The 72,089-nt window shown below is 40.2% G+C and overlaps 1 protein-coding gene across 1 annotated transcript; it reads left to right on the top strand.

The window, feature by feature from the left end:
- The first annotated feature begins 42,483 nt into the window (after nucleotides 1-42,483).
- RGS18 (regulator of G protein signaling 18) lies at nucleotides 42,484-70,953 on the top strand. The gene is made up of 5 exons (XM_060774530.2): nucleotides 42,484-42,820; nucleotides 50,842-50,940; nucleotides 58,774-58,835; nucleotides 67,152-67,318; nucleotides 69,489-70,953. The coding sequence occupies exons 1-5, from the start codon at nucleotides 42,705-42,707 to the stop codon at nucleotides 69,744-69,746; spliced, it is 702 nt and encodes a 233-aa protein (XP_060630513.1). The 5' UTR covers nucleotides 42,484-42,704; the 3' UTR covers nucleotides 69,747-70,953.
- Nucleotides 70,954-72,089: the final 1,136 nt, after the last annotated feature.

The raw sequence follows: 72,089 nt of genomic DNA, 5'->3' as shown, positions 1-72,089 counted from the left end.
TCCCTGTTTTGAAATCCAGTTGTCATGTGTTACAAACCAGTGCTGATGGTGGAAAACGTAAAGCATAGTAATGGCATATGTTTCTTTTGCCAGCCATTATTTTTTACATACACACATTTGAAAATTACTTTTGGGGGTTACTTGTGTCACTGAGTTGGTAAAAACACAATAAATTATATGCAATCCAACAACATTCCCTGCAGAAATCGAAAGGTTAATAGCAGTAATTTTCAATAGAATTCTGTAAGCAGTAATTTGTGAGGGTAGCAAACATGTGAAGCTTTAAAAGCCCTAAGTTTGACTCATGAATAAACCAAGTTGGAACAGCTTTCAAAAAAAAGACCTTGGGCCTTACTAAGGTATAGCAACAGAGCTCTGTTTCCATTAGATGGGAGAAATACATTACCAGGGAACAAACTGTCATCTGTATGTACTAGACCATGTCAGATCTGCTTTCAAGTCAGTAATATGATTATTGCAGGCCAGACTGCCATTCAATCTAGACAGTCATATAGCTTATATAAATCAGGTATATAGCTGCATGTTTAATGTATCTTAGAATGCAACTGCATGTACTAAAGAACATATTTCACTCTGACAAATTATCAACATTCTCCTCGGTGGATTTCAAAGTCAAATAGTCAGTATTCATGTGGATATTTCATATTGTATGCCATATGATTACTGATATCAGCATTTGGCATTTGATGGCATAGTTTACTAACATTAATAGAAAATTTTACCATTACAGCAGCCCTTGGTGCCTGCTCAGGTTTGGTTCTAGAACATCTTGTAGCTATCGAATCTGTAGAAGATTTTATTTATTTATTTATCATGTAAGGAGGGAACCAAAACAGTAGGCCTGGGTAACAATGCAAAAATTTGTTTCTAAAATCGATTTGTATTTGGGGGGTTTTTTTGTTTCGATATTTAAAATAATTACAAAATTTTCCCTTAAAAAAGTTCGGTATTTACGAAATTTCGTTAATATTTACAAAACATTTTGTAAAGATGGCGCCCTTTTTTTCAATATTTTTTAAATATTTTTTTAATTTAATTATTAATTTAGTAGAATAGGGAGGAGAAATTATTATTAAGGAGGGAAGGCAGGCACTCACTCTGGCGGGCCCTCAAGCTCTGCCGCCGAGTCGGGCCCGGCTCCTCCGAAGCAATGCGAAATTGGGAGAAGGGCTCCCCAAAGGCCATCTAGCCCAGCCCTCCGCTAAGGAATTGGGAGAACGAAGCACAGCCCTCCGCTAAGGAATTGGGAGAACGAAGAAGCACACCCACCGCAAAGGTGAGGAAGGAGGGACGGGCCGCCTTCCCGCTGAGGGTCGCTCGCCCTCTCTCTCGCCCTCTCGCTCACTTGCTCAGCCGGCGCCTTCCCCGCCCTCTCCTCCTCCTCCTCCTCCTCCTCTTTCAGGCTCTGCCTCTGACTGGCTAAGAGAGGAGAGAGAGGAGAGCTCCCAGCAAGCATCTAGCCAGGCCATCTTACGTATTTCCGAAATGGACGGAAATACAAAAATTTTTGGCGCCTGCCGTTTCGATATTTAAAAACACTTCCGGGTTTAAAAATAAGTTTTATAATCGTTTTGTAATTGCTAAAATTAATGAATATTTAACGAATTACAAAATTAACGAACGAAACCGCCCAGGCCTACAAAACAGTTGTATTGCATTAAAAAACAGACAGACAGACAAACAAAAGACAAAATTTGCAGACTTGGTATTCTATTAAATGTCCTTTGACCAGTAGCTGGCCACTTGGAGTGCCTCTGGTGTTGCTGCAAGAACGTCCTCCATTGTGCATGTGGCAGGTCTCAGGTTGCATTGCAGTATGTGGTCTGTGGTTTGCTCTTCTCCACACTTGCATGTCGTGGATTCCACTTTGTAGCCCCATTTCTTAAGGTTGGCTCTGCATCTCGTGGTGCCAGAGCGCAGCCTGTTCAGCGCCTTCCAAGTCGCCCAGTTTTCTGTGTGCCCAGGAGGGAGTCTCTCATTTGGTATGAGCCATTGATTGAGGTTCTGGGTTTGAGATTGCCACTTTTGGACTCTCGCTTGCTGAGGTGTTCCAGCTAGTGTCTCTGTAGATCTTAGGAAAATATTTCTTGATTTAAGTCATTGATGTGCTGGCTGATACCCAAAAATCTGTAGAAGATCAAGTCATATTATATACAAAGGCAAAGTAAAATGTTGTCCTGGATATAAACATGGCAAATTAAGGGTCTGCTTTTTGGATTTTTTAAAAATCATGCCATGGATTGTATTAATAATAGTAAGCATGAACTAATGCTTAAAATTTTAATATCTTCTGTTTTTATGTATGTATATATATCTTTAAATAATTTAAATCAATATAATTGAGCAATATGAGTGCCTAACTCATGCAAATTTCAATACTTATTAAAATATGCATATAGAGCATGTTGGAGTATTCAGCATGCTAAAAATATTAATTTCAATTTCATTGGCTAATTCGAGTAACACACACAGGAATCACAACTGTGCCTGAAATAGAAATATGTATTAAACTCATAGCACTAGCAAAGTAATTTATTGCTTCTAATGGTCTTGGCTTCTACTATTTAATAAATACTTAATTAGTTAATCAATCTACACAGGAAAATAATAGAATATAGTAGAATATTTCAATTTTCTGAGCTAAATTATAGAATTCATTCACTGAGGAATTAAAACAACAAAGAACTGTTTCTGTCAAATCTAAGTTCATGTTATACTTTGCTAAAACATTTTGTATGCTTTAAAATATATATGCTTTCTGTATTTACCTAGGAAAAATTATAAAGTACTACATACTTAGGGCAACCAATCAGATTTTGTTCCCTGGCTGGCGTACCTTAGTTATTTCAGCTCACCATTTGATCAAGTTATTCAACTTGTGTGACTGGCATTCAAGAGTTACCCAAGAGAACTGTACTAGCCAAGCATGCCGAATAGAAGAGGATTTTTCCTGTCAGATTTAGGACACTGAAATTTTGTACATTAGAAGAATATGAGCTTCCCTGCAAAATATTTGGCTCAGCTCTAATGAAAAATCCATAAATCTGCTTATAGTATTTCAAACTGTGCTCAGACTGGCTTGATATAAAAATTCATATGCCTCCCTGCAAATATAATCTTCACTTTAAGCCTGCATTGAAACAGTGAACTGGAAAACAAAGATCTGGAGTTTTGTCTTTTTAAAAGAAAAAAGAAAAAAAAAACAGCCCAGAGCTGGTTTCCCCTTGGCAGCATCAAGTAGTTCTTCACATATTTTGAGGCAGGATATTCTACTATTTAATAAATACTTAATTAGTTAATCAATCTACACAGGAAATAATAGAATATAGTAGAATATTTCAATTTTCTGAGCTAAATTATATGTTTTCTATTCTGTTAAAGCTGCACACTTTTCAGGTTACATTCCATTCCATATCTATATTGTAAATTGGGAAAAATCTCCTGTATGTGGCAGTTTCATTAAATCACTAAATATCCACCAAATTTGCATGAACTGGGTATTTCCATAAATTAAGTTATCTGTTCAGAAGATTTGAGGGGTGGGTGTTGGGGTTCAGCCTGTGTGTGAACCTGAACCTGATTCTCTGATTGTATTTCCTGATGCCAATGTAGATGTCAATGTGAATTCTGAGGCCAATTTAGATGATGATGGTTTGAGTAGTGAAAATCCTACAGCCTTAGAAAGAGAAAGTCAGAATTCCCATGAGAACATGCATTCCGAGCCAAGCGGAGACGTTTCACTCCCTTTTCCTCTCAGTCTTAGTTCTCCAGAGAATCTGACACCTGGTCTCCCTAATGAGGATAGGCGGGGGCAGATTTGGCAGAGCCCGGGTGAAGCACAAAGTTTACGTAGGTCAGCCAGATTGAAAGAAATGCAAACAAAATCTTCAGGCGTGTCTCGCAATAGATTTCTCGGCCTTAAATATGCCTGGCCTGAATGCAGCTTCAGACCAGGCACCGTTCCAGATTCATGTGCAAGCTTTTCCAGGTCTCCTGATTCAAGTGGCCTTGTTCCTCGGTGGTTTTCTAGTTGTTCCAAGTACAGTTAATGGATTGCTTACAGGTTCCAGGATTCAGCAGTTTTGCTATGGATTTCATGATCTTGTTTGTGGACATTTCTTGTTCCTGATTTTTACTGTGACTTTTTACCTTTGCATATTTCTTCTATTTTGTATTCATCTTTCATCAATAATAAAGGATTGTTCTCCTGAAGTCAAGTGTGGTGGATTGTTGTCTGAGGGTCCAGTTTCCTGCTCTGGGTTGCAACAGTGGGGAACATTTTGCCACCAAAACCTGTGCTGCTTGAAATGTATGTACATATAGATACATTTCTGTCTATTATGGTGTTCTGAAAAAGTTGGTAGTTTTTCATTAAGTTATTCACCCATTCTCATTAATGGGGACACTAATGAGGCTCCTCCCTCAGTTTTAGGGCTGTTGGGATGAAATTTGCTACAATTATAGTGCACATTATCCACTCTAAGCTCTCCAGGTTTCAAAACATTTCACTTACTCACTGAGTTTAAGTATAGTTTTGAAAATTTTAAGAACATTTTTTAAAACTACATGAACTATTCCTCCAATTTTCCCTACAATAACACAATATAATCAGGGCATCATTCTCCCAAGTTTGTGAAAGATTTGCACAACCACATTTTTTAGGGATTTAAAAAATCCAGGTACCCCCTGGAATTTCTCCTTAGTGACAGAAGAGGAGCAGGTCCACATTCTTGGCATCTTTCAGAAAGATCTACTCATCCACTGATTTTTAGGAAATTTTAAATAAAATAACAACAATATAAAATAATAAAACAACAAAAAAGAAAAAAAACCAAATGAATTCTAGACTGACCCCCCCCCCCCCCCAACATACACACATACAAAGAAAATGAACCTAAAAGAATCCTAAATCTGGTTGTGGCAATCCTAAAAATCCTTTGCAAGAAAAGCCTTACTGAATGGACAAATACAGATGCTAGTTTGTTTATGCTGCAATAATAAGCTGACTCACTGGAACTTATGACAGTTACAGCATTCTTATGACAACTGCGTAACTGGATGTTTTCATTTGTTTGTATGAAGGCAAGACATTGCATGATTTTCATAAATCCAGTCATAGGTACAGATCTAGTAAAACTGTAATGACTTATGACGCTCCTACAATTTTTAGAACAGCCCTAATATATATGTATATATGTGTGTGTGTGTGTGTGTGTGTATAACTACACACACACACAGAGAGAGAGAGAGAGAGAGAGAGAGAGAGAGAGAGAGAGTCCCTGAGTCACAAACATCCAACTTACAAATAACTCTTAATTAAGATCGGCAGTGGGAAAACAGGAAGTGAGAGAAATCTATCCCTAAAAAGTGGAAATTCACTCCTGAAAGAGTTATCATGGAGAAAAGATTTCTCCACTGAAGCTTTTTCACCAATCCTTGTTTCCACAAGCCACATTTTTCAAAATACAATTATCACAAAGACAGTGTTGCATTTCAGAGCTGGAAACAGGGCCCTCTTGTCATTAATACACCACACCTTGGTTTAGGAAAAATACAATCATTTTTATTGAATGATGAATATAAAATAGATTGAAGTCCAAAGGTTAAAATGCCAAAATGAAACCGCAAACAGCAATGTCCAGAAAGCTTGCAGGAAATCCAAAGCAGTAATGTCCAGACAACTCTCAATAGAAATCCATGAACAGATTAGCCCCAGCTAATCTCACTTGAAGCCAGAAATTCCCTTAGAGACTGGGTTTTCCAATTTTCCACTGGAAACTGGAAAACCCAGGAGGTTTGTACTTGATACTAAACGATGCTTAGTCTGAGGAAATCCCTCTCACGGGCACTCTTAAATCCCAAAAACCGATTCCGGCTAACTCCAATCTTTGGTTTCAGTTGTCAGATTCTCTCAAACCTACGTAAACACTGAGACTCCCTGCAGTTCTGGCTTATCTCCAAGCTGTGGCTGTTATCATTGACCCAACCAGGTGTCAAGTTATCTTGCAAACTCGGGCCAGGAAGAAAAGGGAGTGAATTTTCTTATCTCGGTCTGACATAAACTTTCTCATGATAACTTGGCTTTTCCCTTGAAGCCTCTAAATCAAAGCCTGTAGGATTTTTACTGCCCAAAGTGTCTCCATCTTGAGCCTCATCCTCATTTATCACTTCAGCCTCACTATCCAAACTTGGCCCAACAACATTAACATCAACATTAGCATCAACATTAGCAACAACATTAGGAAAAACATTAGCATCAACATTGTCATCAGCATTAGGCAATACAATCAGAGATTCAGGCTCAGGTTCACACACAGGCTGAGTCCCAACAGACAGAAAATGAGGTGAAATTGTCTGAAAAGTGGCATATACAACAAAAGAAACATCACAGGAGTTTTAATTTTTAGGGCTGTGCAATCAATGAAAAAATGTTTCAAAAATCATTACAAAATTAGGGCATTTCATTTCTAAAGTGTTTCCAAAGTGTCATTAGTGAACATTTTCTTGCAATAATAAGAATAACTAAATTTTGTGACATTTTCATTATAGTATAAGGGCCATGGAAGCACAGCAGGTTAAACTACTAAGCTGCAGAACTTGTTCACTGGAAGGTTGGCGGTTTTAAATCCACAGGATAGGGTGAGCTCCCGTTGTTAGCCTTTGCTTCTGCTGATTGTACTCCAGACCAGGAAACACCTCCATACTTAATCACCACACTTCAGTCCAAATTAAATCAGCAAAGCAGTTCATTAAAGATTGTACAAAAAGCACTATAGCAAAAATTGTAAAAACCTCAGAATATACATATAAAATACTTCACAAGGTTCAAGATACAAGCAAACTGATTCTTCTATCAATTAGTTCATTATATTGCACCTCATTATTCCCTCCACCTAGGATTTCAGCCTCTGTACTCATTTTCCTAGATAATGACTCTTCTGCACCATCTCAGCACCTTTCTGGAATGTGACCTTCACTAACTACTGGAGACACAGACTGATCATGTTCAGGACTACCTACTGGAGACACAGACTGACACATGTTGTCTCTCAGGCCCAGAGTTCCCATGATTCACTCCCCCATTTACATCAGTATCAGCCACAACCATGGGCTGAGCTACAACTCCGCCAGCCTAGCAGTTCAAAAACATGCAAATGTTAGTAAATCAGTAGGTACCACTTTGGCAGGAAGGTAACGGTGCTCTATGCAGTAATTCTGGCCACATGACCTCGGATGCATCTACAGACAACACTGACTCTTTAGCTTAGAAATGGAGATGAGCTCCACCTCCCCAGACTCAACTAGACTTAATGTCAAGGGGAAACCTTTCATTACTAGTAATTGTGCAAGTGGGGAAACTTCAGTGACTCCTTTCTCCTTCATTTTTACAGGTATTTGGGTGAAACTTGCTACAATGTTAGAACACCTTTACCACTGTTAGCCCATTAGGTTTCAGAATGCTTCACTTCTCCATGGATTTTTGGGGAATTTTCAAAGTTTTTATTTAAAAACATTTAAAAAAATTCAAGGAGCTATCTCCTTGAATTTTCTATACAATGAGACAAGATAACAGGAGATCATTCCCTCCCCCCCCCCCCAACTTTCAGAAATAATAATACATCTACTTATATTAGGAATTTTTAAAAAATTGACTTTAAAAAAAAAGCCTCAGCAGCTGTCTCATTGATTGTCTCTCATATTAACCAATAGAACTCCCATTTAGGGGTTTTTCCCTGCCCAGCACAGAGGTTTACTTACTAGACGTATCAGACTTACTAGAAGTATCAGTCTTCTCTCTTCCCTGCAGATTCAACAATTTATTGAAACTCTGTATACCTGTTGCTACAGAGGGAAAAATCTCTCCCCTATCATGAATGGGGCTTTAAGATGCTGAGAAGAATTCTGGGGAATATAGTTTAAGGCCAGGCCTTTTGAATTCTCTGCTATAAGGGCTCCTCGCCTTCCCAAACCACATTTCACAGAATTCTGTGCTTTCTCATTCTCTTCCCCAGTGAACTCTGCTTTTTCCCTCTCCTTGCCTCTCCTCATGGAGAAAGGCCATTAATTTAACCAAGAAAAGCAGGCTTTTTGGTTTGGCTTTGCTTCCTTGCCCTGAAAATGCAACTGGGAGGCTCCTGAGATTTACAAAATTCAAATTAAGAAGTATTAAGTAACTTTTGATTCTTAAGTTTTTGCCACAAGCCACACCCACGAATTGGATATTGCGCCGTAAGTACAAATTTAATGAATTTGATATGACTTACAATGACTAACCAAAAAACAAAATTTCACACCCCATGTATATATAGAGAGAGGCTGGAATTACACTTTAAAAAAAATACCTGTTCTGATTTACATACAAATTCAACTTAAGATCAAGCCTACAGAATCTATCTTGTTTGTAACTTAGGGACTGAACACACATACACATAGACATATGCAGACAAGGCATACTATTGCAAGGCTACAAAATTTGCTTTGGAAGAGAACACTGCTAAAGGTTTCCAGTGTTAGCATTTCTTCACTTTTTGAACAAATTTCAAATGATTAGATCCAGGAAAGTCCGGAAGGGGATAAATAAATACATTGAAAGAAGCATCCAGCCTACACTATACCTCAATATCCTTATTGTATTCTAGCTTCCGGAAATCATTTTGTGAGACACTAACTGAGAGAAGAGATTGTATTTAATATACTATTTGGTTTGCTCACCAATCCAATTTGTTTTCCCTGAAGACTATATAATTATCTCCTCCTGTCTGGCATTGTGCTTGACTCCGCTTCAGAATTTTCTGTGTTTTCCATTTGCTTTGTCTTGCTTCCTGGCCAGCCAAAGAAAACCTTGGTAACAAAATACAATTAATTTGGAGATATAATTTTTAAAAAAGCATTTGGAAGACCACAGAGTTTTACACTTGACCTAAATCCAATTGCTATTGTCTTTCATTCGATGCATGCTCTGTTGTTGGGACTAGCCACCGGATTATTCTTATGGTTTTAACACAGAACTGCTAGTCTCACCTAGTTGCTGTAAATATCTCCCATTTGCCAATCTTTCTTCCTATATTTTACAGTTAAACCTCATGCTTCCTCTAGGATTTCTAGTATCCTCCCTAAGTGGCTATTCCTTGGGATTCAAGTGTAAGTAAGTTTGCAGGAATAGACAGATTAATATATTAATGTTTAACAGTGGAAAAATAGGCGAGCCCTCACCTTGCCTGAAAATCCCTAGATGTGACCATGGATGTGATGGGAGCTCTGTAACTAAGCAAAGAGGAGGCAAGTGTAGTTGCACATCCCTGATAGGTATGAATTGTTCTAATTATACATTTCCACAGGGAAGAATAAACAATGTAATCAATTTTTCCCTGATGTGAGACCTTTTGAAAAACTGCATTATCAGAAAGGGAAAAGATCTTCATCAAGAGGAAGATCCTTTACTGTCTTCCTTTCTGTCCCATTTCATGTGACATGGGGTGTGGTGGGGAGGGGAATCCAAAGATCTGTAAGGCTGCCTTTGTCCACAGTCAACTTCACACAACACTGGTGGGAAGGGGAGCAAGGATCTGAAGGCTTGCATTCTCCTCTTTTCCATCTCATGTAGCATTTGGAGGTGGGGAAACAAAGCACAGGATCTGGAAAGCTACAGTGTTCCAAGGCCCTAGTTTATGTATTTTGTCTCCACTCATCATGAACAACAGAAGGTAAATCTGTTCAAGAGCTGGAAGTAAATGGGATGGAGAAAGGGACTTCAGAAGTATTCTCCCTGCCTTTTACTGCCACCTTTCTTTCCCTGAACATTCTTATCTTCTTTCCATTTCTAATTCCTGGCTTGGTTCAAAAGTACCTTGCAGATCAATGGTCATCAACCTTTGATCCTCCAGTTGTTTTGGACTTCACCTCCCAGGAATCCCAGAGAAATTATCAGATGCTAGGAATTGTGGAACTTCCTAATGACAAATCTGTAATGTGACATTATTTGTGCAGTTTCAGATGTCAGAAATGTATCAAAAGGAGCAAGCATCTCATATGGTATAAGAACCTGACTGATGAAAACAAAATGCCTGGAGGACCAAAAGTTGGGAGCCTCTCTTGAAGACGATGAACTCTCATGTTGAAACATTCAATGGCCACGGAGCACTGGTATACTGGTTGTGTATCCCTCCAATCAAATGGCAATGAAAGCTATATACACTGAAAGAGAACCATGACTTTCACAATCATTCAGCCCTAATGACTTTGTTCAAAATAATTGTCAGAAACACTGGCATTTTGTTTTCATCAGTCAGGTTCTTATACCATATGAGATGCTTGCTCCTTTTGATAAATTTCTGACATCTGAAACTGCACAAATAATGTCACATTACAGATTTGTCATTAGGAAGTTCTAATAGGCATGAGTGAGAAAAATCACTATAATGGGCTCTGTGCCAGCTTATGTTATAAATTTTATTTAGTCTCCACCACCTACTAATTCACCTCACATGATTCAGTAGTATAGAGGGAAGTTACTGGGAAGTTTTAATTGTATTTTCCTCCTCTCTGGGCCCTTCCAGACAAGACTTTATCCCAGGAGCAGCAGCGTTTAAAAAACGCGGATGTTCCTGGGGTCCTGTCCACACACACCACAGAAAGTGTGTGCTTTCTGTCCAGATGTTCTACCAGGATTGATGTACCAGGAGAAAGAGGGGAGGAGTGATTCCCCCCCCCCCCCAATTCTTCTGGTGTATTATTTCTATACACCGGGAGAGCTGCCGCAGCTCTCCAATGGAGGCTAGGTAAGTACTTTTATTTTTTAAAGGTGGGGTTTAAGGCTTTTGGGGAGGGAGTTGGGATTCCCAGTTTTCTGAGCTAATTTAGTCTGGAAAACTGTGGGAATGATGTCTGGACTGCAGTCCAGACACCAGGAATACTGGGTTTATCCCGCTCCTTCCAAGAAGGCACAAAATAAACCTACTATCAAAGGGAAGAGGGAGCAAGCTTGTTTTCTGCTTCCTTGGAGACTAGGACGCGGAACAATGGCTTCAAGCTACAAGAGAGGAGATTCCATCTGAACATTAGGAAGAACTTCCTGACTGTGAGAGCCGTTCAGCAGTGGAACTCTCTGCCCCGGAGTGTGGTGGAGGCTCCTTCATTGGAAGCTTTTAAGCAGAGGCTGGATGGCCATTTGTCAGGGGTGATTTGAATGCAATATTCCTGCTTCTTGGCAGGGGGTTGGACTGGATGGCCCATGAGGTCTCTTCCAACTCTTTGATTCTATGATTCTATGATTCTACAATTCACCACAAACCAGGGTTTTCCTGGTTTATGGCAAATTAATTCAGGATTGCCCAGAATGTTGTCAGGACAGCCCCCTTTTTATTGTGGAAGTTTCCGCAACAAAGGGATTGTCTAGATCTGCCCTCTGTTTCTGTAAAGTTTTTTTCCTTTCCATTTCCATGGGAGGTAAGAATAATAGGCATATACACATTAATCAAAGGTACTTGAAGAGATCTTTTAAGGAATTTTTTTGTTCTACGCAGTCCATCTTAATTATACATAAAGACATAACACTGGATGAATTAAAAAGTAAAAAAAAACAGTCTACCATAGTCAGCTGAATAGCTCTACCTTACTCAAAATGCAGATAATGTTCTGACTCTTTGGATGTTCACAAAAGATGATATGTGAAATCTTGGAATACCTGGAACCCTTGGACTGAATGATATCCTCAGCTTAAGTTCAAAGAAGTGATTAGTCCAGGTCCCTGCATGAGCAATTTAACCCTTCTTCTGAAGCTCATTAAGTGGAAAGGAAGAAAAGATGAAGGAAGAGAGAAAGAAAGTGACAAAAACAAAAAAGGAGTGGGCTCATCAGCTTTGGGTTCTGGATCTATTCCTCCTCTCCCCCCCCCCCCCCTGCCCCAAGCAATGGCATTCAGCTCTGTCTGCTTACAGCCAGGTTATTGCAAAGGGCACATGAATCCTGTTCTCTAAAACTAAAAAGATGGTAGCAATACAAATGAAAGCCTGGATGCATAACTTTTTAAAGGAACTAGAACATTTGTTTTTCCTGGTTGGTTGAGAAAACTATGTCAGGTAAACTTGCTCTCATTTAGATGTACAATAAAATTTGGTATTTTCACATAGACACCGATCAGTCAATGAAGTAGAAATTGGTTTCCTCCAAAGATTAAACAAAACAGCCATATGTTGGCAGTTCACTGCTTAGCGTATCATTACAAAATGGTTGGTTCAATTACAGTTCCTTCCAAGACTAAGCAAGCTCATCATAAATATTCATCCAATTTTGATAAATTGTGGAAATGTTTCTTCCAAGTCACCAAATTAATTTCTACATGCAAATGAATTCAAAATATGCAGTTTTAATTTTCAACTCTTTAATTCCCACTGCAGTTAGAAGAAGGAGAAGGAGGGGGAGAAGAGATCTTGAGGCTCATCCTTCATAATATTCCTAAATAAAACTGTTTGATGAGTTGATGAGAGGTCTGTGTCTTCACTGAAGGGCAACTTGATGTTTAATAAAATATATTTGGAACATGCTTATTTGGGGAGAGAGACATCTGAAATCATATGTTAACTGAGTATTATATATATGTATATGTGGTATGTGTATGAATACACACACACACACACACAGGCAGTCCCTGAGTTACAAACATCCAACTTACAAATGAAGAGAAGGCTGAGAGGAGATATGATAGCCATGTATAAATATGTGAGAGGAAGCCACAGGGAGGAGGGAGCAAGCTTGTTTTCTGCTTCCTTGCAGACTAGGACGAGGAACAATGGCTTCAAACTACAAGAGAGGAGATTCCATTTGAACATGAGGAAGAACTTCCTGACTGTGAGAACCGTTCAGCAGTGAAACTCTCTGCCCCGGAGTGTGGTGGAGGCTCCTTCTTTGGAAGCTTTTAAGCAGAGGCTGGATGGCCATCTGTCAGGGGTGATTTGAATGCAATATTCCTGCTTCTTGGCAGGGGGTTGGACTGGATGGCCCATGAGGTCTCTTCCAACTCTTTGATTCTATGATTCTGTGACTCATACTTAAGAATGGGAAGAGACAACAGGAAGTAACAGAAATCTACCGCTCAGAAGAGAATTTCATTCCTGAAAGAGTAATCATGAGAAAAAAGTTATCTCCCCTGAAGCTTTATCATCAATCTTTTTTTCCACAAGCCATTTAAAAAAAAAAAAACCAATGACCACAGGGGCAGAAAGTGAAGTGAAATCTTCTGAACAAGGGCACAGACAGCAAAACAAATGCCACAGGGGTGTTAACCCTTCCCTATGCTATCCAAATATATATCTATATCTGGGTGGAGTTACACTTAAAATGTATCTCTTCTGACTGACTTACAAATTCAAATTCAACAAAACTAAAAGATCTATCTTGCTCATAACTCGGGGACTGTCTATATCTGTATTTCAGAATTCAGTAGTTGTAGGATAAAACCTAACCTTCTATAGCAACTCTGAACATCAATGACCACAATAGCTGCAAGAAGATATGGGAAGATTGAGAAAAGGAATAGTATGTTTTCTAAACAAGAATTACTGAGCTCTCTTATGTAATGTCAGTTTTCAAGCCCACTGAGATGAAGATGTGCAGGCCCACCATGGTGTTCTTCTGAAGTACATCAGGCCTAGCTTACTTGTCCGAACGTATATCCCTCTACGTTCTGCCTCGTAGTCTAAGATCCACCAGGGAGGCCTTGCTCTCGGCCTCACCAGCTTCGCAAATATGTGGTGGGGACGAGGGACAGGGCCTTCTCGGTGGTGACCCTCTGCTTGTGGAATTTGCTCCCCAGCAAAATTAGATCGGTGTCCTCCTTCCTTTTCTTCAGAAAAAACTGAAAACGTGGTTTTGGAACCAGGCTTTTGACTAACAGGCACAACGGCACTTTGAACATTGAACCAGACCATATGATTGTTATAATGGAAATGGCTTTACGATTGTATAATTAATGTTTGTTTTTAATCTATTGTATTGTATGATTTTATCTTGCTATTATAATGTATTATTTGCGGCATTGAATTGTTTCCATTGTTAGCTGCTCTGAGCCCCCCTGCAGGGGTTGAGAAGAGCAGGGTAGAAATGTTGTAAACAAACAAACAAATAAATAATAGCAGGGCCTCCCCGGATGATCGAAGGGATCGCGTGGGTTCGTATACAGAGATGTGGTCATGCAGGTAAGCGGGTCCCAAACCGTTCAGGGCTTTGTAGGTAAGAACCTGAACCTTGAATTGGGTCCGGTAGATGAATGGCAGCCAGTGGAGCTCCTTGAACAGGAGGGTTGACCACTCCCTGTAAGGCGCCCTAATTAGCAACCTGGTCGTCGCCCATTGGATCATCTGAAATTTCCAGGCCATTTTCAAGGGCAGCCCCATGTAGAGTGCATTGCAGTAATCCAGTCTAGAGGTGACCAAGGCATGGACCACTTTGGCCAGATCTGCCTTCCCGAGGTACGGTCGTAGTTGGCACACGAGTTTTAGTTGTGCAAAGGCCCTCCCGGCCACCACCGATGACTGAGCCTCAAACGTAAGTGAAGAATCCAGGAGGGCCCCCAAGCTGCGGACCTGCAACTTCAGGGGGAGTGCAACCCCGTCCAGCACAGGTTGCTACCCTATACCCTGGTCTGGTTTATGATCAGCCCATTCTGGGTTTGGTTTTGATCCACTACCAGCAGATATTGTGGCCAGCAACCCATCCTTGAGCTGATTCCTGGATGTTTGTGTAGGTACTGCACAGCAAAACTGATCTGTTTTAATCCCTCTCCAAACTATACTATAGTGTCAGTGTATAAGCAACCTGAGAGAGATTCACTGGCCAAACTTCCCCTATAAGTTTCATGACTCATTTAGAATTTTGATATTCCCATGTTCCCAACATTTTTTGATATTCCCAACATTTTTTGTGCATACTGATTTTGCTTTTCTCTCCTTCTTCCATTGAATCGATCCATCCTCCATTATTATCGAACAGGGTCTGCTTGAAACCATCTAGCTACAACTTGGAGAAGTTTCTTTTTGAATCACAAGTCCCAGAATTACCCATCTAGCATGACCATTGGACTTTGAGATGCTGCTTGCCAAATGAGGCAGATAAAGAAATTGCCTATACATTGTCCTGGGATTTGCTTTGTCATCTTTTTCCTCCCTAATCAGATTCATTAAATTCAATTTTGTGTGTGTGTGTGTTAACTTAGCTGGCCATTCCTCATGCAGCTGTCAGTTGTTTTGCTATCAATCTCATCTAGGGTTGTGCTAAGTCTTTGACAAAGTTCCAAATGAAGTGAGGAAATTTGTCCATCCGGGGAAGGCAGGATTCGCAGATCATGCAAGAGACATTGTCTCTGTACAGTACCTCTTGCATGCATGATACATCATCCTGTAATATCTTGTCAAGTGGGTAGAGAAGTAGTCATATATAGTCCCCCATAACCTCACTTTCTCAGAGAATAAAAATGCAGTTATTTAATATATATCCTGAACAAGTTCTGACATTTTCCATATCCTCCAATAATTAGTCTTATGTAGAGCTTATGGGTTTTAATTGCCCATTCTTCAAACCATTTCAAAATGCTTTCCATGACAGTAAAGACAGCTCACAAGAATAAATGGTTGCATTCCCCACTACCACCTTCTTAGAAGATTGCAACAAAGTCAAGGAGATCTCTTTTTAAAATAGAAATAGGGAACTTTTGACAGGACATTGGATCCGTTTGCTTATTCACAAACGTATGTCATCACATTTTGTTGGAACCAAAGATACATGAAGAGGTGAACCAACCCTTTTAACTGAAGACAACTGCAAACATGTAACATATTATTTTGCTCAGCTTTTGACTCAAAACTTTGCTGGATGAAATATACGTGCTAATGTGTTTACATTTAAAATTGATTTTATTTTATTATTTATTTTTTACTATCCTTCTTGCTGATAACAGAAGTCGACATGAGCAGTAGCAGCCAGAAGGCTCGGAGGCTGCTAAGACTATTGAGCAATGACCCTTCACAAACTTAATACCCATGCCAACATAAAGACAAATCAGATAGCCACCAAAGTAGTAAAGAAATCAATATTCAGACAAACAGAAAATGAGAACAACAACCTTCGTGAATCTTTTACATCTACTGAATTGAACACAAAAGACAATGGATTCCCACAATCACAAAAAGCACAAATTGTGGTACATAAAACACAAAGGTAAATATATTCTTTCAGCTAATATAATGCAATATTGAACAAATAACAAATTTATATAGTGTGGCATACAGCAGTATATAATGAATTACAAACTGTGGTTATACAACTGTAGCAAAAAGAGTCTTTCTTGGTGTAAAGCCAACTTCTCTATAGGGCATGAAGTCCCTTACTCTAGAGAAGGATACTCTTGAGTGAGGTTTTCAGTTTCTTGTAAGAAGATACCCACACTTCTCTTGTGGGCATAAAATCCCTTACTTTAGAGAGAGTTACTCTTGAGTAAGTTTTGAGTTTCTTGTACGAAGATATCCACGACCGGTTTCGACTAAAGTCTTCCTCAGGTGGAGAATTGTAGAGAGTAATGAAGTGGGCATCAAGTTCATCACAATAACAATGCTTCCTCGGATGTTTTATACAGTGAAGCGGTGGATCTACAGGGAATATACACAAGTGGCTAGAACATGTCCCACAAGGGATAAATATTTGCATATTATGATAACATGTAAGGTATACATAACAAAAAAGGCTTAGGTACTTACAACAGGTTCTCAAGGACCGTGCTCTGCAAAAGTATGTTTCTGTAGCAAGCACATGGCCAACAGATAGAAACAAGTTTATAAAGTAAAGCAATTAAAAGGGCCCAACCCAAGTAGAGCAAGTTATTATTATTATTATTATTATTATTATTATTATTTATTATTATTATTATTATTACTTGCACTTATTAACCGCCGCTCTCAGCCCTAGGGCGATTCGTGGCGGTGTACAACAACATACAAAAAGACAGTTTACAATAAATCAAGACAGTAACCAACATTCTACTACTACAAACATCTACTTATACTAAAAATCCGCTTCGTCATATCATGGGGACATAATCATTCTCATAGTCGTAGTCCATTCCGGTCGTCATTTCCAATAACATAGCACTCAATTGAAGGCCATCTCGAAAAGCCATGTTTTCAGGCCCTTACGAAAGGCCAAAAGGGAGGGCGCCTGTCTAACTTCAGCAGGGAGGGAGTTCCACAGCTGGGGGGCCACCACCGAGAAGGCCCGCTCTCTCGTCCCCGCCAGACGTGCCTGTGAGGCAGGCGGGACTGAGAGAAGGGCCTCCCCAGATGATCTCAAGGCCCTCGTGGGCTCGTAGGCCGAGATGCGGTCTGCAAGGTATTTTGGGCCGGAACCGTTTAGGGCTTTGTAGGATAGTACCAGCACCTTAAATTGGGCCCGGTAGCAAATCGGCAGCCAGTGGAGCTGGGACAGCAGGGGCGTTGTATGCTCCCTGCGCCCTGCTCCTGTTAACAACATGGCTGCCGCGCGCTGGACTAGCTGGAGCTTCCGGGCCGTCTTCAAGGGCAGCCCCACGTAGAGAGCGTTGCAGTAGTCGAGGCGGGATGTGACCAAAGCGTGTACCACCGTGGCCAAGTCAGACTTCCCAAGATACGGGCGCAGCTGGCGCACGAGCCTAAGCTGTGCAAATGCTCCCCTGGTCACCGCTGAAACCTGGGGATCCAGGCTCAGTGACGAATCCAGGGTCACACCCAAGCTGCGAACCTGCGCCTTCAAGGGGAGTGCGACCCCGTCCAGCACAGGCTGTAACCCTATACCCTGCTCGGCCTTGCGACTGTTAAAGAGTTATACACTGTAATTTACATGAAACATTGTAATGAAATGGTGTCATTCAGACCACTGGGATGTACAGTTTTAAGGGTGAAAATCCAAAAGGCTTCACGCTGTAGTAATTTAGTACCCAAATCCAAATTAGAGGGAGGTGTGACATCTATTGAATTGGACATGGCTCTCAATAAATGTAAAAATGACAAAGAAATTAGCCTGGATGATATATGGATGGAACGAATTAACAACTTTGGCCCAAAAACAAGGTGATGGCTGCTGAAGCTGTTGAACAATTGCACAGCATCCTGTCAGATCCCCAAAATCTGGAAAAAAGCAAGAGTCATAACCATCTTGAAACCAGGCAAAGACCATAATGATCCCAAAAGCTATAGACTAATCTCCTTGTTGTGCCACCTTTACAAAGTTCTGGAGAGACTTATTTTGCATAGAATTATGGAACAAATAGACCCCTGTCTGATTCCACAGCAAGCTGACTTCAGGAAAGGCAAAAGCTGCACATCACAAGTGCTGAACTTGACTCAGCACATAGAAGATGGCTTTGAAAGGCAGCAGATCACAGGAGCTGTCTTCATAGACCTGTTAGCAGCTTATGATACTGTAAACCATCATCTCCTCCTGAGAAAAACTTCTAATATCACAAAGGACTACCACCTCACCCACTTCATAGGAAATCTGCTACAAAACAGGATCTTTTTTGCAGAATTCTAGGACCTGAGAAGAAGAGGGCAAAAACAGAAGAACGGCCTGCCTGCTTCAGGGGAGCATGCTTGCTCCATCAGTGTTCAACATTTACACAAATGACCAGCCACTGCCAGAAGGGACAGAAAGTTCCATCTATGCTGAAAATCGTACCATCACTGCTCAAGTAAGGAGCTTTGAGGTGGTTGAACAGAAGCTCTTCAAAGCTCTAGGTGCTCTTACTGCCTAGTACAGGGAAAACCAGTGGATTCCTAACCTATCTAAAACACAGACATGTGCTTTTCATCTTAAGAACAGACAAGCATCCTGAGCTCTGAGGATTACCTGGGAAGGAATACCACTGGAGCACTGCAGCACACCCAAATACCCCGGGAGTTGCCCTGGACCATTCTCTGACCTACAAGAAGCACTGCCTGAATATCAAGCAAAAAGTGGGTGCTAGAAACAATATCATATGAAAGCTGACTGGCACAACCTGGGGACAACAACCAGGCACAGTGAAGACATCTGCCCTTGCACTTTGCTACTCTGCTGCTGAGCATGCATTCCCAATGATGAGATGAAATACATCTCATCATGCTAAAATAGTGGATGTGACTCTTAATGAGGCATGCCTCATTATCACAGGATGTCTCACCCTACACCACTGGAGAAATTACACTGCTTAGGCGGTATTACACCACCTGACATCCCCTGGGAAATAACAGCCAATAGTGAAAGGACCAAGGCAGTGGCATCTGTGGCCCATCCTCTGTTCAGATATCAGCCAGCACACCAATGCCTTAAATCTAGAAATAGTTTTCTAAGATGTACAGAGACACTCACAGGAACACCTCAACAAGCAAGAGTCCAAAAGTGGCAGGCTAAAACCCAGAACCTCAATCTATCCAAATGAGAGATTACCTCCTGGGCACACAGAATACTGGGCGACTTGGAAGGCGCTGAACAGACTGCACTCTGGCACCATGAGATGCAGAGCTAACCTTAAGAAATGGAGTCCACAACATGCGAGTGTGGAAAAGAGCAAACCACAGACCACCTATTATAATGCAGTCTGAACCCTGCCACATGATAATGGAGGATTTTCTTATAGCAACACCAGAGGCACTCCAAGTGACCAGCTTCTGGTCAAAGGACATTTAATATAATGCCAAGTTTTCAAACTGTTGGGGTTTTTTTTGTTTGCTGTTTAAATACATTACAACTGTGCACTTGGTTCACTCCTGATGTGATAAATACATAACTATCCTTCTTGATATACCTTCAGGAATTTAAGGGAACATGTGAGGTTTTACAATGTATTGTAATGTAATATAGCTGAGTCATGCACTGCTAATGGGCTTCTATTGGAAATGCTGAGTCATGCATTGACTGTGTATGGGGAATCATTTGGGGAATGTGTTCTGGCCTAGTCCAGGTGATTGTGAATGATGTAATCCTGGATCTGAGTTAAGTTAATGAGTTGGGAACCAATCAGAGATTGCTATGTGTAATTGTATAGAATTGTATATAAGGAAGTCATGTACAGTGTATATTTCTCCTTGTGCTGTGATGTTGTTCGTCGAAGGCTATATGTAATTAAAGAACCTGTCTGCTAAGACAAGATATAACTGTATGCTGTGGTAAGTTTGTAATGTCATCTAGACTGGGGGAAAGACAATGGTAAAACTGACAATGGCCGGGCATGTGCTCAAGTGTCTGTAAAAGGTTCCAGAGTGACTACAGGCTGTGGAAGCAGTTGACTGAAAATACTGTGCAGGAAGAAGCTACTGGAAAGAGCTGAAGTTGTGCAACTGATCTGCTGCTGAATTGTGAAGTTAATCTTAACAGAACATTTTAGCATTCTTCAAATTAATGCATTGGTGACAGTGGTACTTGCGTGGAGGGGGTATAAAAAAAGCTTACATGTGAGAAAATACATGCATGAGCATCACGCTCCTCCCATTCCTCTGTTTTCAGTGGGATTTAAGATGCAATCCTAAGCATATTAATTTGAAAAATAAATACCATTGTGAGGCAAGCATGTTTAGTTATAAATAAACATAGAGTGGATTGAGACATAACACAAGAAATCTTGTTCCCCCAGAATTGAATGCCCATGTTTTTTTATCTTGGAAAGCAGAAATTAATCTGAACAACCTTGAAATATGCTAGTACAATTGCACTCTGATCATGCACTTAAATTCATAAAAGCTGCATTCTGCACTCATAGGAAGCCCCACTGTGATTTTCTTTGCAGGGCCGAAGAATTGCTGTTCAGAAATGATAAACATGCAATCCTGACAATACAGAAGCAATAAGCATGTGTCCCTGGAGTGACTGAAATATGGAGAGGATGAGAAACTTAATTGAATAGCTACTGTTCAAAACCCTTTTATTTTGGGAAGTTAACTTCATGGATACTAGCCAATGGATGATTCCAGTGTTTTTTCAATGCTGTATTCTGAGCTGAAAGCAATACATTTTTAAAGAAAAGTATATCCATTTTGCAGTTCACCCAGTTCCATATTTCAGTGCTTTCTCAGTATTGTCTTAATTTGATCAAAATGAGTGGTTTATCAATTAACATGTGCCTTTTGTTGTATACAGTATGACCTCCATATCTTGATAGACAAACTCTAAAACACTCCCTCCCCTGGAGATATCCGTGGGCCTATTTAGGTTCTCCACTGCAATTCAATGGTATGCTTTCAGCTCAAATATAATTAAAATGTTGGGATTTCTTTTTAAAAATATATCTACAGTGGATATGGGAGCCATACTTTATTTCAAGTCATGTCATATTACATCATATATTTAGTCTTTAAGCTTCCCTTCCTTGGGCACCGGTGCCCCATTGTATACTGTGCTGGTCAAAGACCACAATAAATCAGCTTTGAAAACTATATGCTATTAATGCACACATATATTATATTTGAGTATAACTCACCATCCTTTGTAATGTGCACCTCAATTTTGAAGATGGACATTGCAAAAAATGACTTGTTTTAGAATGTAATGAGAGGTTTCTCCTTGCCGGTCAGTAGTTCTGCTGCCCACCTCAGAATGGCTAAAAGGCAAAAGGAAGCATTGAATGTTTGACATCTTTGTTATTTTTGTAAATTGTCCTGAGGACCCCCTCCCCCGAGAGAGAGAGTTTTATTATTATATTATTATTATCAGTCATGGTCCTCCTTCAGGTTGTGGCTGGTAAACATGCCAGCCTCAGCCTGATGGATGGGCAGCCACTTCCCAACTAAGGTTGGCCAAGGGGGGATGTGTTAAAGGCCTCATGAACGAGGGCAACTGAGAAATTATGCCACTCCATCACGCCAAAGCTAATGAGTTCAGCAACCTTGGCCTGATAGAGAGGAGTAAGCAGGTTTATGTGAATGATTCTAGGTAAGGGTAAAGGTAAAGTTTTTCCCCTGACATTAAGACCAGTCATGTCCAACTCTGGGATATGGTGCTCATCTCAACTTCTAAGCCAAAGAGCCGGCATTGTCTGTAGACACCTCCAAGGTCATGTGGCCAGCATGACTTCATGGAACGCCATTACCTTCCCACACCGAAGCGGTACCTATTGATCTACTCACATTTACATGTTTTAGAACTGCTAGGTTGGCAGAAGCTGGGGCTGTCAGTGGAAGCTCACGCTGCTCCCCAGATTTGAACCTGCAACCTTTTGGTCAACAAGCTCAACGGCTCAGTGCTTTAACCCACTGTGCCACCGGGGGTTCCTAGAATGATTCTAATGCATCATCAAATCTAATATGCACCTCACTTTTGACTAATTTAGTTTTTTTAAAAACATATTAGAGTTAATGTGATGTCTGGCTCAACCAGTAGTTCTCATACCTTTATGTTTCCTTTATCTCACACCTTCATCTTTCAGATAGTTTGGACTTCAGCTGTTTGGTCATGCTGGCTGGACATTCTTGAAGCTGAAATCCAAATAAAATTGGTTAGTTCTTTGTGCAGATGGCTACAAAACAGAAGAAACTGTGCTACATGCTTGTATAAAGGTAATAGAATTACTGAGGCCCCTTCCACACAGCTATATAAAATACAAATTGAACTGGATTATATAGCAGTGTGGACTCAGACAATCTATGGTGGTTCCAGACGGCCCATTATTCCAGGAGCATCCAGGTTTAAAAAACACAGATGTTCCTGGGGGCCTGTCTACACCTACCCCAGAAAGTGCATGCAGTCTAGACACCAGAAGTAATGAGTTTATCCCACACCTTCCAAGAAGGCATGGAATAAATCCATGGAAGGGTTTCCATGGTTTGTGGCAAATTTGTACCAGGAATTGTGGCGAATTTGTACCAGGAAGGGTTTTCCTGGTTTGTGGTAAATTAATTCGGAATTGTCCAGAATGTTGTGTAGACAGACGCTTTTTATTGCAGAAGTTTCCGCAATAAAGGTACTGTCTGGATGGACCCTCAGTTCAAAGCAAATATTGTGGATTATCTGCCTTGATATTCTGGGTTATGTGACTGTGTGGAAGGGCCCTTAATGTTTATTATTTCAGAAAATTCATTCAGAGATACTACCAGGCTTCCATGTAGTCTGTTTAGGCAGTCATTGCAGAGGTGTGATGCTCTGCTTAACTGTCTCTATGTGGGAAATAAAGAACCAGAAAGTTTCCTCAGTGAATAGAGGAAGATAGTAAAGTCAATGGTAAACAACTACCATGTGGCAGTTCAAATTGGCCATGTGTTCATAGGTTACATTTGTTGTCTTTGTTTTATCCAGATGGTTGTTTGTTTAGTTGAAAAATAGCTAAAATTAATTAAAATGATTCTTCCTTAAATCATAGAATCAAAGAGTTGGAAGAGACCTCGTGGGCCATCCAGTCCAACCCCCTGCCAAGAAGCAGAAATATTGCATTCAAATCACCCCTGACAGATGGCCATCCAGCCCCTGTTTAAAAGCTTCCAAAGAAGGAGCTCCACCACACTCAGGGGCAGAGAGTTCCACTGCTGAACGGCTCTCACAGTCAGGAAGTTCTTCCTAATGTTCAGATGGAATCGCCTCTCTTGTAGTTTGAAGCCATTGTTCCGCATCCTAGTCTCCAAGGAAGCAGAAAACAAGCTTGCTCCCTCCTTCCTGTGGCTTCCTCTCACATATTTATACATGGCTATCATATATCCTCTCAGCCTTCTCTTCTTCAGGCTAAACATGCCCAGTTCCCTAAGCCGCTCCTCATAGGGCTTGTTCTCCAGACCCTTGATCATTTTAGTCGCCCTCCTCTGGACACATTCCAGCTTGTCAATATCTCTCTTGAATTGTGGTGTCCAGAAATGGACACAATATTCCAGATGTGGTCTAACCAAAGCAGAATAGAGGGGTAGCATTACTTCCTTAGATCTAGACACTATGCTCCTATTGATGCAGGCCAAAATCCCATTGGCTTTTTTTGCCGCCACATCACATTGTTGGCTCATGTTTAACTTGTTGTCCACGAGGACTCCAAGATCTTTTTCACACGTACTGCTCTCGAGCCAGGCATTGTCCCCCATTCTGTATCTTTGCATTTCATTTTTTCTGCCAAAGTGGAGTATCTTGCATTTGTCACTGTTGAACTTCATTTTGTTAGTTTTGGCCCATCTCTCTAATCTGTCAAGATCGTTTTGAATTCTGCTCCTGTCCTCTGGACTATTGGCTATCCCTCCCAATTTGGTGTCGTCTGCAAACTTGATGATCATGCCTTCTAGCCCTTCATCTAAGTCATTAATAAAGATGTTGAACAGGACCGGGCCCAGGACGGAACCCTGCGGCACTCCACTTGTCACTTCTTTCCAAGATGAAGAGGAAGCATTAGTGAGCACTCTCTGTGTTCGTCCACTTAACCAATTACAGATCCACCTCACCGTAGTTTTGCCTAGCCCACATTGGACTAGTTTCCTTGCCAGAAGGTCAATATTACAGTCCTTAAAACTCCCAACTCATATTGACTATTGATGTCATATTTATTCATAAACAAATCATTATTTTTAATGTATTTGATTATGATATTGACTTCAAGTGCAAAGGTGTATTATTAGCTACCAAAGGTAGAATCAACCATGCCATAGTATATCCAGTTTTTATATTTGGTTGTAAAAGCTGTACAAGGAAGAAAATTGACAGGAAGATTGTTTTATTCGGAATGTGTGCTGGGGAGAAATACTCCAGGCATCATGAACAATAAGAAAAAAAAATATTTTTTTCTTATTGTTCATGATAAATAAAGCCTCAACCTTCATTCGAACACACAATGAACACATCAAGCCTCAACCATCATTAGAAGGCAAGATGATTCATCTGAAGCTATTGTATTTTGGACATATTGCAAGATAATAATACATCTTTATTTTTATCCTGCTTTTATTTATTTATTTATTTGCTTTATTTCTATACCGCGTTTTTCAGCCTAATTAGGCGACTCAATGCGGTTTACACAGTGCAAGTTATCACAACAATAGACAATTAAAACACATCATACACAATAGCAAAATCAACAATTATTATCAATTCATGACGCCTCGATAACAGAGCAAAATCTATTCTCATAATCCTTGTGCCATTCCTATGTTCAATTTTACCGTCTTCCTATGTTCAGTTGCACTATTTAGCCAAATGCTTGCTCGTAGAGCCAGGTCTTAACCTTCTTCCGAAACGCCAGCAGCGAAGGGGCCTGTCTGATGTCTATGGGTAGGGCATTCCATAGCCGAGGGGCCACCACTGAGAAGGCCCTGTCTCTCGTCCCCGCCAACCGTACCTGTGATGCAGGCGGGACCGAGAGCAGGGCCTCTCCAGATGATCTTAATGTCCACGTCGGTTCATAGGTGGAGATGCGTTCGGAGAGGTAAGTGGGGCCGGAACCGTTTAGGGCTTTGTAGGCTAACGCCAGCACCTTGAATTGTGCCCAGTAGCAGATTGGCAGCCAGTGGAGCTGGCTCAACAGAGGAGTGGTGTGCTCCCTGAGTGCCGCTCCTGTTAGCAACCTGGCTGCCGAACGCTGGACCATCTGAAGCTTCCGGGCAGTCTTCAAGGGCAGCCCCACGTAGAGCGCGTTGCAGTAATCTATACGGGATGTAACCAGAGCGTGGACTACTGTGGCCAAGTCAGACTTCCTGAGGTACGGGCACAGCTGGCGCACGAGCCTAAGCTGTGCAAATGCTCCCCTGGTCACCGCCGAGACCTGGGGCTCCAGGCTCAGCGATGAATCCAGGATCACACCCAAGCTGCGAACCTGTGTCTTCAGGGTGAGTGTGACCTCATCCAACACAGGCTGTAACCCTATACCCTGTTCGGCCTTTCGACTGACCAGGAGTGCCTTTGTCTTGTCTAGATTCAATTTCAATTTGTTAGCCCTCATCCAGTCCGATACAGCGGCCAAGCTGTAGACCTGAACAGCCTCCTTAGTAGTGGGTGGAAAGGAGTGACAGAGTTGGACATCATCTGCGTATAGATAACACCGCACCCCGAAACTCCAGATGATCTCTCCCAACGGCTTCATGTAGATGTTAAACAGCATGGGGGACAGTATTGAGCCCTGTGGGACCCCACAAGACAATGGTTGTGAGGTCGAGCAGTTGTCCCCCATCAACACCTTCTGGGTACGACCCTCTAGGAAGGACCTGAGCCACTGCAGAGCAGTGCCACCAAGGCCCATTCCCGCGAGGCGTCCCAGAAGGATACCATGGTCGATGGTATCGAAGGCCACTGAGAGATCAAGCAGGACCAACAGGGACACACTCCCCCTGTCGAGCTCCCGGCGGAGATCATCCACTAAGGCGACCAAGGCTGTCTCGGTACCATGCCCCGGCCTAAAGCCAGACTGTGCCGGATCCAGATAATCCGTGTCTACCAAGAATACCTGGAGTTGTGAGGCCACCACACGTTCCAGGACTTTGCCCAAAAAGGGGAGATTGGAAACAGGCCAATAGTTGACGAATTTCTCCCTAAACGGGGCCCAAAGTGAGACCCAAAGATAAAATGACATGACTTATCTGAAAAAGACATTACAGATGAATTAATTTAATAAAAAAGCTGAAAAATGCAATTTGTGAGATCTGAGCAATTAGTAATTTAGAGGCTCATTCGTATTCCCAAATCATCCAAATCTTCGAATTATGAAGCGGCACTCCTAAGGTTTGCACACCCCTAGTTGTGAATTCTATGTGTCTGTCTCTTGTAAAAATTTATCCCATTTCCAAAGTTCTTGCAATAAGTCTGGCTGAAATGGCTTGGCTACAGAAGATTTGCCAAGATTTGGAGCATCTCGTTCTGAAATTTCATTAGAATATGAGCTTTGCAAGATTTTTGTTTGTTGGAGAGGTTGTCCACTTGTCAGCTGCCTGCTCAGCAACACACTGTGCTGGTACAGCTGTACCAGAAGCTCCCACTTTATTTGCTTTGTATTAAGTGTTTGCTTGCAGCCCAAGGCTTGGGATTCTGCAGAAGGGTGGCTTCCTGTTAAAGTTTGCAATTATAGGGCAGGCCCCCTGTCCATCATCGTTAAGTTTGGTTCCGCCCCCTGTTCAGGACAACTGAGAAGGGAAGGGAGCCATTTTCAGTCAGTCTCAGCAAGGCAAGTCAATGTACAGGATGTGTACAAACTTTCTCCTGTACAAAGGCTTCAACCCTTAAGACTTCCCAGGGGAGAACAGTCTTAAGAGCAAAAGGATTCCCAAAGATTCCCAGGGAAACAGCCCTAAAGCTCTGGGGAATTTTGGAGGGAAAACTAGCTTTGAATATCTAAGAACTCCAGCTGAAGTGACTACAGGCCTACTGTTAGGTCCACTCAGTGCTTTGAGATGCAGTTCAACCTGGTAGTGTCGCCCACATCAGTTAGATTTAGGTTCACAGTTAGCCTGGGAGAAGTTTGGAAAGGGATTTTCCTTTAGAGTAAAGAAACAGTTAGAAGCCACCAGTTGCACAAAAGCCTGGAAGCATTTGTTTAACCTTTTGAAGACAAAATAAGTTTCTGTTGATTGTTCACCAATACAGACCTTGTTATATTTCACAAGCTCTCTAAAGACTATTTATGGTGAAAATCCTTAAGAATTTCTCTTCGGGCCCCCTGGCTTCCCGCTGGGCTAAAGTTGCACGTCCTGTTTTAAAAGCAATTCATTTCAAGCCCAGCGCGCAACAAAACACACACACAAACACACAGAGAGAGAATATGTATATATGAATGCAGAAGGTGATCCATACTGCTCAGGGAAAAATGCTATATTCATTCTCAGGAAGCATGGCTTTTCCTACTGCTGTTCAAGGCATAGAAGCTTTCCTGGTCTCATGATAAGCAACATAAGAGGAGTTATAAATAAGTTGCAAGGTCAATTGAGGCTTGGAAGGTTGTGTCCATTTTGTTTTGATTCACACTTTCAAATCAAAATGAGAGGCATCCTCTTTGTTGATCATTTTGTCAAACACAGTGCCAGTTTATAGTTCCAATGTTTGGGATGTGAGTGACTCCACTTTAAGTTTCTACTTTATGTTTTGAACTTTGGCTTCAAAATAAGTTGAGCATGTTGGGTAATTCCTTTAAAGTTTGAACTAGAGCTGATTCACTGTCAAAATGTATCAAAGCCATGAGCCACCACAGGTCAAATGCTATCCTCTTTGTAGCATAAAGGAAATAATTTGAGGAGAACTGAAAGTGTTTGGAGAGAAGCAACACTTTCTGTGGTGTGCACACAGTTCCCTTGTCCTATTGTTAACCTTGATTTTTGAAACATTACAAAAACAGTCAAAACCTCCTTGCTTGAGAACTTGAATGCAGCACTATTTGCAATTCATTCATACAGTTACCATCTACTTGTTCAAATAAACACTCCAATTAGCCTCACCAAGAGGGCCATGCTGAGAAAAATAGGGATGAATCTTCAATTCTGTTTTTGTATCTTTTTCAATAACAGAGATTGCTCTAAATGGATTTTACTATACAATGACCAAATATATCATTTGTGCTCATTTAAATCATTTTTCTGCAATGATGGCAAGCTTGTTCAGTAAGAGTGGCTCAGTAATCCTCACACAATGGCTATAATAGGATTGAACGATAATGCACACACTCCAAGGTAACCTATGGAAAGGCAGCCTTAATGTGAAGTTGATTTCAAGGCTTGGTTTTCAAGTTGTACCTATATCTGGATAATAATTGCATCCCAGCCTAAAAGGTTGAGTGGAACGTAGGAGTGAATGAATAGCGAATACACATTAAAGCTGTTCTTCACAAAAAAAGCCCTTTTCACTTGTTATTGTCATTTCACACAGAAGACTATGTAACTCTTTGTAAAATACATTTTATTTTCTTTCAGTAAAGTGTGAGGGGGGAGGAAAACCATGAGTACATTCAGTTTTGAATAAGAAGATCTGCAGGTCTCCTATGTTCATAAATCTGTTGCTGATAATTATTTATTTATTATTCATTATTTATTAACTTTATTTATACCCCGCTAACATCTCCCGAAGGACTCGATGCGGCTTACAAAGGCCAAGGCCACCAACAAAACAACAGCATACAAATACAACCGTAAAACTCATAAAGCAAATAATAAAACATCAAGCAAAACAATGAAACACTAAAACAATGACACCATGACACATTTAAAACCTAAGGCCGTAATGTAATGGACAAAATTTAAAAGTGCTGGACATGACAGGTGAAATGTAGAGTTTTTTGGAGGTAGGTTCAGTGTGCAGACAATCCTAAATCTCTAACAAAGTGCATTTGGGACATGATGCTAGGAGTTTCCTATTCTGGGAAGGCACACTGGAACAGCCAGGTCTTCAGGCTCTTCCTAAAGACTGCCAACGTTGGGGCTTGTCTGATGTCCTTGGGGAGGGAGTTCCAGAGTCGGGGGGCCACCACAGAAAAGATAAGTGACAAACATGAAGATATAGGGGAGAAAGCAAATGTATTCATTCACCAAATACATGAACAAAACAAAGGAAAAAAATGATGGTATTAATGAATCATTCAGAAAGCACAATGGCTGTCTAATGTCATATGCAACTCTTTTTAACAGAGAAGGAATGGAACAACGGAAATGATATCGGATTGTGGCTTGACGATGAGACGATGTAGTAGAAATTTTGTAGTAATGTTGTTGTTTTGATAAGATGCTTTTTATGATAATGATGAACTGTGGATTATTTTGCACTATGTTTTGTAAATTGCACTTGTTTTTCCATGTTGTACACCGCAATGAGTCGCCCTTGGGCTGAGAATTGTGGTATATAAGCTCAGTAAATAAATAAATAAATAAGTTACCAAAAATGTAGCCATATTACAAAACTGCAACAAGATTCTCCATAGAGCAAGAAAGATAAACTATACTAAAATATACATGGATAGAAATTTCAGTTTTCAAAGTGTGAGGGAACAATGATCTAAAATGAATGTTTAGTCCTTCTGTGAGTAAACCTACTGAATCAATGGGAATTTGGTTATTCAACACTTCGAGAAATTCAATGGATCTACACTGATGGAGATTAACAACTGAGGCCCCTTCCACACTGCCCCTTTATCCCAGGATGTGATCCCAAATTATCTTCTTATCCCAGATTACCTGGCAGTGGATTTATTTATTTATTGTGTAGGAGGTTTATTTATCGTGTCAGGGTCAGACCAAGCAGTTGCATTGCATTTTTTAACAAACAAGCAAACAAACAAAACACAAAGTTTGCAAGCTTTGTAGTTGATTAAATGTCCTTTGACCAGTAGCTGGCTACTTGGAGTGCCTCTGGTGTTGCTGCAAGAAGATCCTCCATTGTGCATGTGGCAGGGCTCAGGTTGCATTGCAGTAGGTGGTCTGTAGTTTGCTCTTCTCCACATTCGAATGTTGTGGATTCCACTTTGTAGCCCCATTTCTTAAGGTTGGCTCTGCATCTCATGGTGCCAGAGCGCAGTCTGGTCAGCGCCTTCCAAGTTGCCCAGTCTTCTGTGTGCCCAGGGGGGAGTCTCTCATTTGGTATCAGCCATTGATTGAGGTTCTGGGTTTGAGCCTGCCACTTTTGGACTCTCGTTTGCTGAGGTGTTCCAGCGAGTGTCTCTGTAGATCTTAGAAAACTATTTCTTGATTTAAGTTGTTGATGTGCTGGCTCATATCCAAACAGGGGATGAGCTGGAGATATCATTGCCTTCGTCCTTTCACTATTGGTTGCTACTTTCCGGAGGATGTCAGGTGTAGGGTGCAGATACCCCGTGATAATGCGGCATGTTTCATTAAGAGCCACATCTACTGTTTTAGGGTGGTGAGATGTGTTCCACACTGGGCATGCATACTCAGCAGCAGAGTAGCATAGCACAAGGGCAGATGTCTTCACTGTGTAGGAGATGAATTGAGAAGACAGTTATAATGTATAGAAAACCTCCACATCTGGCAGAGGAGACTCATATAATCTAATTTAAAGCAGATAATCTGGGATCAGATCCTGGGATATAGGGCAGTGTCTCCTGAGGAATCTGTATAATGACCAAGTAGCAACAGTAAGAACTGACCATGGAACAACAGACTGGTTCAAGATTGATAAAGGTGTACGGCAGGGTTGTATATTCTCACCCAACCTATTCAACTTGTATGCAGAACACATCATGTGATGTGTGGGGCTTGACAAATGCAAGGCTGGGGTAAAAATTGCTGGAAGAAACATTAACAACCTTAGATGTGCGAATGATACCACTTTGATGGCTGAAAACGAGGAGGAGCTGAGGAGCCTTCTAATCAAGGTGAAAGAAGAAAGTGCAAAAGCTGGGTTGCAGTTAAACATCAAAATGAACAAGATTATGGCAACAAGAATTCTTGATAACTGGCAAATAGAGGGAAAATCAGATGACGTTTACTTCTTGAGAGGAGAGCAATGACCAATCTCGATAAAATAGTGAAGAGTAGAGGCATCACACTGGCAACGAAGATCCACATAGTTAAAGCAATGGTTTTCCCCATAGTAACCTATGGATGTGAGAGCTGGACCATAGGGAAGGCTGAGCCAAGGAAGATAGATGCTTTTGAACTGTGATGTGGGAGGAAAGTTCTGAAAGAACATCATTCTTATCCTCAGATTCCTCCCCTTAAAAGAGGGACCAGGCTGTGAGAGTTGGAAATCTTAGTCCCTACTGTGCGTTGTCCTGGAGGAGGCTTATTTTATTGGGATCATAGTGAGTGGGAAGATGTAAAGTCCCATAACCAACCCACCAACCCTCATGTGCTCCTGGTCATTACTGTTCGTTCATGAACTAAATGGAATTTTAAAAATTAACAAAATGCTAATCCCTTTATTAGCATTATTTATAACAAGCCTTCAGGGATTGAGATTGGTTCTAAGTTAAAACATGTTGTACAAAATATTCTTCTTGAGCACTAACATTAAAAGGTATAATTTACTTCTCACTTAACTGTAAAAGGCTGTCAGGAAATCAATGTTAAATCTGATAATTGATGTTTCATATGAATATATATAGTTATGGGCCATTTCTCGGTGAGATAGTTCCTCATTTGAGACAAATGAGTTTGCAAGATGCTATTACCACCTGGATGAATGCTGTTGGTTTTTCCCCTCTTTGTTTCAGACATCTCCAATACATGTTTTGCTTCATTCAAAATGACAAACTGAAGATAAACAGATAAACTACCTGAATTTATCAAGTACTATTAAAGTTGCATGTTCAGCATTGAATCGATTCACATATTCTTCACTCTTATCCAGGCATCTCTACCATTGCTTTCCTTCAGCAACATGATGGTGAAAGCATCACCATCTACAGATGATAGAAGAGAATACATACAGAAAGCAATCTGACATGATTCAGAGACTGTAGATCTCTGAGAAAGATTATTGAAATTAGGTATTTGATTTGTTCAAGCAATTTAGAGACTGAGAAAATGAGACACTCCACAACATATAAATCTGATTGGAAGGACAAGGCCTGTAGATATGCTTTCTTCTCAAAGGGGAAGCTGAACTTCCCAAGAATCTGCATTTTAATGAGATTAATTCATTATTTTATGTTTTTCTCTCCCTCTTTTAGAAAGTCTTCTGGATTATTTTGTGATGGGCCTGTTCCTTCCTGAGGTTGCTGGTTTCTTCATTCTTGAGGTTAAATATGCAGTACTATTTCTGATATATCTATACTTTTTCTACTTTATTGCAATCCCACCCTCCCATTCCTCACTCCTGCCTATTTTCAGCTTTTAAGGCAGAAAAGGAGGTATTTCTGATTTTAAGAAAATATTTTGCTCTTGCTTTTGGCCAGAATTCAGACATTAACAACTGGAATCAGCTTAGCTTTATGTTTAGAGATTTGTGGGACCTTTCATATAACACAGTTATAGTGATTCCACTAGGAACTATAGTCACATTCTATGGAATGCTGTGGTTTAATGCACCGCTATAATGCAATTGTAGAAATATAACTGTGGTCCCAGGAATTGGTTCTAAGTCCACAATTAATCTACAAATAAATCTGTTCTGGGACTCATCTACACCAGTCACTTAATCTGAGGTGAGTCCAGATAATTATGACCCAGATTGGCCCTTTATGTCCCATAATAGCAGCCACATATGCTGATTCAAACCATCTGTGGTACTAGATTGGTGTCCAAATGACTGAGTCAGGTCAAGACCACACTGACTCCACTGAACCATCCCCTTGCTCTGTGTGTCACTGCTTGCCAGTTATGGAGCTCCCTGCCAATGCCTGACATTGCAGTCACATCTGCTGAAGTCATAACAGGGTGCTTGTACAATCAACAAGGAGGGGGTAGAGTGATCCTTCCTGATTTTGACCTCAACAAATGCAATCATGCCAATGAAGGTCAGAGTAGATATTTTCAACACTACAGTTTTGCTGGCAATGTTACACACTAGGGCTGGGCGGTTTCGTTCATTAATTTCGTAATTCGTTATTGATTCGTATTTAAATTAGCTTACGATCCGATATTGAGCCATGCAGGAGCAACTAGAAATCGAAATGAATTTTTCAATTTATTTCATAATTGGTTCGTAATTGGTTCGTAATTGGTTCGTAATTGGTTCGTAATTGGTTTGAAATAGTTTCGAAATTGTTTCGTTATTATTTCCGTATGTCTGGTGCAAGTTTTATAGTTGTTGTTTGTTTTATCAGTGATAAAAAAATAAATTATCACACCAACAGTCAACAACAGAGGGAGAAGAAAGCTTCAGAAGTTCCCCCTGTCCCATTTGGAGGTTTTTTTTAGCGTATTGCGCAATCGCGTCTGCCATTAACGAATCAATTCGAAATTTATGAAATTTCGTAGATAACGAAATTTTTTAAAGAAAAAATTTGGAATTCTTTTAAAAAACGAAATGCAATGGACCCCCTAAAAACGAAACGAGTTTAGAAACATTTTTTCTGTTGTTACCCAGCCCTATTACACACATCTAAAACATGGGCAACAACCAAGTTACAGGAGGAAAAACTGGTGGTGACTCAGAGCGCAATGGAAAAAAGAATATGTGGTGTGACAATAAGAGTTATAGTCAGCAATAAAGAGCTGTGTCAAAGAATCAGGGTTCTTAACATGGTCAATGAAATCTATGATGCAAAAAGAAGATGGGCAGGGCATTACTTATTTTACTTAGGTGATCCCTCGTTGGATGAGTAAGATGGTCTTCCATTATGGATTTCCCTGTGGGTCCGTATGTGGCTGTGGAGCCCTATTCTTGCTCTGCATCTTCTTCCGCAGTGAGGGCATTGGTTTCCAGGTGGAAGGCGGTCCCGGTCGGGGTTGGCTTGACGCGCCTTCCTCCTGGCACGTTTCTCTCTTTCACCCTCCACTCGTGCCTCCTCAAATTCTGCAGCACTGCTGGTCACAGCTGTCCTCCAGCTGGAGCGCTCAAGGGCCAGGGCTTCCCAGTTCTCAGTGTCTATGCCAGAGTTTTTAAGGTTGGCTTTGAGCCCATCTTTAAATCTCTTTTCCTGTCCACCAACGTTCCGTTTTCCGTTCTTAAGTTCGGAGTAGAGCAACTGCTTTTGGGAGACGGTGGTCAGGCATCCGGACAACGTGGCCGGTCCAGCGGAGTTGATGGTGGAGGACCATCACTTCAATGCTGGTAGTCTTTACTTCTTCCAGCACACTGATGTTTGTCCGCTTGTCTTCCCAGGAGATTTGCAGGATTTTCCGGAGGCAGCGCTGATGGAAACGTTCCAGGAGCTGCATGTGACGTCTGTAGACAGTCCACGTCTTACAGGCATATAGCAGGGTTGGGAGGACAATAGCTTTATAAACAAGCACCTTGGTATCCCTACGGATGTCCCGGTCCTCAAACACTCTCTGCTTCATTCTGGAAAATGCTGCACTTGCAGAGCTCAGGCGGTGTTGTATTTCGGCGTCGATGTTGACTTTGGTGGAGAGGTGGCTGCCAAGGTAGCGGAAATGGTCCACATTTTCTAATATGACACCATTAAGCTGTATTACTGGCATTGGAAAGGGATTGGCTGGCGACTGCTGGAACAGCACCTTGGTTTTCTCAATGTTCAGTGACAGGCCGAGCTTCTCATATGCTTCTGCGAAGGTGTTTAGAGTGGCTTGTAGATCTTCTTCTGAATGCACACAGACAACATTGTCATCAGCATACTGGAGTTCTATAACAGCTGTTGTTGTAACCTTGGTTTTGGCTTTCAGTCTGCTGAGGTTGAATAGCTTGCCATCTGTCCGATAGATTATTTCCACTCCGGTGGGAAGCTTCCCATCAACAAGGTGAAGTATCATAGCGATGAAGATGGAGAATAGAGTTGGGGCAATAACACATCCCTGTTTGACACCTGATTCCACCTTAAATGGGTCACTTTGGGAGCCACTGCTGTCCAAGACTGTTGCCATCATGTCATCGTGGAGGAGCCGCAGGATGTTCACAAATTTGTTTGGGCACCCGATTTTGTGGAGGATGGTCCAGAGAGCGCTGCGATTCACTGTGTCGAATGCCTTTGCAAGGTCGATGAATGCCATGTACAGAGGTTGGTTTTGTTCTTCATTTTTCTTGGAGCTGTCTTGCAGTGAAGATCATGTCCACTGTTCCTCTGGAGGTGCGGAAGCCATTCTGGGATTCTGGGAGGGGGTCTTCTGAGAGGGGCAGAAGGCGGTTTGCAAGGATTCTTGCGAGGATTTTCCCAGCGGAGGTTAGAAGGGAGATACCTCGATAGTTTCCGCAGTCTGTTCTTTCCCCTTTTTTGAAGAGGGTGATGATGGTGGCGTCCTTGAAATCTGCTGGGATTTTCTCGGTCACCCACACTTTTTCTATGAGCTGGTGGAGTTGGTGTGTCAGCTCAGGTCCTCCCTCTTTAAAGATTTCAGCAGGGATCCCATCTGGTCCGCTGGCTTTGTTATTCTTCTGTTGGCTGATGGCATTGCTGACTTCTTCCAAACTAGGCAGTGCTGCAAGCTCATCCCTGGTTTGTTGTTGCGGGATTTGTGAGAGGACCTCTTTGGCCACATTGGAGCTGCTGTTCAGGAGGCTTTGGTAGTGTTCTTTCCAACGTAGTGCAATTGAGTTTTGGTCCTTCAGGAGTTTGGTTCCATCTGATGAGCGTAGAGGCTATATCCCATGGTTTCTTGGTCCATAGATGACCTTTGTGGCTTTGAAGAATCCCTGAGCATCATGGGTATCTGCCAGGTGTTGGATTTCTTCAGCCTTCTTTGTCCACCAGATGTTCTTGAGTTCTCTTGTCCTTCTTTGGACCTCAGCTTTTGCACTGGCATAGATCTTTTTCTTAGCAGCACAGTTGATGTCTCTCTGCCATGCTTGGAAGGCTTTCCTTTTCTTGTCAATTAGCTGTTGGATCTCGATGTCATTTTCATCAAACCAGTCTTGATGTTTCTTGGCTTGGTATCCAATAGTTTCTTCGCAGGCTTGGATGATGGAGGTCTTCAGTTTGTTCCAATGTTCCTCGACACTTTCGGGGTGTACTGTGAGTAGATGGTCCTAGAGTGCTGTTTGGAGATGGGCTCGTCTGGAAGGCTCCTGAAGGGCTTGGGTGTTCATTTTGCGCCTTGTCTTCCTTCCTTGGAGTCTGCGCTTGGGGGCAATCTTGAGAGCCATCGAGGATCGAATTAACCTGTGGTCAGTCCAGCAGTCGTCAGCACCTGTCATGGCTCTTGTGAGGAGCACATCACGGCGGTCTCTGGCGCGTGTGATTACATAGTCTAAGAGGTGCCAATGCTTTGACCGGGGGTGCTTCTATGATGTCTTGAACTTGTTTTTCTGGCGGAAGAGCGTGTTGGTGATGACAAGGTTATGCTCCGCACATTTGGTGAGAAGCAGGATGCCATTCGAGTTGCTGTTTCCAACCCCGTCTTTTCCGATGGTCCCTGGCCACAGGTCGAAGTCTCGCCCGACTCTTGCATTGAAGTCCCCCAGGAGGATGATTTTGTCCTCCTTAGGTATCCCCGATAGGACGGTATCCAGCTGACAGTAGAATTTCTCCTTGATGTCTTCGTCAGCATCTAGTGTTGGTGCATAGGCACTTATGATGGTTGCCCGTTGGTTTTTGGCAAGATCGATTCGGAGGGTTGAGAGTCATTCGTTGATGCCAGTGGGTGCTTCGGACAGATGTTTCACCAGATCATTCCTGATGGCAAAGCCAACTCCGTGCATTCTTTGGTCTTTTTCGGGCAGTCCCTTCCAGAAGAAGGTGTAGCCTCCTTTTTCTTCCTTCAGCTGTCCCTCTCCTGCTCTCCGGGTCTCCTGAAGGGCTGCTATGTCGATGTTGAAGCGTCCCAGCTCCCTTGCAATGATGGCAGTTCTGCGTTCGGGGCGTTCACTGCCACTGTTGTCCATCAGAGTCCGTACGTTCCACGTACCAAAGTTCATTTTCCTTTTTTGGCCGCAGGGTGGTGACCCCACTGGACACGGCAGTCCAGTCAGGGATAAGTGAGGCAGACTATGTTTAGGGCACCTTTTCTAGCCCCCTCCCCATGTGGGGTGAGCAGAGTGGGTCCTCAATAGGGCTGCTCAGTCGCGGATACAGCTGCCGAACTACTCAACTGCCTCGGACCTTGAGGTAGAACGACTGAGTCCGTACCCACCGCCCATGTGCCAGTCTGTGACTAGGGGCTTCCAGATTTCACAGTCCTGCCCCCGTCGCCAGTCGCTGATCGCCATGGGACTTTGGTTGCTTGGTTTTTATTTTCTTTGGAAGACGCCTGTGCGTGGGTTTTTTTAATGTGTGGAGGTCAGTGCACAACTGATCAACACACAGACTTCACAGAGTGAGGTTCCACTGGTGATGTAGTTTAACACAATGACCGTGGCTTCTCAGTCTCTGTTGCAGCCTTCTTCCGCCTTCGCAGCCGTTGTAACATGTGCCATGTTATCCTCCGCCTGCTCCGCCGTTGAGGTCTTTGGGTCTTCGGACTGTGCTTGGTCTGGAACCTCCCCCGCGGCCACTCCTGGGAGTGCAGGACTCCAGTTGTTGTGCCTACAGGTTCATTGGAACGTGCAAGCCCCCTCACCACGACAAGGTGACAGTCCATCGAGGGGGCAGGGCATATAGCACAAACAAAAGACAACCAATGGACATGTCGACTAACAAACTAGATACCAAGAGACCACAAGTGGCCCTTGGGCAGACCTCGCATTTGATGGGATGAACTAATGGTTAAGCTATTTGGCCAGAAATGGAAAAGAAAAGCACAGGTTCATATATCTTGGCAAATGGTATATTTGCATGAAGCCCAAAGGAGTTCATCAATGACAAATTGGATCGGATAGAATAGAGATGCAATCACAATGGCCAGGTGTTCAGAGGGAACTCTGTAGCTGGAAAAGAGTGGTGGGGATTGGTTGGGGACAAGGACAATCAATCCCCTTCCCTGCTCAGGGTAATGCTGGTAATGTGCATATTGATCAGGCTGAAATGGTCTCAACCTAGCTTTTCTGATGGTCACAAAGCCCCAGGATACTCCAGTGCTTCATGCTAATTTCAGAATATCTTCGAACTTTACTTAATGTGGAACAAAATCAGATTAAGGCTAAAAACTCCAGATTCTTACAGGAAGTCACTGTGCACTATGAAAGCAATCAGCACTAGATTTGGGGTGAATATTGTGTGCATAGACACAACTCTGATAGCTGGTTTGTTGTAGGTTTTTCTGGGCTATATGGCATTTTCTCCTGACGTTTCGCCTGCATCTATGGCAAGCATCCTCAGAGGTAGTGAGGAACTCTGGTAGCATTTCCCACCCAGCAAGTTTATTGCATTAGAGGAGCCTTATTTGAATGATGTACCACCTCCATGGTGCATGTAGTGCTGCTAGTGGTTATTACTGAAAGAGCTGGGAATTAGAAACTTTTGCTGATCTACTGCTAATTGTGTGTAAAAACACAATGTTTTCTGCCCATCCATGTTCTAGCGAATGTTCTGCCTATGAATAGTGTTTTTTTTAATGGACTGATTGAGTGATTTTAATAGTGACTACCATTTCCTAACTTTTAGCCCTAATGGTTACATCTGACTAATTGTGTATATTTGTCATAAATATTTCTGCAAGCTGAAATGAAAACTGTAGGCCTGGGCGGTTTCGTTTCGTTAATTCGTAATTCGTTAATAATTCGTTAATTTTTTCAATTACAAAACGATAACGAACCATTCTGGAGCAATTATTTAAAAAAACGAATTTTTAAATACGTTTTGTAAATGCTTCGTATTTCGTTATTGTGTTCGTTTTGTTATTGTTTTGAGGTCGTTTCATTATTATTTCTGCATGTCTGGGCCAGTTTTATGGTTTAATTAGTGAAAAAATATTATAATATCACACCAACAGTCAACAACAGAGGGAGAGAGAAGCTTCAGAAGCTTTTGGAGGTTTTTTAGCGTATTTCGCGGTCGCGTTCGTCATTAACGAATCGATTCGTTATTGTTTTGGAAATCGATTTGTTAATTTTTTACCATTTATGAAATTTCGTAAATATAGAACTTTTTTAAGGGAAAATTTTGTAATTATTTTAAATATCGAAACAAAAAAAAACCCCAAATACAAATCGATTTTAGAAACAAATTTTTCCGTTGTTACCCAGGCCTAGAAAACTGTTAGGATCCTGATCTTGGTTTCAGGATTCCTTTACCCAAAAGGAAAAGAATGCATTTTAATGTCAACTACCATAGACTATAGATATATTAATCCACTGATAAAGGTCATGACCTTCAGTACATCTTAGTTTTACTAACAAATTTTATGAACTTGGTTATTAAGACTGGGTCAGGCTGCTCAGAGTACTTGTGAAATCTAGACTATTGGGCTAGACTGAAATCTAAACAGAGCATGTAAGCCATGTTTAAGCACTGGCATACAAAATGGTACTTTCACCATTACCTCATTTAATCTTCTGAAGATTTAATCTAGACCACTGAACATAGGTTGGCAATGCATGAGACATCTTTCACCTCATTTCAGGATCCAAACAAAAGCATTGGGATTTACTTATATATTGAACCAATTTTGATGCCCCCACTCATCAGGACATGGATGCAGGGCCCTGTTCAGGTTCAGATGACCACCTGAGCCAACAGTCCATTGAGGCTGCCACCACTGTATCGCTGGCCAAAAGATTCTTGCTGGTGATATCATAACATGCACCTAGCCATGTGATCAGCAAGAGTGGTACCTGCTAGCCCTGCTGGGGAGCTGCTTCTAGCTGGCAATGAAGAGTTGGCTCTGCTTGATGTGTGGACATGGGATCCAGCCGTCTACATATGAGAAACAGTAGCTGGAAGTAGCACTTGTGTTGCAAAACCAGCCAAATGTCATGTAGATTCCTTGCAAGCTTTTTTTTTTTTTTACTCATGTAGACAAGTCTAAGCAAGAGAAATTAAGCCTAATTTGTGGGGTTTGGCAGGGTGAGTTGCAGGGCTAAAACGCTTCATCCTTTGCATACCCTCTCCATCTTCCAATGTGAGACACAATGTGGTTTAAAGAAGAAATGAAAAATTAAAAGCATTATAGGAAGCATGTGTAAAAGAGCACATAGACTCAATACCACACACTTTTTGATGTTTTCTTGAGGAACAAAACCAAATTTGTGAGAATTATAAGTGTACAAAATTCTGAGAAAAACAATCTTCAGTTAGCAACTGGCATAGTGAAATGTATAAAGAGTGTGGGAACAGAGGGAAGCTCATGGTTTTGGTTTTCTATATTGTTTTTTTTTTCTTACTGTAAGTTTTTGCCAGATGTGTATGTGGCTAGCATTCATTTGCAGGATGTGAAACAGACACAGACCCAATGGCTGAAAATTGAGGTTAAATATGCAGTGATATTTGTCACAAGTGAATGTACTGAGACTGGCTTTACCCTATGCCTTTTTCAACCACTCTGAATTCTATGGTTATTGCAGTTGTTAGTGATGAAGGATGTCAGGTTGATTGATATTTCTGCATTGCAATAGGGAATTGGTGGAAATGTCAGTAAAAGCCACTGTGGGGGTAGTGAACAGAATGCTGGATTTTGACAGGGGAGATGAGGTTCAAATCCACAATAATCCAAAAAGCTTGTTCACTGCTGACTTAGCCAACTTAATTTTCCTCATAGGTTTGAGTTAATATTTATTTATTTATTTATTTATTTATTTATGCGCTTGTATACCGCTAATATCTCAGCCTAAGTCGACGACTCATTGCGGTTTACAACACTTAAAAAAAACAGTATTCAGTTTAAAAGCATAAAACACATATACAATACAAATTATTGGGCCACCAATAATAATCCCATGCATCTCGTAACTGGAATCGCAATCCAAAATTCATCGTCCATGATTACCAATCCTTTAGTCATCAAAATTCGTTGCAACGGATTAACCAAATGCTTGTTTAAACATCCATGTCTTCAATCTATTCCAAAACACCATCAGTGAGGAGGCTGATCGTACCTCTATGGGGAGGGTGTTCCAAAGCCGAGGGGCCACCACAGAAAAGGCCCTGTCTCTCGTTCCCGCCAGCCGCACTTGTGAAGCCGGCGGGATAGAGAGCAGGGTCTCCCCAGAAGATCTTAGGGTCCTGGTGGGCTGATAGGCTGAGATACGTTCGGATAGATAAGTTGGGCCAGAACCGTTTAGGGCTTTAAAGGCCAATGCCAGCACTTTGAATTGAGCCCGGTAGCAGATCGGCAGCCAGTGGAGCTGGTGCAGCAGAGGAGTTGTATGCTCCCTGCGCCCCGCTCCTGTTAGTATCATGGCTGCCGCCCGTTGGACTAATTGGAGCTTCCGGGCTGTCTTCAAAGGCAACCCCACGTAGAGAGCGTTGCAGTAGTCAAGACGGGATGTAACCAGAGCGTGGACTACCGTGGCCAAGTCAGACTTCCCAAGGTACGGTCGCAGTTGGCGCACAAGTTTAACCTTCCTCTCAGCAGAGTAAGTTGAAAGATACAATTGCAGTGGAACATTTTTCTCATAATCTTCCCTGCAGCCCTTGGCTTTGCCTGGAATTTGGTTTATCGGTTTTCCTGAGCCAGCAAGGAAGGGAGATCACCCCTTTTCAATTCCACTAGATACAACACTACCAGAAAATATTCACCATTAGATCATCTTGGCCAGAGTGATTTCATGTAGGAAAAAGCACCATTCCACTCCTAAACTTCTTTTGAAAAAAGTCCAGATATAAATCTCATTAACTATCTGGAACTACCTGAAGTGAAGAACATGTAGTTCTCATTGATGCCCAGGGAAAAGACTGTTAATTACCCACTCTTGAGTTCTGCAAAATAAGTAATTAAGTATAAATGAATAAAACAGATCACATTTCTCTCTTCCAGTATTTTGACTCTGTGTTACTGTTTTATTTTTGGTACATTTTATCAAATGGTATCCTGTGCCTAACAAAATATCATGTTCCCCTTACACTAACCACAAGCCGCCTCTGTGGGGAGGTCTATGTTTATCTTGATGACTTGCAAAATGTTAGTCTCTTACTAGTTTTGCCTTAAACAGAAACGACAGCTGAAAGAAGACTTCCTTGAATATATTTACTGCAACAGCCTAGCCAGTGAAGGGAAACCTGCTTCTCACAAACTTTGTGGACCTCTATCCAATACCAAATTAAGATTCAAACCGAGTGAGAAACTGAATAGATGAAACTAGATTTCATAGATAACTTACACATAACTGAAGAAAAGAAATAATATCAAACGGAGCCGTGAAGAGGAAATATGGAGAACCCATTGCTCTTGTCCCCTCACTCAAATACCACTTCCAGAATGAGATCACTGTATAAAATTGTGAAATCTAAGAATAAAGAAGATGAAAAAGCAGAAACAAAAAGCAGGTAAGGTGCTACGTGGGTTACCTTTAAAAGTGTATCATTGTAGTTGTTGTTTTTTTATAATTATTTGGGATATTACCATGCATCTTCCATACTTCATCACTTAGAGCATGAAGAACCCGTTAGCTAGGACTCAAGAAAGATAAAGAAGCCTGGGATATTTGATTGAATTTCTGTTGCATGGAATAAGTTTCAGGGATCAACCATTACCTTGTTTTCTATATACTAGCTCCCTGGTGACACTTAAAAACATTCAAAATGTATATTTGAAAATCTGTGTAGGAAAAAGGAATTGTCCCATGATGTAACAAAGACTGATCCATGTATTATTGAGGCCTAAACATGCATAACAAGAGTCAACTTTGTCTCCCCCCCCCCCCCGGGAGAAAAGTAGTATAAAATGTAACAAATAATAAATAATAATAAGATGCATGTCTAGACCTGGAAACATAACCACAACTATGTGGGTGAATGTGGACATTGTTTAAGATTTTAAAGGAGCCACACGCTAGTCAACTATGAAACATACTTTGTTCCTGTTGAAATCAATAGTACTGAAATGATAATACTCTATTAAATAATGTTTGATATAGTCATGGAATGAAAAGGCAAAGAAAAACAGTTAAAGCAGTGTATTGAGCTTGTGGGTGAGGAAAGTAGGGCTGATCTTACTGTAACCAGATAGTATGTGGTGAACATAGTCCAGGAAAAATATAGCAGTTTTCACCAGTTTCGCTAGATTGGATATTAATCAATCAAAGGACCTACTGCCTATCTATGAACTTCTTGGGCAAGCTATTTTGCTTCCACACCTTTCTTGCTGGCTCACTTGACCTCTGTGAGAAAGAAAGAAGTGGTAGCAACAAAAAGTAAGTTGAGCAACTCAATTTCTGCCATTGTGGTCACACGGATGCAGATGAGAAGAAAAGAGCAAGTCAGTAAAAAGAATAGGGAGGAAGAAGTGGACAATACAGACAAAAGTAACTACTAAGGTCATCTTGCACAATCTCCATTTTATTCTACTGATCACAAATCTTTTGGACCAACAGTTTCCAGAAAAAAACCTCAATGCTGACACTTTTTAAAAGCTGAGAAATATGCCCTGTTATAAGTCAAAAAGGTATAAATCAAATTTCTCATGTTTTTTGCCCCATTTGTCTTTCAGGTAAGTCACAAAATAATTAAATGCAGGAAGATAGCATTTTCACCTAAAAGTCATTTTTAGAGAGCGTGCTGTGAATATAGTCAAGGTATATTTGTTTTTGTTGCTACAGAGCAACTTCTTTATTGGCAGGCCAGTTTGAGAGGCTTGCATGGTCACTAGGCTAAATCTTTGAGGTATATAAGGTTGTTTTACTGAAGTTATTATTTTTTTTGTCGTGTCAGGAGTGACTTGAGAAACTGCAAGTCACTTCTGGTGTGAGGGAATTGGCCATCTGCAAGGACGTTGCCCAGAGGACGCCCGGATGATTTGATGTTATTATCATCCTTGTGGGAGGCTTCTCTCATGTCCCCGCATGAGGAGCTGGAGTTGATAGAGGGAGCTCATCCGCCTCTCCCCGGATTTGAACCTGTGACCTGTCGGTCTTCAGTCCTGCCGGCACAGGGGTTTAACCCACTGCGCCATCGGGGGCTCCTCGGTTATTACTGATATAGTAATACCCTCCATAGACTGAAAATATACCACCTTGAAGTTTCTTCTTGAAAATAGTGATGAGTAATTTCAGCAATTTTCTCCCTGCTGTGATAATTTTTAAAGCACACACAATTTTTGGATGGTATTTGAAATTCAGGACTTATTGTGTTCAAATTTTGAATATGGATATGTTGTGCAGAAAACAGCAAACATTTCACAGAAAATGGGATTTTCTCTTTAATATTTCAACACAGAAATAATTCATGAGATGAAAATGCTTTTTCATGCAACTCAATTATATGCAATTTTTTAACATAATAAATCTCAATTTTAGCATTCTTTGCACAGACAATATATTTCTTTTGCACAGGGATATTTCTGCACAGTAAGATCAACACTACTTTTGCACAGGGATATTCCTGCACCAAAATATTCTTTTTTCATGCAGAAATTTCCATTTCCTGTACAGAAAATATGCAGAAAAGAACTGCATACAAAACTCTAAACAAAATGTCCCAAACTGTGAAAATTCTTGCCAGTCCCGGTTTCTTCTTGTTGGAGTTTCCTAATATTCAAAACCTGTGTTTATGTTAGGAGAAAAACATCTTTAAAGTATTGTTTCTATCTCTACCATGATCAGCTTTCATTCCAACAATGTCATGGTAATTAAAGAAATAGTTTTCAAAGACCTTAGCTAAGAACTGCACACTTAAATTACCCATCTTGAAGCTGTTGTTACAGAGTAAAACCATCACATAAATATAAAAATGCACCAATAGTATTTTTGATATCACAAAATATGCTCAAAAGCTTGCTGGTTCTGTATTAGCACAAGGTCTGGGAGTCTGTGGTCATGGGTGTATTATTTATTTATTTATTTTTATCACACCCATCAACCAAAGGGTATCCTATACTCACTTACAAATTGTTAATTTGATAGATTCCTGCCTTCAGACTTAAACTCTGAAAAAGGAATAATATACAAAGAATAGAAAATGGCATTGGGATAGAGATTAAGTTCAGTACATACTGCATGTTCTACTTTCCCTCTAAGGTCATAGCAGAGGCAGTTGGCAACTGGCCTTCATCAGCTGCTGGGGTGAAAACATGATGGAGGTGTGTGTGCCTGCTTGCTCTTTTCTCCCTCTGAAGTCACTGCAATGGCTGATGAGATAGGGAGAATGTCTTTCACCAGCTGCTAAGACTAAGATACAATAGTTGGATATAGCAGGGAGAGAAATAAAATGAGGTCATTGACCCCTCCAAAAATAATATTTCAGTGACTTCAAACTTCAATTGACCATTTAGAAATACAGTTAAGACATCCAAAGTAAAGGGGCAGGAATACTTCCAAGGGAATGCAAATATAGCTAGTAGGAGAAGTCTAGATGTCAGTGATTTTCACTGTCTCAATTTCTGCAAAACTATAATTTTGGGAACTGAAGAAAAATTCCATTAGGAATGCAGAATTCTTTTTCAGGAGGGAAATGCCTTCATTGTGCTTCCATTCCATATGGGACAGAAACTGTGCTGGTCTCGATGCCAGCTTGACCAGGGCGGGTCAGCGCTGCTTGTGTTATTGGATCTCACAGCAGCATTTGACACAGTCGATCACAATCTTTTGACCCACCGCCTTGCTGTTCTTGGAGTCAGGGGGACAGCTTTGACATTCAGCTGGTGCTGAAGATGGAAGGCTGACCGGACTCTGTACCCGATTATTTCCATCAGTGCCTCGAGGCCGTTACTGGATGGCTACGTGCCAGCAGGTTGAGGGTGAATCCAGCAAAGACGGAGATCCTATGGCTGGGCAGTGGGGATATCCAGCTGCCTACCCTGGATGGCGAGGAGCTATGCCCGTCATCATTGGTAAAGAGTCTGGGAGTCCTTTTGGACCCTCTGCTGATGATGGAGACCCAGGTCTCCGCCGTTAGCAGAACCGCTTTTTTTCATCTGCGGCAGGCTAGACGGCTGCCCCCCTACTTGTCCAGGGACAACTTAGCTATGGTGATCCAGTCTACGGTCATCTCAAGACTGGACTACTGCAAAGCCCTCTACATTGGCCTTCCTCTGTCGGTGATCTGGAAGCTCAAGTTGGTACAAAATGCAGCTACTCGGCTTCTTGCGGGAATTTCGATGAGATGCCACATAACACCAATCTTACGGCAGCTGCATTGATTACCAATTAAGCACCAGATCACTTTCAAAGTGATGGTACTCACCTTTAAGGCCTTGCATGGTCTGGGGCTGATGTACCTGAGGGACCGCCTCACCCCCTACCAACCCCAGAGATCCCTCCATTCTGAGGACCAAGATCTATTGGAAGTCCCCAGTGTCAAGACCTTGCATCTAACAGCAACCAGACGCAGAGCCTTCACAGCAGTGGCACCATCACTCTGGAATACTCTGCCATCTGAAGTCTGTGCCTTGCGGGACTTATCAGCTTTCCGCAGGGTTTGTAAGACATACCTGTTTCGACAGGCCTTTGATTTTTGATATTGCTGTTTTTAAATTGTTTTAAATTGTTTTTAAATTGTGTTAGATTTTAGCCATTCTTGTAAGCCGCTCCAGGCCCCAGGGGAGTGGTGGCATATAAGTTCGAATAATAAATAAATAAATAAATAAATAAATACATACATACATACATACATACATAAATTCCTTAGTTAAACCCTCCTTAAAGACTTTCAGATTTTATTGGAGTTTTTCCTCTATTGATTATGCTTATGTGTGGTCATGGGCTTCTCATCCTGGAACTAGTAGCAATATATGAGTAGATTATGGAATGGCTGCAGAGTGCAAACAGATTCCAGTCACTCAAATATTCTAAGCAAATGATTGCCAGCATTCATATTTAAAAGGCACTTTTATGTTTCTTCACAATCAACGGGTTCCCATATCCAAAATGATACTTCCCTATTTTGTGTTACTGTTGTCATTTTAGCTCCATAAGCAAACCACTTCATCACTTAAAGGTGGAAATAAAAGAATATGTATATGCATATAAAGATCAGGTGATATGTATAGTATTCCCATGATCAATCAGCACATGCTAATTCAAAACTGGCATATACAATTCAATTTGGTATGAAATGAATCCATCAAATGGTATGATGAGCAGGACTCAAGCCAAAAGACCACATGATTATGATAGAATGCATTTTTCAACCAAAAAGAAGGTTAAGACTTCTATCCGTGTTGGTTTCCATGGCTACAGGAAGTGTGGTCTTCTATTTGATGCTATATATTTATTATTACTTACTTCTCAATAAAGTGCATTTTCAAGGTAATTAGTTACATGGGTTTGCAAAGTGGTTTAGTAAATTCTGTACATTTGTAAATTGCAAACATGAAACCATGGAAATGGGTTTATACTGGATAGTTTTCAAGCAAGAATTGAGAAAACCATCCATGTAAGTCCTGTGAAATTTGAATTGTTTTTGGAATACATCTCTCTGCTACTGGATTATAATTGTTTATGCTAACTAGAGTTTATGAGAATTGATCCATTAACATCTGGAGAGACATGCTACAATATCCTATCATACCAATTAGACTACTGAATGATTATTTTCAATTGCAAATGGACGTGGCAACAAAATATTCCAGTATAGAGTTCTCCTTTAGAATCTTAGTAGTTCTTATCCATTCTTCTTTTATCTCCCTCCTAGTTTGGTGCTTCTCTGGTGGTCACTCAGCACTCAGGGCCTTCATTGAGCCATTCTTCCCATACCATAATAATAATAATAATAATAATAATAATAATAATAGTAGTAGTAATAATAATAATAATAATGCCCTTTTCCCCGAGGGACTCAGAGCTGATTACAGCATAAAAACAGACACAGGCAAACATTCAGTGCCTTGTTACAATGAAATACAATGACACAAATACACAGACAAAGGCTTCTCCTTTAATTTCCAACTATGTAGGTGGTGCTCATCTCCAAGCTGAGGAGCCTGCTCTGTCTGTAGACACCTCCTGGTCATATGGACAGCATGACTGCTTGGAACGTCTTTTTGCCTTTATCTGCCAAAGTAGATCTACTCATATTTGCATGTTTTCGAACTGTTAGGTTGGCAAGCACTAGGGCTAACAGCGGGAGCTCACCCCATCCCACAAATTTGAAATGGTAACCATCAGGTCAGCAGTTCAGCAGCACAAGGAATTAACCCATTGTGCCACTGCATTTTGTGCAAAACAATTGCCCTAAGTTAGTTAGTACTCCCCTCTTGTGCATCACTGATGTCGTTTCATCTCTATAAGCATAGACAACCATCATTTTGGGATGTTGTAGGTTTTACCGGGCTATATGGCCATGGTCTAGAGGCATTCTCTCCTGATGTTTCGCCTGCATCTATGGCAAACATCCTCAGAGGTAGTGAGGTGTTTTGGAACTAGGAAAAAGGGTTTATATATCTGTGGAATGGCCAGGGTGAGACAAAGGACTCTTGTCTGCTGGAGCTACGTGTGAATGTTTCAACTGATCACCTTGATTAGCATATAATGGCCTGACAGTGCCTAGAGCAAACTTTTGTTGAGAGGTAATTAGATGTCCTTGTTTGTTTCCTCTCTGTTGTTGTGCTGTTGTAATTTTAGAGTTTTTTTTAAATACTGGTAGCCAGATTTTGTTCATTTTCATGGTTTCCTCCTTTCTGTTGAAATTGTCCACATGCTTGTGGATTTCAATGGCTCCTCTGTGTAGTCTGACATGGTGGTTGTGAGAGTAGTCCAGCATTTCTGTGTTCTCAAATAATATGCTGTATCAGGCCATTATATACTAATCAAGGTGATCAGTTGAAACATTCACACCTAGCTCCAGCAGACAAGAGTCCTTTGTCTCACCTTGGTCATTCCACAGATATATAAACCCTTTTCCTAGTTCCAAAACACCTCACTACCTCTGAGGATGCTTGCCATAGATGCAGGCGAAATGTCAGGAGAGAATGCCTCTAGACCATGGCCATATAGTCCGAAAAACCTAAAACAACCCGGTGATTCCGGCCATGAAAGCCTTCGACAAAACCATCATTTTATTCCTTCTATTGGCAAAATAGAAGAAATACACACACATACTTTTTAATTTTATTGCAGAATGAACATTCAAATTCTCTGAATGATAAATATTAGAAATATTTATAATGAGTAATGTTAACACAACCAACAGTAATTCAAGAAGGACTGACCAATTTAATTTTTTGACACTGATCTACCACATTATATGGATATTTAGGGATAAGCAAAATTCACATCCAAAAGCATTGCTGTCACACCAAAAACCACATACCCTGAAGAAGAGGTCCTATTCATTTTAGCTATTGGGACTACCAAAGTTTATTCTGATTATGATTATGATTATTATTATTATTAGTAGTAGTAGTAGTAGTAGTAGTAATGGTCCCATCCATTTTAGCTATTGGGACTCCCAAATATTGTTTTTAATTTTTCTAGAGTCAGGAATGGTCAGATTGATGTTGTGTGCATGGGCCTGATTAAAGGATTTCAGGTAACAGACACTAGTGCTACTTTCAGTAGATATTATAGTCCTGGTAACATTTATCTATCTGATAAAATGACATCCCATTCTGAGTTATTGTAGGTTTTTTCAGTCTGTATGGCCATGGTCTAGAGGCATTCTCTCCTGACGTTTCGCCTGCATCTATGGCAAGCATCCTCAGAGGTATGCTTGCCATAGATGCAGGCGAAACGTCAGGAGAGAATGCCTCTAGACCATGGCCATACAGCCCGAAAAAACCTACAACAACCCAGTGATTCCAGCCATGAAAGCCTTCGACAATACATCCCATTCTGAATTTTACCCGTTTTTGCAAATAGCATCCAATGATTTCTTCGTATTAGGCATGATGTGAGGGGGAGAGTTGGGGAGCTGATATCAATTGTAGGCACATATCTTCTGTTATGTCTAATTCTATTTTAATCTACAGCGAATGAGGTTTCTTTTTAGTAAATTCAACTGCTGGGATACATGGCACATTTCCATTTCCTTTTATTTTATTTTTTAAACAGCTCCAAAAGATCTTGGCATCCTGTCTTTGAGCTTACAAAGATTAACTTCCCCCTCCTTCCGCCTACAAACTGCAAGCACAAGAGTGTTGAAATGAAAAGACTTTCATTTACCCTTTGCAGATGATTCAATATGTAAATGTATGCAAAGGTGTAAGTGAGAAATTCATTACTCTCGATAGCAAACGCGGGAGAAATAACATCAACATTAGTGTAATAGTATGTCAGAGAGAAACAACTGGCCTTTCAGGACCTTTGTGTGCTGACAAAATGGAGTCTTTGAGAGTTTTTTGGAATGGTGATACCATTTGCCTCTAAACTCTCTCTCTCTCTCTCTCTCTCTCTCTTTCTCTCTCCCATCACCAGGACTCAGGAAAAAAGGAACCGGCAAAGTCTTTTGCAGAAGTCTGAACTGCACCCAGACTTAAATTTGGACAAATTTGAAAAATTAAAAAAAGGTTCAAGGTAAGTGGTATGTAACAAAAAAAGGAAGGTGGCAATAAGCATAATATAGTGATGTATGGATTGCTTGATAAAGGCCAACCTAATTTGACTCCCTTTTCTGCAATGAACAAATCTTGTCAAAAAATCCTATGAAAGGTTCACTTTAGGGTCACTATCAGTTGAAATGGACTTGAATACAAATGACAAGAACAAGAATACTTTTCTGGGACAATGCAATAATAATAATAATAATAATAATAATAATAATAATAATAATAATAATAAATACTAGGGCTGGGCGGTTTTGTTTCGTTAATTCGTAATTCGTTAATAATTCGTTAATTTTTTCAATTACAAAACGATAACGAACCATTCTGGAGCAATTATTTAAAAAAACGAATTTTCTTTTTTTTTTTTTTATTGATTTATCACAATTATTACATACTGTTGCATTTTATACATCAACCTCTTTGACATGTTGTTTTGTTGTTTTGCTTTGACATTTCCTCCCCTTTTCTCTTTTTTTTTTCCCCCTATTTTCACCTCAGTGCTCCCCTCCACCCGTCTCAAGCCACATTTTTTACATTTCATCTGTCCAAAATTTCATTTCTTCTTGTGACGGTAATTTTCCTTCCTTATTTTTTAATCCATTTACCACAAATTTTCCCCATATAGCATCAAAATCACTTTGTTTCCATATACCTTTTTTAACCTTTAGTATACATGTCAGTTTGTCATTTAATGCTATTTTCCATGCTTCCTTGTACCACTCCTCTATTCGTATATTCATTTCTTTTTTCCAATTCCTTGCTATGAGCAGTCTTGCTATAGTTAGTAAGTTTGTTATCGCTTCTTTATCCTCCTTTTTCAGTTGCTTATTGGTATATAATGATAATAAGGCTATACTAGGACTTTTGTCTATTTTCATATTCATTATACTTTCTATTTCTCTAAATACTTTCTCCCAAAAATTATTTACATATTTACATTGCCACCACATATGTATATATGTTCCTGGTTCTTTACATCCTCTCCAACAATTTGTTGAATTGTTTTTATTCATATATGCTATTCTTACCGGTGTTAAGTACCACTTCCATATTAACTTGTAATAATTTTCTTTAACACGTATCGATAGGTTTTTTAAATGTCTTTGTCCCCATAACTGTTGCCACTCTATTTCACTTATTTTTATCCCTAAATCCTCTTCCCAAATCTCCTTAAGGGTACTCTTTTTCATTTTCCCATCCTTCATTTCAATTAGTATCTTATAGATTTTGCTAATTATACCTCTCAAGTTTTCGTGTTCTTCTACTGCCCTTCCCTTCTGTATTATTTGTTCAAATTGATTGAGTTGGCTTCCGTTTCTATTATTTTTTTTCCAGTTTATTAACCATTGTTCTAGTTGTATACAATGAAACCATGATAATTTTATTTCTTTAAACTCTTCCAACATCCTTTCCCTCTTCATTTCCGCCTTCATCCAATCCCCTATTCTATCTAAATTTATTTCCCTTACCTTTTTATCCATTGCTTTTTAAAAAATTTTTGGGAATTTCTTTTCCATCACTATTGGGGTTATAATTGATCCTTCCTTTATTAACCTCCCCTTGTATTTATTCCATACTTTCAGTATGTTGCTCAGCATTGGGTTTCTAATTTCCCTCAGTTCTTTTCTAGTAAGCTGTTTAAAAAATATATTCCAAGTTTCATCTTCCACTTTTCCTGATTCATTACTAAGCCAATCTATTCCCTCTTTTTTAACCATTCCTTCTATAACCAAATTTAATCTACTTGCTTCATAATATTTTTTTTATATTAGGTAGTGCTAGTCCACCCTCCTTTTGCGATCTATACCATAACTGTTTGTTTAGCCTGTTTCTTTTACTTCCATTGCAGTACTTATTAATCATTTGTTGCCATCTAATTAGCTCTTCTTCTGTGATTTGAAGTGGTAACATTCTAAATATAAAATTTATCTTTGGAAGTATTTTCATTTTTACTAATGCTATTCTTCCAAACCAGGATAAATGTATACCTTCAAAAAAAAAAAACGAATTTTCAAAAACGTTTTGAAAATGCTTCGTATTTCGATATTGTATTCGTTTCGTTATTGTTTTGAGGTCGTTTCGTTATTATTTCCGCATGTCTGGGCCAGTTTTATGGTTTAATTAGTGAAAAAAAATTATAATATCACACCAACAGTCAACAACAGAGGGAGAGGGAAGCTTCAGAAGGTTTTGGAGGTTTTTTAGCGTATTTCGCGGTCGCGTCCGCCATTAACAAATCAATTCGTTATTGTTTCGGAAATCGATTCGTTAATTTTTTACCATTTACGAAATTTCGTAAATATCGAACTTTTTAAAAGGAAAATTTTGTAATTATTTTAAATATCGAAACAAAAAAAAACCCCAAATACAAATCGATTTTAGAAACAAATTTTTTCGTTGTTACCCAGGCCTAATAAATACCCTTTATTTGTACCCCGCTACCATCTCCTGAAGGACTCGGTGTGGCTTACAAGAGGCCGAGCCCAAATACAATAGTAAAAACAACAGCAACAATAAACAGCAAAATAACTCAAAAAACAAGGCAATAACATTAACAACACACAATGATGCAATTAAAATCAATGGCCGGGGCAAATGTCATAATTAAAATTAAAAGTGCTGGGCATGACCAGGTGGAGTGTTTGGAGGGGGATGGGCATGCAGATATCCTGGATCTCTGATAAAGTGCGTTGGGACATAATGCTAGGAGTTTCCTTATTCTGGGAAGGCACACTGGAACAGCCACATTTTCAAGCTCCTCCTAAAGATTGCTAGTGACGGGGCCTGCCTGATGTCCTTAGGGAGAGAGTTCCAGAGTCAAGGGGCCACCACCGAGAAAGCCCTATCCCTTGTCCTCACCAATCGCGCTTGTGATGCAAGTGGGATCGTGAGCAGAGCCTCTCCAGATGAACGAAGAGATCATGTGAGTTTGTACACAGAGATGCAGTCACGCAGGTAGGCAGGTCCCAAACCATTTAGGGCTTTGTAGGTAAGCACCTGCACCTTGAATTAGGACCAGAAAATGAATGGCGGCCAGTAGAGCTCCTTAAACAGGAGGGTTGACCTCTCCCTGTAAGGCAATAAGCAACAATAGGATCTGGTATGGCTGCCCCGAGATGGTTTTGAACAATTGTTTTTAAAGTGGATTTTAATATTTATGTATATTTATAGTTTATTTTACATCCTGGAATTGAATGTTTGCCATATATATGTTGTGCTCCACCCTGAGTCCCCTTCGGGGTGAAAAGAGCAGAATATAAATATTTTAAATAAACAAATAATATCATCCTCTTTAAGAAAGGAAGTTGTGACAAATTGTAATACCATGTAATACAAAAGTATTATTTGTTGTGACTTTTTGTGAAAAAAAATGTTTGCACAAAACACTTAGATTTTGTACCAAATAAGTCCAATTGTGTTGAACAGAAAACAGAGTAGTATCGTGTAAAACACAGTTTTGGGCATGGAAAAGTTGAAGAGGGAAGAGAGAGTTCATGGAAGGAAGGGATGAAAGGCACTGGTTCTTGACACCATAGTGTTAATTGACATCATGAGATGACCAAGGGATGTTCTCCTGTTAAACAAACAAACAAAAAAGTTGTATTTCTCTCCAATATCTCTAGACTCACATTCGCTGGGACACATCCTGAAATGTCTATTAGAAGCTATCACTTCCAGGAAGTATGCTGGTTTGCTAAGATGTAAACAGTCCAATAAGGGGTTTTAGTTGTTTCATAAGTTCAAACAATGAACATCCTGGACACTTTATAATGTAAATATTTAAGTTCAGTGCCAAATGTTAAAGACCTAGCCCTGAGATTCTCCCATTCACATCCAAAACAGGGGGGGGGGGGGAATAATATTGTATCTTATTTGCAAGGACAACTGCAAAATGGATGGGCAAGACTAGACATAGTGTTCTTTTTATCTGACTGAATCTGAACAATATTTAACCAGCTTTTTGGTCTCTGGATTTTTTAAATGTATTGTTGTGTGTTTTCCTGATGTACACTGTAATAAAGTCTGGTACCTTGAATGGGCAATAAATAAATTGATAAAAAAGCAAACAGTGCATTTAGATCCATTTCATGAGTTTGCTTGGTTTTCAGGAATTGAGATGAGCACCAACCCCCAGAGCTGGACATGACTGGACTTCATGTCAGGGGAAAAACTTTACCTTTTAACTGTAATTCTGGAAATATTGTTGGATTATTATCTATGGCTCCCACCTCCTGTGCTCTTCAGTACTACACCGTAAAATTAATGCAGTTTGACACCACTTTAACTGCCATAGCTCAGTGGTATGGAATCATAGAAGTGGCGGTGTCTGGGAGGGCTTTCGCACAATTGAGACTCGTGCGCCAACTGCGACCGTACCTCGCGAAGGCTGATCTGGCCGGGGTAGTCCATGCCTTGGTCACTCCAGATTGGACTACTGCAATGCGCTCTACATGGGGCTGCCCTTGAAAACGGCTCGGAAGTTCCAACTGGTCCAACGAGCAGCAGCCAGGATGTTAACTGGGGCCCCTTACAGAGAGAGGTCAACCCTCCTGTTCAAGGAGCTCCACTGGCTGCCGTTTATTTTCCGAGCCCAATTTAAGGTGCAGGTGCTTACCTACAAAGCCCTGAATGGTTTGGGACCATCCTACCTGCGTGACCGCATCTCTGTCTACGAACCCATGCATTCACTTCAGTCATCTAGAGAGGCCCTGCTCGTGATCCCGCCTGCGTTGCAAGCGCGTTTGGTGGGGACACAAGACAGGGCCTTTTCTGTGGTGGCCCCCTGACTCTGGAACACCCTCCCTAAAGATCTTAGACAGGACCCTACATTGGCAGTCTTCAGAAAGAACTTGAAGACCTGGCTGTTCCGATGTGCCTTCCCAGATTAGGAAATCTCCAATACCAAGTCCCATAAGCACTTTATTAGAACTAAGATTGCTGCACATCGCACTCTGCACTTGCCCTATAAGCCTTATAACTACCTGTCACATCAGCACTTTTAATCCTGTACCCATTACTCTGGCCCGGCCCAGTTCTATTGTGTTTTAGTGTATTGTTTATTGCTTGTTGTTTATATTGCTTTGTTTTAATTTGCCTTAGGTTTTGTATTGTTATATTGTGTTGAGGCCTTGGCCTTTGTAAGCCGCATCGAGTCCTTCGGGAGATGCTAGCGGGGTACAAATAAAGTTTAATAATAATAATAAAAATAAAAAGTTGTACTTTGTTGAGGCACCAGCACTTCATCAGAGAAGAACAAAAACCTTGTAAAACTACAGATTCCATGTTTTCATAGAATTGAGTTATGACTGTTAAAAGTTGTGTCAAACTACATTAATTCTGCAGTTCTTTCTGTTTTCTCAACCTCCCAAAATGGTCTACATGTAGACCATTTTGAATTATTTAGAACTATAGCCTGTCTTTCTCTTCCATTATTCCATAATCACTTATCTTCATCTTAATTCTACAATTTACCTCCTTAAGGACCTATTATGAGGCTGCAGCAATGTCCTGGCTGAAAGAATGGATAAAATTAGAAAACAAGACCCTACTAGATTTGGAAGGATTTGGATTACGATTCGGCTGGCACGCATACGTGTGGTATAATGGAGATAAATTAAATAAAGATTTTAATAAACATATAATTAGAGGGGGACTATTGGATATTTGGAAAAAATACAGAAAAGGTATGGAACCCAAAACCCCCCTTTGGCTGAGGCCACTAGAAGCAGTCACAAGACCAACCTTAAGGGTAGAAACAAGAACATATAAAGAATACCTTACTAGAGAAAATGAAAAGTGGAAATTAAAAGGGCGGGAAGAATTGGAGATTAATGATTGGTTTCGATATCACCAACTGCATGAAAGATACAAAAAAGACTTGAGGATTGGATTTGCAACCAAAGAATCAGAATTGGAAAGAATATGGAAAAAGGGGGATAAAGGGTTAATCTCTAGATTATATAAATACATACTAACTTATAACTTGGAGGACAACAGAGTCAAGACAGTAATGATATCCTGGGCCAAGGACCTAGGCAGACCAATAGAATTGGACAAATGGGAATACCTATGGAACAAAGAATTCAAATTTACTTTATCGGGTTCAATCAGGGAGAATCAATACAAAATGTTTTACAGATGCTATATCACTCCAGCTACATTGGCTAAAATAGACAAATCACAACAAGGTATTTGCTGGAGGTGCAGGAAACAGAAAGGGACATTTCTCCACATGTGGTGGACCTGTGTGATCATACAGGAATTTTGGGATAAGGTAATTAAGGAGACAAATAAAATGTTACATAACAAGATTTAAAAAAGCCCAGAACTGTGTCTGCTAGGTCTACAGAGAGAAAACAATAATCAAAAGGATCAAGAAATATATCAATATAGCTTTGCAGCGGCAAGATTGACCATAGCCAAAGATTGGAAAGGGGAAAAAGGTCTAACCAAAAAGGATTGGAGGGAAAGAATGCGAGAATATATGCTAATGGCCAGACTACCTTATAACAGGAGGAATAAGAGTAATGAGGACTTTCTAGAAAAATGGAAGTTGGCCATGGCATATCTGAATAGAGAGTCAGTAATATAGAGGAGCTCCATTAGGAATTTAGGTTTACCATGAATAAGGATAGATAAATAGGCTTAAAGGCTTCATAGTGTTTCGGTGCGGGAAGTCATGGTGAAGGGTGCACGGGTGTGGGGATGAGGGTTTAGTTTGTTAAGGATAGGGGTTTTGGGTTGAGTGTAAGGGCTGGGGTATGTGTGTAAAATGCCATGTGCTGATTTCCTGAATGTTATGAAAAAAATTAATATTAAGCTCTGACTGAAAGCAGCGGAAAACAGCCAGAAATAGCAAGTTTATGTGTATTAAGATATGTAATTGATAATAATTTGTACATAACATCAAAATTAACTGATTGATTGAATAAGGTAGATAGGCATGTACACGTCAAAAATATTGGTACCTGATTATATTTGATTTGCCATGGTTTGCTTTTCTGTTATGTACCATAATCAAAATAAACAGTTTTAACAAAAAAAAAATCTACAATTTACCTCAAAAGTAATCAAACACATTGTTTCAAAACTTTTTAATCCAAAGAAGGGTTTCTTATTCTCATCCTTCTTTTGCAAACTAGAAAAATACATCTCAATAATAAACTCAATTCATAGTTTGACACATTTTATTTTTTAAGGCACACTCAATAAAATAACAACCAACACTTCAAAACCAGCATGACATTTAAAAATGCTCTTTGGCTGTAAACACAACAACAGGCTTCATGTGTTAATATGGTTACAAGGCTTGTGCATCTTTGTTTCCATATAGCTTCCTGTGTGCTGTTAAAATAGCCTGTGGTCACCAAGCACTAGTCTCTATTTTAAAACCACATCTCTGTGGAAGGAGGTCATTTTAGCTCTCCAGCTTTTGTGTAACTTTTCACCATTTTAAAAAGACAGGTGACTTTTCCCCCCTCATGATTGCTGCTGCACAAAATGCTTCAATTTTTGATGAAAGGCACATCAAAAATAAGCAAGAGACAGTACTTCAGTGTTTGGAATATTGAGGTGTAGCGGGGAGGAAATTTTGCTTTGTATAATTCAGTAGAAATGCCATCTAAATTAGACCAGCTGTTTTTGAAGGCCCAAAGGAGAAGAGCTTTTTTGTTCTCATAAAATAACACATTACAGCGCCCTGTGAAATACGCCAAACCGAAAGCCACAGGAAGTAACATGTGTTAAGAAATGACTCAAATGCACACACAACACATGACTTTTTCTCTTTTTCCATCATCTGTAGTGAGTCTCCTGACATGATAAAGAAGTGGGGTGAATCTTTTGACAATCTGATTTCACAGAAAGGTTTGTATGACATATTTTTAGCTGGAATTATGCTTCATTAAAGTTCTGTCTTTTTTCTTTCACATTGCAAGGGAACTCAAAACATTTTCATGGCTCATTATGATTATTCTTTGGAGAAGGACTTAACATATGTAAAAATGAAGCACTCTATTGTCTACAATTTCAAATGGCAAATTGATTACTGTAGAAAAAACCTTTGCATTTGATCAGAATGCATATTTGAAAAAAATGTAGAAGTGACTGTGTTTCTCCAGAAAAGTATTCAGTAAACCAAATTGTCCAAAGAAAATAAAACTGCTAGTTGAATGAATAATTAATTCTATACAAAACAGAAAAGAGTTTTCTATCAATATCTCTTAGGGCCTTTCCACACTGTCCTTTATTTTACGATCTGATCCCAGATTATCTACTTTAAACTGGAATAGATGAGTCCCCACTGCCAGATAACCTGGGATACACTGATAATCTGGGATCAGATCATGGACGATAGGGGCAGTGTGGAAGGGCCCCTAGTAACTTGGCTGGGGTGGCTGGAGGATTCTGGAAGTTGAAGTCCAAAAGCTAAATTGGTTTGGTTATGCAGTATGTGGTTTATAACATACTAGCCGTCCCCTGCCACGCATTGCTGTGGCCCACTTTGGTGGTCATGGGGGTTCTGTGTGGGAGGTTTGGCCCAATTCTATCATTGGTGGGGTTCAGAATGCTCTGTGATTCTAGGTGAACTATAAATCCCAGTAGCTGCAACTCCCAAATGTCAAGATCTATTTTCCCCTAAGTCCATCTGTGTTCATATTTGGGCATATGGAATATCCGTGCCAAGTTTGGTCCAGACCCATCATTGTTTGAGTCCATGGTAGTCTCTGGATGTAGGTGAACTACAACTCCCAATCTCAAGGTCAATGCTCACCAAAACCTTCTAGTGTTTTCTGTTGGTCATGGGCAGGGGCGGCTCATCCATTACTCAAAGTAAGCGGTCACAGTACACTTTTTTTTTGCCAGGGGTGCAGAGGCGCCTCTGTAAATGCCCCTCGACCACCACTTGAGGAGCACCCCCTCAGCTCACAACAGCCCTAGCAGTCCGGGGGAAGCCTTGGCAACCCATTATGCAAAGTAAGCATTTGCAGTATAGTTGATTTTGCCCAGGGGCATTCTTGAGGTGCTCTTGGGGGAAAATAGACCTTGACATATGCGAGTTGTAGTTACTGGGATGTATAGTTCACCTACAATCAAAGAGCATTCTGAACTCCACCAATGATGGAATTGAACCAAATATGGCTCACAGAACTCCCACAATGAACAGAAAATATATATCAATGATTGGTTGGGGGGCGGCACCAAAATACTGTTTGCTTACCGTTGAAAATTACCTAGGGCCGCCTCTGGTCATGGGAGTCCTCTATGCCCTGGTTGGTTCAATTCTATCATGCTATTTGATTGTAGATGAACTATAAATCCCAGCAACTAAAACTCCCTATCTATCTATCTATCTATCTATCTATCTATCTATCTCTATGGCTAGATGGCTTTTTGTCAGGAGGACTTTGATTACATTTTCTTCTAGTGTTTTCTGTTGTTTATGGGAGTCCTGTGTGTCACATTTGGTTCAATTCCATCATTGGTGGAGTTCGGAATGCTCTTTGATTGTAAGTAAACTATAAATCCCAGCAACTACAACTCCCAAATGACAAAATCCTAAATTTTTGAGTGATGGTCACTCCTTGTGTTGTGAGACGTTTTGTTGCCAAATTTGGTGTGATTTCGTTCATTGGTTCTTTTGTTTTTAAGGTACTCATTATGCACGGAGCATTTTTATATAGATAGATAGATAATAAGACTAAACCCAGAACTGCAAAATAATTTGTCATTACTTTACTCTTGGTGATGTTGGAACACATTATGTTCCTCCTTTTCAAAGGGAAAGCATCTCTTTTAGCCTATAATGTAAACTTTTATTTATTTATTTTAAAAACCTATTTACTTCACATGCATGGATAAACCATGTTTTTTAGGGAAAATGTATGGCCTGCTCCCTGAAATGGAATTGGGGTGAAATCTGGGGTGAGGTGGTTGGAAGGTGGGATAGGTTGGTGAGTTGTTTCTTATGTCCAGCAAATGTGGGGTCACAATTTTAAAATTCAATCAACCAGAGGATAGCAGGTCTTCTGAAATACTCAGTGAATGTTGTAGAAGAAGATTTACTTCAGAAGAATGCGGCTGAAGATATTGGAAGAAAGGATTCTGGTTGAGGTAATGAGTTACTCCTTTTAAAAAGGTTTTTTCCAATATCTTCAGCCGCCTTCTTCTCAATAAATGGACATGAGTCTGAAACTGAACAAGGAAATATTTATTCAAGGATAAATACAACATTTGATGGTTATTCTGTATTCCTTCAAATGTTGTTACAGTTGACTTTAGTTAACAGTTTCCAATATATTTCTCAGTATGGCTATTACTTCCACCAGACTGTTTTTAAACTTATTCCACTGCAAAGTATCTTTCTTTTCTTAATTGACAATTCAAGGCACTGACTTGCCTTTTTCTCCCTTCAGCTATCCTCACTGAAGTTATGGATTTCTATTGGGGTTTCTTTTCCCCTTAGCTCACAAGCTAATTACTAATTTAAACAGGTCCAATTGAAGCTGAAAACTAAAACCCCTGGGTTCTGTTTATCCACACACCAGAACCCAACTTCCACTTTGGTCCACTGACTAAAAGAAAGTGACTTTTTAAAATGCCTGCCCCTGCCAAGTGGCAGTTAGCTCCGCCCCTTTGGCTTCTCTAACTTGGATACATTCTAACAGCCGGTTCCGTCACTATGGCAACACCTCAGCTCAGGCAACCCATCAGCTAGCTTGCACCTATCATATCCCAACATCAGTAAGCACATTTAAAACATATTGTCGAAGGCTTTCATGGCTGGAATCACTAGGTTCTTGTAGGTTTTTTCGGGCTATAGGGCCATGTTCTAGAGGCATTTCTCCTGATGTTTCGCCTGCATCTAAAACATAGATTATAATTAGCTATTTCGTTACAGCCCTCCTGGTAAATTCTGTTAGGGCATGGGGCCATTGAAACCACACACACCCCTTAAAAGAAGAAGAAAAATTAACAGGCACCATGCCTCCTCTCCAGCAGGCCTCCTCGCATGTCATTTCTATGCTATATTTATGAATATATGCCCCAGGAGGCCTGCCGGAGAAGAGACATAGTGCCTGGTAAGTTTTTATTTTAAGGGCTTTTTTCTGGGGGGGGGGGAGGGTATTCTCCTTGCTTCTCTGGGCTTTTGGAAGCCGGAAGATCAGGATGGAGCCTGTCTGGAAGGGCCCCCAGTTCACTGGTGGGAGACTGAAGGCATGAGGCTGGAGTAGGACTCGATGAGAGGCAGGGAGATGGAGGATGCCTACAGTGCTCGTAGAATCATAGAATCATAGAATCAAAGAGTTGGAAGAGACCTCATGGGCCATCCAGTCCAACCCCCTGCCAAGAAGCAGGAATTTTGCATTCAAATCACCCCCGACAGATGGCCATCCAGCCTCTGTTTAAAAGCTTCCAAAGAAGGAGCCTCCACCACACTGCGGGGCAGAGAGTTCCACTGCTGAACGGCTCTCACAGTCAGGAAGTTCTTCCTCGTGTTCAGATGGAATCTCCTCTCTTGTAGTTTGAAGAGAGGAGAATCCATCTGAACATGAGGAAGAACTTCCTGACTGTGAGAGCCGCTGCTCAGATCATTACTCAGTATGGAAGGACACTGGGAAGGGGATTGGATTGAGAGAGTGTGGATGGAGGAAGAGTTGTGAGCGGATTTCCAGGACAGGCAGTGAGAGCAAGACTTGGAGGGGGGGGGGGAGGAAGGAAGTAGGGAGATGAGGAGAGATCTGCCAAAGTCCTGTGAGAATGCAAGGGGGTGTACTGGTTTCTAGTTTTATGCATGCTGGGAGGAAAAAAAATAGCTATTGCCAACACAGTGAACTTTCAGAAATGCTTTTTTGTACCAAAGTGGCTGCAGTGAGAGGAAAATGTGTGTCTTTCAAAACCAATTTAAGTTCAGATTTAAACTGGTGAGTGTGGCATTCGTGTGGCATTAGTCCTATAATGTGTTATAAACAATGACTTAATAATGTATTGTCGAAGGCTTTCATGGCTGGAATCACTAGGTTCTTGCGGGTTTTTTCAGGCTATATGGCCATGTTCTAGAGGCATTTTCTCCTGACGTTTTGCCTGCATCTATGGCAAGCATCCTCAGAGGTAGTGAGGTCTGTTGGAATTAGGAAAATGGGTTTATATATCTGTGGAATGACTGGGGCGGGGCAAAAAGCTCTTCTCTGCTGGAGCTAGGTATGAATGTTTCAACTGACCACCTTCATTAGCATTAGAAGGCCTGGCTGAGCCTGGGGGAATCTTTTGTTGAGAGGTGCTAAGATGTGCCTGGTTGTTTCCTCTCTGCTGTTTTGCTGTTGTAATTTTTGAGTTTTTTAATACTGGTAGCCAGATTTTGTTCATTTTCATGGTCTCCTCCTTTCTGTTGAAATTGTCCACATGCTTGTGGATTTCAATGGCTTCTCTGTATAGTCTGACATGATGGTTGGTGGTGTGGTCCAGCATTTCTGTGTTCTCAGATAAAATGCTGTGTCCAGGTTGGTTCATCAGGTGCTCTGCTATGGTTGACTTCTCTGGTTGAAGTAGTCTGCAGTGCCTTTCATGTTCCTTGATTCGTGTTTGAGCGCTGTGTTTGGTGGTCTCTATGTAGACTTGTCCACAGCTGCATGGTATACGGTAGACTCCTGCAGAGGTGAGAGGATCCCTCTTGTCCTTTGCTGAACGTAGCATTTGTTGGATTTTCTTGGTGGGTTTGTAGATTGTTTGTATGTTGTGTTTCTTCATCAGCTTCCCTATGCGGTCAGTGACTGAATAATGTTCATTGGATTTCTCATATGAATTCAGCCAAAGAGATTGCAAATGGGAATGTGCCCCATTTAACCTTTAGAAACAGAAGTAAGAAGGAAGCTAGCTCATGTAAACGAGAACACTGTGACATCAGCACCCAATAGTCCAACTCACTTCCTCTTCCATCTTCTCTGTTTGAATATTTGGAAACTCCAAGCCACAAATGTCATTCCTTCACCTTTCAGCCATTCTCAATATTTGATAGGGTTCCTATCCATGTGGGGAAATGAATATAATATCCAGAGTTTGGATATATCTTTTAAGATTTCCTCAAAGCATTTGAAAATGATTAGATACCGGTATTTGCCACACTATTATGTTTTGTTTTGTTTTTTTTAAAAAATAATAATCCTATTTTCCTTTTAGTGTTTTTTACTACATCACACTAGAGAATGAATCCACTTTAAATCCAGTTTCTGCCTCCTGCTGAATTCTGGGGTTTGTAGTTTAGTGAGGCTGTTAAAGGCCCCTCCCTAAACTACAAACCCCATAATTCTGTAGGAGGCAGCAACTGGATTTAAAGTAGATTCATTCTCTAGTGTGATGAAGTGGTTTAAGTGTAACTTGTTTACACTTTTCTTACCAAAGTGTGACTAGCCAAAATTGCCAATGGTGTTTGCAACACGTTCTGATTAAACTTTAATTTTTATCTTTGAGATGTCTCCATGATTCAAGTGTCATGATTGATTGCTTTGAGCTGGTGCAGTTAACAGTGTACACAAAAACTTACGTGTTAGACTTCCTAACAAGGTGTGAGCTGAGAAGTCTCATGAAATCTATTCCTTAAATTTAGATATTAAAATAATCTGAAACAGTGTATTTACTAGGCCTGGGTAACAACGCAAAAATTTGTTTCTAAAATCGATTCGTTTTGGGGGGTTTTTGCGTTTCGTTATTTAAAAGAATTACAAAATTTTCCTTTAAAAAAGTTCGGTATTTACGAAATTTCGTTATTATTAACGAATTGATTCGTTAAGATGGCGGACCCCCCGCGCATGCGCAAATCACTTTTTTTCTTTTTTTTAGAATATTTTTTGAACTTTTTTAAGAATAAAAGAAATATTTATCAGAAATATTTAAAAATGGAAAATTAACAAAATGCTTGCCCTGTTGTGGAGCGAACACAGCCACAGGACAGGGACAAACACACACACAGTCACACAAGTTTTTTTTCTTTTTTTAGAATATTTTTTGAATTTTTTTAAGAATAAAAGAAATATTTATCAGAAATATTTAAAAATGGAAAATTAACAAAATGCTTGCCCTGCCCTGTTGTGGGGCAAAAACAGGGCAAAGCCTCCCCGCTGCTCCCAGCCCAGGTCCTTAAACCGCCCTCGCTCTCCCAACAATGAATGTGAATGAATGAATGAATGCAAGCAATGAATGAATGCAAGCAAGCCAAGCCTCCCTCCCGCTGCCCTTTAAAAGCGGCTCCGCGTGGCCCGCCCAATCACAATGAGCCACGGTGCTTGGGAGCGCCGGATTGGCTCCTGGTGCACCCAGCATCCTCCATCCCTAAAACGTCATTTCCGAAACGGGCGGAAGCTCGTAAAAAAGATGGAGGATGCCGTTTCGATATTTAAAAACACTTCCGGGTTTGAAAATAAGTTTTGTAATCATTTTGTAATTGTTAAAAATAACGAATATTTAACGAATTACAAAATTAACGAACGAAACCGCCCAGGCCTAGTATTTACCACTGCTATGCGTACATACATGGACTACAGCCTGTATGTAAATTTCACTATTTACATGCAGAAATAAACTTGCAAATCACAAAAATACTGAAATGAGCATTTCTGACATGTATTTTCATTTCATTTTGAATTCTTTCTGTCTGCTCCACAGCACCAAATCCATAAACCAGTGCATTTCTTCACAAGTTAACTTAATCTAAATTCTACAGACACAATGCATTATACAAAACTAACACTTCAAAAGTCAAAATCGCCCAGAAGGGAAACATTGGTCTCATTGTTTTTTTTCTTCTCTAGCATAAATTCCTACAGATAAGAAATATGCAACTTTCTACATTGTAAACCTGCTTTGTGCATAAAGTAATAGCTGAAGTTTCATTATCTAGCCTCAGTACACTGTTCAGGGGGCAGTAAATGGTAATATGCATGAAATCTGTTCCCTGTTTCAGCCAGCAAGAACAAGTACATTCAAAATAGGATTTCTTCCCAAAGTTTTCTCCCATGCTAGTTGAAGGCATCAAAATTAGTGTCAAAGGTGGCTTGGTGGATCTGTTTCTGCAAAGCAGTGAATCCCATCTTGATTTTAATGTGTCTCCTGTCATAGCTGTTCCAAGTTGTACAGAAGATTTCCAAGTGCCAAACATAAAAAAGTCCAGCGTTGCATGGGTGCCTATTAACTTTAGAACAGGAGGAATAGCAAAATGCAAATTTCAAGGGGAAATCTAGAAATGCATAAGTGGGGAGAATGTGTTGTTGTAGGTTTTTTCGGGCTGTATGGCCATGGTCTAGAGGCATTCTCTCCTGACGATTCGCCTGCATCTATGGCAAGCATCCTCAGAGGTAGTGAGGTCTGTTGGAACTAGGAAAAAGGGTTTATATATCTGTGGAATGACCAGGATGAGACAAAGGACTCTTGTCTGCTGGAGCTAGGTGTGAATGTTTCAACTGACCACCTTGATTAGCATACGATGGGCTGACTGTGCCCGGAGCAAACTTTTGTTGAGACGTAATTAGATATCCCTGCCTGCTTCTTCTCTGTTGTTGTGCTGTTGCAATTTTAGAGTTTTTTAATACTGGTAGCCAGATTTTGTTCATTTTCATGGTTTCTCCCTTTCTGTTGAAATTGTCCACATGCTTGTGTATTTCAATGGCTTCTCTGTGTAGTCTAACATGGTGGTTGTAAGAGTGGTCCAGCATGGGGAGAATGTTTTTGTATATAGTTAAGTTTTCATATAGATTTTTTAAAAGATGTAGAATAGTTAAGAAACAGAATACTATATTTATGTGTATCTACAAAATGGATACAAACCAGATGCATCCACCACCTTATCACTTAAATGATATGTTGAACACATATTGTTATCCTAAAACCCAGAGGCAATTTTTAAAAACTAAAAAAAATGTTTGAATGGCTGTTTATAATAAAAAAAACATTTCTAGAAGTTATGGGCTAGGCTTTCATGTCTCCTTTAAACCATTTGTATTTCTGGTTACACAAATACAAATATAACAAAAAAAATTAGGGAGAACAGTGGTAATCTAATGTTGCTGGAAAAAAAATGAAATATAGATATTTGTGTTAAAACGGTGGTTGGGAAAATGCAATGTACTTTATTACCTAGGAAGTCCTGTATATATCTAATAATGTCAGCTATTTGCTTTTTTCCATTTGCAGCTGGAGTGGATACATTCACACGCTTCCTAAGAAGTGAGTTTAGCGAAGAGAACATTGAGTTTTGGATGGCATGTGAAGATTACAAGAAATGTAAAGATGCTTCTCAACTTTCAGGCAAAGCACAGACAATTTATGAAACATTTATTGAAAAAGAAGCACCAAAAGAGGTACAGTGAACAAGGTCCTATTTATACAATCGGTTTTCTATTCATTTGTGCAGAGGAAGTCAACAGGCATACTTGGGAAAATATCCCATCAAACATGGTGAGAATAATCCTGAACAAACGTGCTTAACAATGCACAACTTGAACTTGTCTAATAGGTGCCCACATTTTGAAAACATACCAGGAAAATTATGGCACAGATTCCCTCAACAATATCAAAGGAAAGGAGAAATGTAATTTATCTGCCTCAGAACATTATCTGTCCATATTTGATGCTAATATCTAGAATTACTCCATCAGTCTGCTAAAATAATAATTACAGGCACAATTACTATTACATTCAAGCTATTACTATTACATTGGCAAGATTTCAGATAATGAACCAAATGAATAAAACAAATCACCAGTTAAAACATTCAGAGTAAAAAAAATCATAATGCCTTAAGCAGCTAAAAAAGATTGATGACAGATTTGTTCCAAAATGCAATATTAAGCATGGCCTATTAGTGGCATATAACACACTTGATATATTGATCCAGGTTCTCATTTATATTCTACTAACAGAATTGCCATCATTATGTCAGATAGGGTTTGTGTGGACTATGAAGAAAAAGCCTGTATATAGTTTCACTGTTTTCTGTTCCTTGTGGAATCATTAATGGCCAAAACCTTGTTAGTGAGTTGCAATACTGAAAATCTAAATTACACAGTTGTAACCTAATTTTGGTCATCCAAGAGTTTGGAATATAGTTAATAATCATAATAATAATAATAATAATCATACCATCTCTCCAAAGGGACTCAGGACTGCTCACAGAAGTGCTTCTGGTTCCACATACAGACAACAATACATAATGTATTGCAACTAAAATCTCCCCTCCAAAAATCCCTCACTACCTTTAAGTTATATAGTAGGGCTGGGCGGTTTCGTTAATTTGTAATTCATTAATAATTCGTTAATTTTGTTGATTACGAAGCGATAACGAACCATTCTGGAGCAATTTTTTTAAAAAACGAATTTTTAAAGACGTTTTGTAAATGCTTCGTATTTCGGTATTGTATTCGTTTTGTTATTGTTCTGAGGTCGTTTCGTTATTATTTCCACATGTCTGGGCCAGTTTTATGGTTTAATTAGTGAAAAAAATTATAATATCACACCAACAGTCAACAACAGAGGGAGAGGGAAGCTTCAGAAGTTTTTGGAGGTTTTTTAGCGTATTTCACGGTCGCGTCCGCCATTAACGAATCGATTCGTTATTGTTTCGGAAATCGATTCGTTATTTTTTTACCATTTACGAAATTTCGTAAATATCGAACTTTTTAAAAGGAAAATTTTGTAATTATTTTAAATATCGAAACGCAAAAACCCCCAAAAAACTAATCGATTTTAGAAACAAATTTTTCCGTTGTTACCCAGGCCTATTATATAGTACTCAAAACAGACATTTCCAACTTATGGAAGAGAAAAGGGATTAGCAGATATGATTCCAGCTATTTTCCTGCAGATTAACATGGATCTGGGACTCCCTGAAGATCCCTTAGAGATCCCATCAGATGCTTGTTGCTACTCATCCATCTACAGGAAAATAGCAGGACACAACTCCACTGATTCTCTTACCATCCAACAATGAGATGGATGTGTTGACACAGATAAATCACTTTGCGGTTTTCACCCAATCCACCATGTGTTTGCCTGCACTCATATATGAATCCTGTGGGGAAATTGTACTCTCTTAGGCATCATTTTCCTCTAAAAGGATGTAAGGTGGTAGCTTCCTTCCATCAGCTGTAATGGCAAGCATTATGATGCACTGCAATTTCTCATGACCACTAGTTCCCATGGTGACAATGGATGACTCTTTTGATGTAATAGTGCTATTTCAGAGCATATCAAAGGACACAGAGGTATGATTAGCATTAGTGGATAGGTGGGCAAGCAAGTGATTGAGTGAGCAAGTGAGTGAAGCACTGGGTGGATGTGTGGTGAGTCAATAAGCACTTAAAGTGGAGAAGCTGACAAAATCAAGGTTGCAACTATTATGCAAAGAATTTGAAAATACTGAAACTGGGACCCAAAAAGTGGCGATCTGTTATGTGATGAAATATGGTAAATCTTGGGAAACTCCATCAATAATCTTTTTTGCTGTTCCCATATCCCTTAATTTTTTTCTAGGTTAACCTTGACTTTAACACCAAAGTGTGTACCAGTGAGAATATGAGCCATCCAACACTGAACACCTTTGATGCTGCACAGAACAAAATCTATGCCCTGATGGAACAGGACAGTTACCCACGTTTCCTGAAGTCTGACCTTTACTTAGATCTGGTCCATGGCCAACCACACGGCCGTTCTGCTCTTAGAAGGAGATCACGCTCTTTTACCTTCAATGAATTCAAAGATGTTCAACCAGATTTTGGGATCTGGATGTAAATAAATATATATTACATAACTTTTTGATGATAAGACATTACAGAGGATCATCACCACAGGTGGCTCTATGTGAGTGTAACTTCGCCAGATCCCATGGATGATCAGATCCAACGGATTTTTATTCTCAGGTTCATCCATTTCCCAGGAATCTGTGACAATGGCCTCAAGTGATCAGTTACCTGGTAAAGATGGCACTGCCATTTAATAACAAAGTGATATTCACTCAGACACAATGTTTCTAAAGTGTATGTGTATCTTTTCATGCCATGTACAAAATCTAAATAAAAGGTGATATATTAATCTACAGCCTTATACTCGGGGTACACCTACAATGTAAAATTACTGCAGTTTCACCAATTTTATTGTCATAGTTCAATGTTATGGAATCATAGAAGCTGTAATTTTACAACCACAAATCCCATGATACCATATAATGAGCCATGACAGTCAATGAAGTCAAACACTATTAATTCTACAGTGTAGATATGCCCTTAGTTAGCTGGGAATAAGAATCTTTGAACTCAATGTGTTTTACATCTAAGCAGGCAAGAGCAGGGCATGTGCATTGATATCGAAGGTCCCAGATTGAGTCCATGGCATTCTTGTGCATGTCAGAAAAATACCCTTTCTGAAAAAAAGGACATTGTAGTCTATTATTTCCAAATAAACTAAGTTAGATGGCTCAATAGTTTGATTTAATGTAAGACAGCACCTGTATATATACATTTCTTTCCATTCTATCAGCTAGCAGTTTGTCCTATGCCTATTATAACTTGATTAATTAAATATTTATTTGTTGATTCATGTACAAAACATTAATCTATTCTTCTCAAAGCAAAATAAAAAAACACATGCATTCTGCATAAGCAGACTTGGTTTATAGGCTTGGGTAACCATGGAAAAATTTGGTTCTAAACTCGTTTCGTTTTTAGGGGGGCCCTTGCGTTTCGTTTTTTTAAAGAATTCCGAAATTTTCCTTTAAAAAAGTTTGAAATATACGAAATTTCGTAAAATTACGAATCGATTTGTTAATGGCGGACGCGATTGCGCAATATGCTAAAAAACCCTCCAAAAAGGACAGGGGGAACTTCTGAAGCTTCCCTCTCCCTCTGTTGTTGACTGTTGGTGTGATAATTTATTTTTTATCACTGATAAAACAAACAACAACTATAAAACTTGCACCAGACATACGGAAATAATTACGAAACAATCACGAAGCAATTTCGAAACAATTTTGAACCAATTACGAAACAATTACGAAACAATACGAAATAAATTGGAAAAATTGTTTCGATTTTTAATTACTCCTCACAGTAGTCCTGCATGGCTCAATATTGGATCGTAAGCTAATTTAAATATGAATTAATAACAAATTACGAAATTAACGAACGAAACCGCCCAAGCCTATTGGTTTATAATCAGCAGTAGATTATGATGCAATCCTATGATTGGGTGCAAAGCCCATTGCACACAGTAAATCTGGTTGTGATTGTGCTTGCAATAGCAAGGCCAATCATTGAATAGTAGGCCTGGGCGGTTTCGTTCGTTAATTTTGTAATTCGTTAAATATTTGTTATTTTTAACAATTACAAAACGATTACAAAACATATTTTCAAACCCGGAAGTGTTTTTAAATATCGAAATGGCATCCTCCATCTTTTTTACGGGCTTCCGCCCATTTCGGAAATGATGTTTTAGGGATGGAGGATGCTGGGTGCGCCGGGAGCCAATCCGGCGCTCCCAAGCACCGTGGCTCATTGTTATTGGGCGGGCTGCCCTTTAAAAGCGGCTCCGCCACATTGCGAAGGAGACGGGAGGTGCGGGAGGGAGGCTTGGTTGGCTCTTGGCTGCTTGCTTGCATTCATTCATTCATTCATTCATTCATTGCTTGTGCTTGCATTCATTCATTCATTCATTGCTGGGAGCAGCGGGGAGGCTTTGCCCTGTTTTCACCCCACAACAGGGTAGGGCAAGCATTTTGTTAATTTTCCATTTTTAAATATTTCTGAAAAATATCTTTCTTTTATTCTTCAAAAAATTCAAAAAATATTCTAAAAAAAGAAAAGACCCTTGTGTGCCTGTGTGTGTGAGTTTGTCCCTGTCCTGTGGCTGTGTTCGCTCCACAACAGGGCAAGCATTGTATTTCAAAAAATATTTATAAATAAATATTTCAAAAAAATTCAAAAAATATTCTAAAAACGAAATTAACGAAATTAACGAAATTTCGTAAATACTGAACTTTTTCAAAGGAAAATTTTGTAATTATTTTAAATATCGAAACGCAAAAAACCCCCAAATACAAATCGATTTTAGAAACAAATTTTTGCGTTGTTACCCAGGCCT

The sequence above is a fragment of the Anolis sagrei genome, chromosome 4 (genome assembly GCF_037176765.1).
Source record: "Anolis sagrei isolate rAnoSag1 chromosome 4, rAnoSag1.mat, whole genome shotgun sequence".
Taxonomy (NCBI): domain Eukaryota; kingdom Metazoa; phylum Chordata; class Lepidosauria; order Squamata; family Dactyloidae; genus Anolis; species Anolis sagrei.
This window is presented reverse-complemented; position numbering and strand designations above follow the sequence as displayed.

Excerpts from the sequence above, each read along its gene's own strand:
- RGS18 (XM_060774530.2), top strand. The coding sequence starts at position 42,705 with ATGGAGAACCCATTGCTCTTGTCCCCTCACTCAAATACCACTTCCAGA. Across the intron at positions 50,941-58,773 it reads AAATTAAAAAAAGGTTCAAG|TGAGTCTCCTGACATGATAA; the intron begins GTAAGTGGTATG and ends CATCATCTGTAG. Across the intron at positions 67,319-69,488 it reads AAAAAGAAGCACCAAAAGAG|GTTAACCTTGACTTTAACAC; the intron begins GTACAGTGAACA and ends ATTTTTTTCTAG.